Source organism: Rhagoletis zephyria, unplaced genomic scaffold (assembly GCF_001687245.7).
Source record: "Rhagoletis zephyria isolate East Lansing unplaced genomic scaffold, Rhagoletis_zephyria_1.1 Rzeph_scaffold_03283, whole genome shotgun sequence".
In the NCBI taxonomy this organism is placed as follows: Eukaryota; Metazoa; Arthropoda; class Insecta; order Diptera; family Tephritidae; genus Rhagoletis; species Rhagoletis zephyria.
In genome coordinates this window covers 4,299-65,857 of record NW_016160366.1, presented here as the reverse complement: position 1 = coordinate 65,857, position 61,559 = coordinate 4,299, and the positions used below count along the sequence as shown (strand labels likewise).

Genomic DNA, 61,559 nt, shown 5'->3' with positions numbered 1-61,559 from the left:
ATATATATATTTAGTTGTCTATGTGCCACTTGGAAACTTTCTGCTGTGGTTTACTTAAGTTTTTCAAGGGCTTTCGCAAATAACCGCAATATCGATGATTGCCACATAGCCAAAGTCTTAAACATTTTCTTTTTTTTAATTCTATAACTTTTCCTTGTACAAAGTGTAAAAATCTAAGCTTTAAAGTAAATATTGTATTTGGCAAGAATACTCATTCGCAAGCTATTACAAATCGAAAACAAAATTTGCAAGTGTACATTCACAAGCTGTGCATAGAGTAAGCTTCGAATAGCTATTTACTAAATATTCATACATATCGACCGCTTATATTCAAGACTCTCTATCTGCAAAAACACAATTTTTCAACCGAGGAAAAACTATTTTACCAGCTATTTATGTATCCATCAATAATTCGAAGTACCAACGTTTGCCATAAACATTATATATGTTATATAAATCATATGGGTGGGAGACAAGGTGTCGTTAGTGTCATATGTCGTAAAGTTTATAACGGCTAAATGAATGTTTAGAAGACTTGAAACCACAACCAACTATTTTTTTTAACGGTGTGAAATTTCATAATACAAATCCCTTAAATATAGTTTTAGCCGTTTAAAGTTTACGACAGACAATAATACGACAGTATAAAACACCTTATCAGCTCCCTAATTGTTTTCTTTATTTAAATTCGCTGTACTTTCTTATAAAACTTCTTTATAAAACAAAAAATTTTATTGAAATTTGTTTTCTCAAATTTTTTATAAAAATATGGGTCATTCTACAAGGAAAAAAAATGAAAACATGACTTCTAAACTTTTGGCAAAACTCGCGAAGGTTCAATAAATATTAATTTCGAATTTTAAATTTTTTATAACCGATTTTTTGGAATTTTTTTTGGGTATGCCATTTTGTAGCCTATTAAATTCTAGTATAAAAAATACAATTAAAAAGTCTTGAAAACCTCGAAACTCTAAACGGGTTTATTCGATATTCAAAAAATCAAGATTTCAATAAACCGCCTATAGATATCCGGAAAAACCGGTTTGGAAAAACCGAGTCAATCACCCTAATGTCATCCCTCGATATATATATTGCACATTTTCTGCAATAGTGTTATTATCGAAAAATTAAAAAACTCGAGAAAAACGGCTTTAAAGTTTTGAATTTACATATATTCTAATAGTAAAAATCAATATATATTTTGTTCCAGTGAACTCCTGGTAATCGACACAGCTATGTGAAATTTTTGACAAAATAAAGAAGAACATTTAGCGGTAATTTCTGCATACCTAACTCATTTTTTTTTTGGATTATGTCACTCTTGCTGGAAATGTGCGATATGTGTACATATCTACAAATATCTATATGTTTGCCATCCTATATTTAGTTGTTAACTTTCACTTGTGTAAATACTTGGCCCACTATATGGAATATATATACATATATATGTACTTATTCACTTACTGAACTTGTTCAATTAAAATTTGAATATTCCGAACTAAATAGTTAGTAGATACTCATTTCAACGAAAATATACCGAAATAATATTTTTTCCTAATACGTTTCACTTTTCTCTCTTGCAGCGCTATGCAGTGCAGCGACACACACACAAAATTGGTTTGGACTCTTAATTATTGCCTCATTGAATGGACATCGAAATTTGTGCCACAATGTCATTTGCTGTCGAATACAGTAATTGCAGCAGGTAATTTCCTGAGGAAGACCAGTAATGAGGATGTATACCTGTGTGTGCTGCACGTAAGTACCAACATATATGTACATATATTTATATCTATGTATGTATGTAGGTTGTTTTTGCATATGGTATATTTGCCAAATATCGATGCAGTGAAAGGTAATGACAACAAACTGGATCCTTTCTAATACAAATGGAATTACATATGTATCGTGCGGTATATAGAGTATTTGAAAGGATCTAACTCCTAGGATTCGAATATTAATATTTTTAATAGGGGATATTGAGTCCACTTTGTTCTTGCGCCTAGTTATTTAAAATATTTTGGAATCAAACAATTACACAGGTTTAGAAAAAGAAAAGAGTCTGCATATTGAATCAAACCTCTATATCCCGAAATTATTCGACGCGCTTAATGCGAATCTGAGGTCAGTTAGCCCCCATCACGCCAGGTTTGCGGTTATTTGAAGGTCAAGTAGGCAACAATTTATTGAATAAACCTGAACGCCATTAAGCTCATCCGCGGTGCATTTTCCTGGAGGATTGGAGAACTAATAAAAGCCTGTTTGTTGAGGGTAGGAATGGCCGGGCTATATCTGCGTCCATGCCTTTTAAAAGGGATTCCTTCATTTGATGTGTATTCTTTTCAACCACTGCTGAAGGAGTATATAAAAAGTTAGGCATCAGGCATACACTCAAGCCGTCGTTTCTCGTATGCGACCACCTCAAACCTGGTGCCTTCCGACCCCTTTCCCCCCACTTCACTTTTAGTAGTTTCCTAACTAGTTAATTCTGTCACTAGCGCTTACTAGTCACGAAATGCAAATATGCCTGATCCATACAAGTTTCCTCAGCGGAGCAATTAAATATACAAATCATTAGACATACTATACACACATATTTAATTTCATACACGTTATAATATTCCTATATGGTATCTATGCAAATTTAATCACACAAATTAAATGTTATGCTTGTGTATGCCCAATGCTTAGGGATTACAAATTGGCACAGAATTTGTTAGTTTAACTATCATGCATTTTCATGTTTATCGCAGATAGGTATTTTCAGCTGCACGTCCAAATTCATTCACATAAATGTATTTTTACATTAGTAAGGGTCGTAAACAATTTTTTTAACTTCCGCATAGCGGCACCAAAATCATGTTTTCTTTATAACTTTTTTGATTTATGATCCTTTTTAAAAAAAGCTACATTCTCTGGCATCTTTTGTACCATGGAAGGGGAACATTTTTTGGACGAACCTAAAACACCATTAAAATTATTAGTAGGTTAGGTGGTTGCACCGTGTGTCAGGGGCTCACTTGGACAATTAGGATATTGTTCTTTGTGTTTCTACATTCTGAACGGCACCCAATATTTAATCGGTAAAACGGATCGAGCAGATTATGTAAATATGAATTCGGAATTTGGCATTTGAAAGTACTTGAACCTTAGCCTCGCAAAGGCTGGGCACCTAAGAAGGTAGTGTTCAGGTGATTTCATCTCGTCATTTTCCAGGCAACTGCGACATACGGGATCCCGTAGTTTATTTTATCAGTACGTCTGAATCATTTTTTTTTTAATATGATGAGAGTATATGCATACATTTCTATGTATGTACAAAAGTGTAGGCATAAAAAAAAATCGTAAAGAACAAACGATTTAAAGGTAAAAATTTCTATGACGATAAATTCTTCTCAAAGTAAGCTTTCAAACTAGGAGTCGTTGTTACAATTGTTTTTTTTTTTTCAAATAAACCGAGCCGGCCTTATGTGCATAAACACTACTTATGAACATGCATGCATGTATAATATTAAGTACCCTTCACTTTGCTGCAAATTGGTCCATGCTTCCCAATAATTTATTTGATTGTGTTTGTGAACGGAAATCCAATTTCGACTACAAACTTTTAAATTCCTGCTATGCTTTGTAATTACCCCAAGTGAAACAGCATAGATCTGTTGCTAGGAATTAAATAAACGAAAGCAATGCAGGTATTAAATAGCAAAAGCAATTGCAATCAAAGAATGTCAATTTAAAATAAAATAAAACAAAGACAAAAAGTTTATTTCAAGGAAATTTAATTCATAAATTGATATGCACAATTTCCTTGAAATAATCCAATTGATTACAATGTATTAAATGTCTGCATAAATCCATTCAAAATGGCAAATTATTCAATCATATTAAAATGAAATGAATGTGATTGGCTTTGAATTTTATTGAATTGGAATGATAGCTGGGCTGATATTCTATTGGGCCGAAGTTAAAATATCCACACGATGTGAAAACAACTTGAGTAGTACAGTAAAAATGGTATATGTAAAAAGCTTAGAAAAGGCGCCATATTAATAAAAAATTAGTGATACATTTTTTTTTCTCTTTTCGACGGTGGATTGTCCTTATCGCAATTCTAGAAAATAAAGCAGAAACGACCCGACTAGAGTTACGCATAGTGATTAGAAGACACTTTAGATTCTCAGTATGCACAGTTTTCCTTTTGTTTGTTCAATATTTATTAATTTTTTATAATGTAGCATATTCTACGTACAAATCCGATTTTAAAATTTTATTAGAAATTTAAAAACATGTCAACCAAACTGTGTGCCATCCTAATGGCCTGCAGTTAAAAATATTTTAAGAAAAATTTCGGCATAATAAAGTGACCTTTCAAGTGGCTACAAAATGCCTTTTTTTTTGTGGACAGTGTCATACATTTTCTACCATCCAAAGTATGTATACTCGATAAAATTTTTTTATGGAAGAAAATGCTCAGCACCGTCAACAATAAAAAAAATTCAAAAATCAACGGTATTTTTTAGCCACTTGAAAGTTTCACTTTACTCGACTAAAATTTAATGGGCTACAAAACTGCATACCCTGCATATTTCGAAAAATATTAGCTTATGCGCTGCAGGTCATTAGGATATCACACCCCTTTGTTGAGATGTTTTTTAAGTTTTTATAAAATTTGATACTGAGATTTACATTTTTATAAAATATAAATGAATATTAAACAAGCGAAGGTAAAATTGTAATATAGAGGACCAATAAGGTCTGCTAATCTAATGACTGGGAGTGTACAAAACTCGAAACTCTGAATTTTCGGCACATGAAATTAAACTTCTGCTGTACTCTGTTCGGATTGAAATTAGAATCAACTCATGCAGAGGTCTACAATGCATCGAAGATAAACGAAAAGTAAATGTAATAAGTGGGTGCTAGTTATTTTCATTTATTTTGTAGGAAATTGTATTTATGAGATACATACATATGTATGTAAATAAAGCGATTAATGTATTTTTAATTGCTTGTGGTCATAAATGTTTGATCTAATATCTAACATTATACATATGTATAGCATTTTCAATTGCTGGCAATCAAAATAAAACTCAAATAAATTTGCATTTCCCATCGCTTTGCTGATCGGCGGCTTACAAGATTTCCGCAAAGAGTATAGCTTCCGGAACCAGCAAAGGGGATTTTTCGTTTTCTCAAAGTCGTTCGAAATCAAAATCTGTCTAAGCTAGGGTCTCCCCGCAGGTCACAGAAAAATTGTTAAGCATTTGTTTGTTTGCTGCCAGAGTATTTTCAGTCAGTATTCTTCAGATTTGCGGAGATAGATCTGCAGTATCTTCGTTTGAGTTGAGCTATATATCTGCCTCCTCCTCCTCCACCGTTTTGTTAGGTCTGACTCAATTTTATTTAATTTTGCAAACAAAAATCAAAATTTGTTAAAAAAAATCAAATTGAAAGATTTTAAATTTTGATGACAGCTTGCCAAACTTTCTTAAATTTTTACAAAATTTTAAGTTCGTACTTACATGATTTTTGTTAGATAGTGCGCAATGCTTTCATAAAAAAGATAAAAAAAACACTAAGTAAACGAAAGAAAAAAGCCTAAACTTTTCAAAATGTTGCGTCCCTATTTATATGCTCGAAACTGTACATATGATCTTATTTTAGTTATAAGAACAGATAAAGCATTTCATATATCAAACTCTACCTAGTGTTAAATGCTATCTCTATGACAAATACGAAAACAAAAATGTAAGAATAACCTAATTTTTTTTCAAATAAAACGGGCACAATTTGATGTAGAAGTTTTGGCTAGCCAGAATGAAAATTCCAACTTAATATTTTGACTCCAACTGGATACGTTTTATGACTTCATAACCATCACCCTATACAAATGTATGCACAGTGTGGCTTTGTAAACATTTGATTATAACCTGCAATTCGCATGACACACACACACACACACACACACACACACGCTTTTACATCCGCAATGTCAGATGGACACACTTTGCCGCTTAAGTGAGTCCTTTTTCGTGTAGCATCAGCAGTAGTTAAATCACTACGCTTCATTGACCGCCACCAGTTACGCCCAAAAAAGTTCAGACATTCATATACATATGTATACAGTGTTCAAAATAATTATTCGTATAGTGATTTATTTTACAATTTTCGCAATGTTTTATGATAATTTTTTTTTGTTACTTCTTTCACGAAAATGTAGTTCACATTTTAATAAAAACCATATTAATTAAAATTTCATACTTACCTTTTACTTAAAAGGGTTCGAAAAATTTTAAGAATTTTATTCAGAATGTTTAGAAAAAAAAATTTTTCTCAAGGGTTTCGGGTTAGAAGAAAATGCGCGACACCCTCGACAAAAAAATTATGCCAATTAACTAAAATATAATAGGCTACGAAATTGCATACCCAAAATTTTTCTAAGAATCGGAATTGAAAATTTCTTCATATTTTTTGCGTTTTTCCGAGCTTTGTATGAAATTAAAAATTTATTCTTGTGGTTTTTGCCGGTGAATAAATTATATTTTTAACCGACTTCCAAAAAAGGAGGAGGTTATCAGTTCGTCGGATTTTTTTTTTTATTTTTTTTTTATGTATGTTACCGCATAACTTTGCACCACGTCAACCGATTTCAATAATTCTTTTTTTGCAACGGAAAGGTAATGTCTCAGAGGTGGTCCCATTCTAATTTGGTTTAGATCCGATCATTGGATCAAGAAATATATAGATATATATATATTTTTTTAAGTCGGTTTTTTTTTGCTAAAAATTACTTGTTATATGCATATCTTTGACTTTGACTGTATGTACATACATATATAGCTACACAAACAGCAGCTTCAAAGCGCTCAGTTGAGTGAGCGTTTGCCATCGTAACTCTGTTGTCACAGGAATCGCTACTCCGCCCGCCGAGCTTCTAGAAATCGACTTTATACGTTCGTTAGTTCTGGGCATTGCTTACCCGTGCATACATATACATACATAGCTGTTATTGCAGTGACTTTGTCTTCTTCAACATTGTGTCCTATATGCATGGGTGTGTGGGTGTGCCGAGGGTCCTGAATGTTTCTGGAGTGAGCTACTTTCGCTGTTCCTTGTTTCTGACAACATTCGCCTTTTATTCGTATGCCACGCGCGTTCACGTTCTGGTTTCTTCTATTTATACGCTCATAAACCTACACATGTACATATGTGTGTACACTAGGGTGGTCAGATGCCGCTATGGACTCAAGAATTTGTTGTTTTTATTTAATGCCCAAAATCGATACTACTACAGTCGAGGATATCACAAATAAATTTTGGTTCCGATTGGAGTCGGTTAAGTCGTCTTCATAAGGTAATCTGAACTTTGAGCCTTTAGCGACACGCCTTAGCCGACTTAAATCGGGACCAAAATTTATATATGATATCTACGACTACGGTAGTATCGATTTTAGGTATCATATGAAAAAAAATCATATTAATTTTTTGAGTCTCCATAGAGAAATCTGAACCAAAATTTGTATGCGATTTCCTCGACTATAGTAGCATCACCCTAAGGTTGAGGCTTTGGAAATCTGATGTAAAATTTATATCCAACATTCAAGGACCACCCTAATGTACATACATGTGTATTTGCTTAACTGTGTGTATTGTTATAATTTGTTCAATCTTACTCCTTTCAGCTCAGCTTTGTGGCACTTACTTTTCTATTTTCTATTTATCCCCTTGTGTGACACTTCTTCTTTGGCAAATAATATTGCTACTGCCACCGCCATTGTCTCTTCTGCTCTCCCCAACGTCGAAAAGCATTATTCTTTCATTTGTTATCCCTTTGTTTTGTCTCCAACGTTGCCCAGAGCTGCTCTCTGACTCTCGATATCCGTTCGTTTAGTGCTTTGTTGATTTGCCGCAGGACATCGCTGCATGACGAGCAGCGAATGAATGACCGCTGTGGCCGTCGTTGGTGGTCAGTGGCCCAAAGCTGTCGCTGTCGCTGTTACTGTTGCTGTTGCTGCTCCTTGTTAATTGGTTTTTTGATTGGCAATTTTCAAAACTAACAACAACAAACAGGCGTTCAAATGCTTGTACGCACACACTCATTTGTATACATATGCATTGGTATGTTATAGCATTTATTTTTATAGCCAGAAAGCAAAAATAAAATAGCACCGCGCTTCCAGCTGGCCGCCGATCACTGGCTTGCCTGGCTGACGACCGTCGTTGACCGGAATCAATGCGTTGCGTTTACGCTTGAATTGTGCCATGACATTGCCGACCACCACGCACACGCACAAGCACAAGCACACGCACACACACACCCCGTTCAAATACTCTCTGACCCTTACACCTTTCCTAGGGGGCGTGTCGGTATGTGCGTTACATGGCTTAATAGGCTAATGCTATGATGCGGAGTGAACTAGCTACTAGCTGTGATGTTTATTTGCGTTTTCATGCCCCGTCGCTTATATACACACACATATACATATATGTATATGTATATGTGCTCGCTTTTGTTAGTTTAGCAAATAGTTAAATAACATTTTGGGACTATGAAAATGCCTAATGGACGTTGGTTTAATTGTGTGGATTATGGCTGACTTGTTGGGTGACAATTAAAATGAAAAAGGAAAAACACAAAACAACATCCATTCTGCGTCGATGAGCACATGAAGAGCATAAATTGCAGCAATTTAATTGTAAACACTCGAGTACTGAGTAAAAAGTCGTACAAGTAAGTGCTTGTAAAAGTTTATAGAAATTGTATTATTTAGATATGTATCTAGCTAGCTATCTACGTACGTACGTGCCAGGTCCTATGGCTTAATGTACAAAAATATTGTCTGGTTAGTTTCAGGCAAATCTACTTCTCCAATTTGAGGTTGAAAATTGCTTTTACTTATGATTTATTTAATACCCATAAATGTATGTTCGCATTCAGCGCATGGCCCTATGCTTGAAGCCTAGTTCATCGCCACATGCAAATGATTTACAGCCTTGTCCTTTTAGAGGACTATTTGAAGTTCGGCGGCGGAGGTGGACAAAAATAAGTTAAGCTACACATCTAAATGGAAAAGCAGGGTTCTTCAGTATATAACGCAGTACCTAAACTGGAGGTAGCGCCTTTTCTTTTAGTTCAAATAGGTTCCTTAAGCCAAGAGTTGACCGCGTGCGCTGTGTTTTGGTCGTACTTGAACAATAATGGACACCGACAAGGGTTTCGTATGTCTTTTTTCTTACTAAGAAAACAACTCGCAATGTTATTCTATTTACTTCGTATGGAAGTAGGGAAAGTATCAGTCAGAAAGGGTTATATTTATTTAGTAGGTTCATAAAAACTGAATCCGCCCTGACGCGGCCGACCGGCCGGCCACTTATAAACTAAACAGTGGAATTATGCGGAATTATATAACTTTGCTATTAATTTTAATATATTTTTAATTTTGTACATTTTTTAAGTTTAAACAATTAACTATAGAAATTGTAATTATTTTTTAAGTAATTTTATATAAATTTTAGGCTATCGTATATGCCTTCAAAAGAAGATTCCATTTTACAGAAATCAAATTGTTAATTTTCTCCAAAAATGGCGCCACTTCAAATAACACGTGTCGTTTGTTTCAGAGTGCCCTTGGCAAGAAACTACCCTTTTGCCCTTTGTCTTCAAGGCTGACAACATACGAATCATGTTTCCATATTCCTCAAGCCAAGGCGAATTTATATAAGGTGGTGTTACTAGCTCAGCTGATTTTGTGTATGTGTTTCGCCGCACGGCTTCTGATATCAAATTGAAAAATTTTGTTTGAATTTCTACACACACTCTTACAGATTTTGACAGTTTATGCCGCCAAAGCAAAAACAAAATACATGTAAATTTTTGTTTTTGTACCCCTGCTATCACCTTATATTAATTCGCCTTGCCTCAAGCAAATTTAGGCATTTATTAGAGATTTTCCCACACTATGTGCCATCTGCAGTTCTCAAGAAAAATCACAAGATATATCTTTCATTAGTTCTTTTGCTTGAAAAAGTACTTTGCTGTTGCTGTAAATTTTCTTGAAGAAATAANTTTTGATTAGTTCTTTGCTGTTGCTGTAAATTTTCTTGAAGAAATAAATATACGAGCATTTTNAGATTTTCCCACACTATGTGCCATCTGCAGTTCTCAAGAAAAATCACAAGATATATCTTTCATTAGTTCTTTTGCTTGAAAAAGTACTTTGCTGTTGCTGTAAATTTTCTTGAAGAAATAAATATACGAGCATTTTTTTCTTGAGAGCTGCTACAGATTTAATAAATTTTGATAGAAGAAAATTTCTTTTCTATTTCTTATGTGTAATTTTATGTGAGCCTTTCGTTCTTCGTGAGAACTGCAAACAGCGCTTTAACAGGGGAAAAAATTAAAATATAATATAATTTTTTTTTTGTTTAAATTTTTCTCCTGTGTTCTTTTACAAAAAAAAAAAAAAAAAAGCTACTGACGAAGAAATCGACGGTTAAATGTAAATGTGCAATGATTTTTTTTCTCTCTCTCTAAAAGCACTCAAAATAGTGCTAGTAAAACTACTACTGAAAAGCGTTTATTTTTCAACCAGAATCTTTTTAAATAAACGTCCAAGATGTTCAAGATTTGATTTTGAACATGAGATGTTTAAAAAATACACATACATATGTAAATCTACACACAAAATATTTAAAATTGCAAAAATTTTGAAAGTAAAAATATGTTTTTTACTAATAATAAACACTAACTGCTCATATTTACTCCAATCTCCAATTCGAAAGCAGCGAGCAATTCTTTACTGGAAACGTAATAGTGGTGCCAGAAAAAAAATAAAAATAAATATCCAAATCANTGATTTTTTTTCTCTCTCTCTAAAAGCACTCAAAATAGTGCTAGTAAAACTACTACTGAAAANGATTTTTTTTCTCTCTCTAAAAGCACTCAAAATAGTGCTAGTAAAACTACTACTGAAAAGCGTTTATTTTTCAACCAGAATCTTTTTAAATAAACGTCCAAGATGTTCAAGATTTGATTTTGAACATGAGATGTTTAAAAAATACACATACATATGTAAATCTACACACAAAATATTTAAAATCGCAAAAATTTTTAAAGCAAAAATATGTTTTTTACTAATAATAAACACTAACTGCTCATATTTACTCCAATCTCCAATTCGAAAGCAGCGAGCAATTCTTTACTGGAAACGTAATAGTGGTGCCAGAAAAAAAATAAAAATAAATATCCAAATCACCCATAGAGTAATTCTAGAAATAGTCGCGATTAATTTTAAACTTCGAAACTCTGTAAATAAATAAACCGAAAAATAAATCGAAAACTTTAACAATCTTGGTACTCTCTCTCTCTCTCTCTCTCTCTCTCTCTCNCCGAAAACTTTAACAATCTTGGTACTCTCTCTCTCTCTCTCTCTCTCTCTTTTAACCTCCGCAAACCTTTTTGAATTCATTATCTAACCCTTAAGGGCGTAGTTAACAGCAAATATAGATCATTTTGAATAAACTTTTGCTATTATGCAAGGGTGCTGAAAAATCGCATTTCATTTTAGGTAGCAATACAACTATTAACAGCAAGAATTAAAAATTGTTCGAATAGGAAAAACGAAGTTTTTAATAATATCTTTACTTTTTTTTATTTGCAGGGACTTGAACGCATTGTGGTTATCAGCAACGTCAGTCACTCCTCTGGCGGTCCCGCCGTGAACACTGCAACTGGTATATCGGGCATTGTAACGCCAGTGCTGCGCAATAAAATTGAAAAGTTAGCATTGGAATTGGTTAAATTGGAAAATGAAAGATTTTCAATACCGGCGCTGCAGCTGCTACTTTCCTGCATGTATGTGGGTAAGTAAAATTCGAATCACTAAATATAGAATTTGTAGAAATTCATACAGAGAATTTACTTCAAGTAGTTTGAATAATCACGTTCGAAATTTGGTAGGTCTAAATCATAAAATACTTAAAACTATGGAACAATTCCTAGGCCTAAACCACCAGGTTGGAAAAAACAATAAACTTGCCAACAGGGCTGCCACATATCCTTATCTATGAAGTGCCATATTGAAGAAAAAAAGTGCCAAAATGTGCCAAATACAAAAATAAAAGTGCCAAGAAGGTGCCATTTTTTAAATTCATTACTATTCATTACTAGAGTCGAATGCCGAAATAATAAGATAAACCAGTTGTATACGCAATCGAAATTATAAAATTTTAGTTGTGAAAAAGAAGCACAAGCAAAATATTTCACAAAAATGTATTGAAATATTACTATTTTTCAAAAGTGCCATTTTGGCACTTTGTGCCAAATTGAAAAATTAAGTGCCATTTGAAGTAAAATAGAGCCAAAAATTAAACGGTTTGAGCCAAGTTGGCAGCCCTGCTTGCCAACTTGCGAAAACTGAAAATCCTTTCAAAAAGACGGAAGCNCAAAAATTAAACGGTTTGAGCCAAGTTGGCAGTCCTGCTTGCCAACTTGCGAAAACTGAAAATCCTTTCAAAAAGACGGAAGCNCATATGTAAATCTACACACAAAATATTTAAAATCGCAAAAATTTTTAAAGCAAAAATATGTTTTTTACTAATAATAAACACTAACTGCTCATATTTACTCCAATCTCCAATTCGAAAGCAGCGAGCAATTCTTTACTGGAAACGTAATAGTGGTGCCAGAAAAAAAATAAAAATAAATATCCAAATCACCCATAGAGTAATTCTAGAAATAGTCGCGATTAATTTTAAACTTCGAAACTCTGTAAATAAATAAACCGAAAAATAAATCGAAAACTTTAACAATCTTGGTACTCTCTCTCTCTCTCTCTCTCTCTCTCTCTCTTTTAACCTCCGCAAACCTTTTTGAATTCATTATCTAACCCTTAAGGGCGTAGTTAACAGCAAATATAGATCATTTTGAATAAACTTTTGCTATTATGCAAGGGTGCTGAAAAATCGCATTTCATTTTAGGTAGCAATACAACTATTAACAGCAAGAATTAAAAATTGTTCGAATAGGAAAAACGAAGTTTTTAATAATATCTTTACTTTTTTTTATTTGCAGGGACTTGAACGCATTGTGGTTATCAGCAACGTCAGTCACTCCTCTGGCGGTCCCGCCGTGAACACTGCAACTGGTATATCGGGCATTGTAACGCCAGTGCTGCGCAATAAAATTGAAAAGTTAGCATTGGAATTGGTTAAATTGGAAAATGAAAGATTTTCAATACCGGCGCTGCAGCTGCTACTTTCCTGCATGTATGTGGGTAAGTAAAATTCGAATCACTAAATATAGAATTTGTAGAAATTCATACAGAGAATTTACTTCAAGTAGTTTGAATAATCACGTTCGAAATTTGGTAGGTCTAAATCATAAAATACTTAAAACTATGGAACAATTCCTAGGCCTAAACCACCAGGTTGGAAAAAACAATAAACTTGCCAACAGGGCTGCCACATATCCTTATCTATGAAGTGCCATATTGAAGAAAAAAAGTGCCAAAATGTGCCAAATACAAAAATAAAAGTGCCAAGAAGGTGCCATTTTTTAAATTCATTACTATTCATTACTAGAGTCGAATGCCGAAATAATAAGATAAACCAGTTGTATACGCAATCGAAATTATAAAATTTTAGTTGTGAAAAAGAAGCACAAGCAAAATATTTCACAAAAATGTATTGAAATATTACTATTTTTCAAAAGTGCCATTTTGGCACTTTGTGCCAAATTGAAAAATTAAGTGCCATTTGAAGTAAAATAGAGCCAAAAATTAAACGGTTTGAGCCAAGTTGGCAGCCCTGCTTGCCAACTTGCGAAAACTGAAAATCCTTTCAAAAAGACGGAAGCAGTTGTAAACAAGTAAGAACCAAGACTACTTCTTGAAAAATATTATAATTAAGTCACAGCAAAGAAAACCCTTGGATAAATAACTGGCATACCTAAACAAAAACGTCAGCGTTGTCTGAAATAACGCGAGTTCAACGCTTAGCGGTTAGAAAATCCGATTTTGACAGGACGTTAGGAAGTGAAGTTGGCTGCAGAAAACGGCGAAACTGTCATTTTCGTAGTTAACACAAACAAATCTATGCTTANTGGCTGCCACATATCCTTATCTATGAAGTGCCATATTGAAGAAAAAAAGTGCCAAAATGTGCCAAATACAAAAATAAAAGTGCCAAGAAAATGCCATTTTTTAAATTCATTACTATTCATTACTAGAGTCGAATGCTGAAATAATAAGATAAACCAGTTGTATACGCAATCGAAATTATAAAATTTTAGTTGTGAAAAAGAAGCACAAGCAAAATATTTCACAAAAATGTATTGAAATATTACTATTTTTCAAAAGTGCCATTTTGGCACTTTGTGCCAAATTGAAAAATTAAGTGCCATTTGAAGTAAAATAGAGCCAAAAATTAAACGGTTTGAGCCAAGTTGGCAGCCCTGCTTGCCAACTTGCGAAAACTGAAAATCCTTTCAAAAAGACGGAAGCAGTTGTAAACAAGTAAGAACCAAGACTACTTCTTGAAAAATATTATAATTAAGTCACAGCAATGAAAACCCTTGGATAAATAACTGGCATACCTAAACAAAAACGTCAGCGTTGTCTGAAATAACGCGAGTTCAACGCTTAGCGGTTAGAAAATCCGATTTTGACAGGACGTTAGGAAGTGAAGTTGGCTGCAGAAAACGGCGAAACTGTCATTTTCGTAGTTAACACAAACAAATCTATGCTTATTGTTGGTGTTACATATTTCTCCTTAACGCAAGGTGTCAGAAAATGCTCAGTCCAACGCTTTTGTTTAGGTACGGCAGTATGAAAGGAATGAGTGGTCAAATGAAAATGCCCACGGATTGTTTGTACGAAAAATGAGCAGAAGAGGGTGTTTTTCAGCTGTACATGGCGTATGAGTAACATTATTTCTTGCTCATTATCCATACAAAAAAATCTTTCCGCATTTTTATTTGACCACACATTCCTTTCTTATTTGTACATCGATTTTCTTCATTTATGGAGAATTTCGTTAGCTCTCAGTCCAATTGGTTCGCGAGATATATAAAAAAAAAAAAACTTATCCATACAAATAAAAAAAAACCTAACACGATTTTCGGAGTCGCCCAGCAATTCTACATCGCACTTGGAAAGTGGCTTCCATAAAATATTCAGTGATATCAACAAAAATTTCCCATAGAATAGACTTATGCAATTTTGATTAAAAATATACTAATACACAGTGCATGCAATAAAGTGTGCAAGTGTGGGATGTGACCTTTGCCTCATATTTACTAATAGTTGTAAAAAAACAAACGTATAAAAATTTTTTTGATAGGATTTAACACTGATTGCATCGCTTGATTACAACAAATTCCAAACTCGTTTACTACCAAACGCTACGCTCCACTGGCCTTTAGTTGGTTAATGACTGTTGCATCACTGCTTTACGCTTTACTACAGCTACGACATACGAGAGCCATAAACGAGATGCCAATTATCATTATAATTTTAGCAAATGTTATTCTATTAGCGCACTGATGGTCACAGCAGCAGATGCGACGGCAACAGCAGCAGAACAACGACCACTACACATAGCTATAACATCAACATATGTTTGAATTGCACTTTTTTTTGCGACGCCCGCCCACCCACACCTCATGTCGGCGCCAACTTTTGCACTATAAGCTGAGCAGCGGCGCCGTCGTCGAACAAATGCAATTAGGCGCTTACATTTGCTGTTGTTAATATTACGTGTTGTTGTGTTTTAATGCACTTTTTTTGTAAACAAATATTGTATGTGCAGAGAGTAGTATTAGCTGTTTGTTGTTGGGTGCGCATTGTTTTTTATTTGTTTTGCTCTTGTTTGTATGGTTTTCCCCCAAACGCTTGTTTTGTTATGTTTAACTTTTATTCATTTTGGCGCCAGTCAACAAAAATTTCGATTGGCTAAGTGGATTTTAGCCATAATATGACCAGTCAGCCAGCCAACCAGCCAGACAGTCAACTGGTTTGTACAAACAGCATAACAATACATACATACATACATATTTATGTACAACAAATAAAAGCGTCAAGTGGATTTTGGAAATTTTGGGTCATTTGCTGCCGCTCAGATCATCCGCTTGAATTCGTTTTATGCACATAGAGTAAGTATATTAAAGTGGTCGCGTGTTTTGCATGCACATGCACTTGGCGGAGAATGCGATTATGGCAAATGCAGGGTGGCGGTGCCTTTGGTTTGTAAAAATGCCATAATAATGCTAACAACAAACAGACAACCAGCAGTAATAGAGGCTCACCAACAACCGACAACTCTACTGGCTATAATAATAACGGCACACAGTGGGAGGAAGCATGAGAAAGCTGTCTCTAAAATTGTGCTTCGGAAATTTGATTTTAAAATAAAAAGTGTGTGCGATATAGTGAGCGTTTCTGACTGTATCTTAAATAGTCTAATTCATAAAATTTAAATTTATGTCTAAAAAAAAGTTTTCTTTTGATTGTTGAAAAAGTTGTCATCGCGGGAGATCTTGCTATTCTGCGCATTGAAGATAATAGCAAAAGCAACGTACTTCAAGAATTCGAAAATAAAGTAACCAGATTCGTCCAAGTTCTGTTGTAATTCACGATACAATAGCGCTATAAAATAATAACTGTGCTCATTGTATTGTAAGGAAAGCTTACACAGGGCAACACTAATTTTGGTGCGGCAAATATTTATTAAAGCTTTGATAGAGCTTTTTGTGCTGATTGCGAATCTGTAAGTATGTATAAATTTTCCACCAGGTCAAGATTTTGAGAAAAAGGAGGTCGAAGTGTAAAAAAATCGAGTTTTTGCAATATTTGAGAAGCTCTAACAAAGAAAGTAAACCTGACAAAACCTTTCACTTATGCTTAAATTAAAGCTAGAGCTCTCGACTACTGGCTCCAAAAATATCATCCCGGCACCTTATACGGTTGACAAACGGGCTCGATTATTTGCATAAACAGCCTTTATTTGCTTTGACTCATGTATTTTCCTCTTTAAAATGCGCATAAGCAGCCGAACAAATGCACGAAATTTTTGGGAATTAACACGGATCCGGGCAGTTTTCGTTGACAACACTGGTAAAAACGGCCAGCTGTTGTCTTTTGTACAAGTAAGCAAACAAAGCGCGCGGGTTCCGCGTCCGCGGTAGCCGAGTGGTAAGAGTTACGGGCTACAAGCCTGTAGCTGCCAGGTTCGATCCTCGGTTGGAGCGATTGCGAAATTTTTTTTTGTTTTTATTATTTATTTTATATTTTTTTATTTTATTTGATCTATATATTTAATTTTACTTTATTTTGTTTTCATTTGCTTTATTTTATATCACATTTTTTATTTTACTATTAGTTAATTTAAATTTTTAGAGTTGAATTTTAATAAAAAGTCAACAACAACTAACTGAAAGCAACGTAAAAAAAATATAGAACTTATAAAAAAAAGAATGAAAACGAAATAAATGAAAATTCAATTGGCCGTGGGACTCGAACCCGCGACCTTGCGGCTCGTTTATCCACATAACTGCCGTCTGTTAGGTTAAAATTATTATGTGCATATGTGTGCCAGATTATATGCATAAGCTTTGCCGTCTGTCACAGCTTTTAACCTGATGTCACTTATAGTCATTTATTGAACAACAAAAACATATTGGAAAGAAAAAAATTTTGTTAAAGTCAGTTTTTGCTGTCCAAGAAAAATCACTTAAAGATTTTTGGGTCAAAATGCAGGGATTGTATTTTTAGGGACAGTAGACGAGAGTTCTAGCTTTAACTAAAGCCCTAGTGGAAGTTTCTGTCACCTTTTGCTTCCTTGTTAGAGCTTCCCAAATATAAAATTTCGAGCTAAAAAAAAAAATATATGCGAAAAGGGTGCATTTGTGTGCGGATTTTGTTTATATTAACATCTTATGCTAATATTCCCTAAAGAAGCTCGTGTTTCAAATTCGATGCCTCTAGGTTAATTTTTACTTTATATGGCCAGCTTTTTCGTGATTTCTCCCACTGTGCGGCAGTCGAATGGCGTTGAGTAGGCAACTTCATTCATTCGCTTGCATTTCAATTGGATTGGATTAGCTCTTCTGGTTCAACATATCCTTGATACTTGAATGTTTGTGTGTGTGTGTGTGTGTGTGTGTGTGTGTGTGTGTGTGTGTGTGTGTATGTATGTATGCGCTTAAATGCATTATTTCGGTTATGTAGAATTTAGTTGTTTCTGCATTTCCAATCTGTGCCATTATTATCTGACACCATTCATATTTGCATGTGTATTTGCCCATTGTTTACCAGCCGACCATATTGAGTTGTTGTTTTGTTCGCTTTGCTGCCATGCGGTTAACTAGACCAATTTCGAATAAATGTCTTTAGCTTTGTGAAAATCACAGTTGCTATGTGCACCATGAGCGTGCGATGCACTTTTTCAAATTTGCTATTTATCTTCACCCAAGCAGCGCAGTAGACTGGTGGCTGGGTTCCTAAGGAAAAAAAAATTAAAGCTTACTTTGAGAGCAGCGGTAGAGTGCATGTATTTGACTTTAATGCTGTCACTTCCGCGCTTCTAGCATTCTGCCGTTAGCCTAACGGCGAATCTCCATAGCAGAAAAATTTAATATACAAATTTGTATTGCACCACCTACATACATAGCAACGCATGAAAACTTAGGAAAGTTGTACACGCACGCTTACGGATACGCATTCTTTGAAATAACGGGTGATTTTTTTGAGGTTAGGATTTTCATGCATTAGTATTTGACAGATCACGTGGGATTTCAGACATGGTGTCAAAGAGAAAGATGCTCAGTATGCTTTGANCAACATTTCCGAAGAAATTCGGGCTATTCCGGCCGAAATGCTCGAAAAAGTTGCCCAAAATTGGACTTTCCGAATGGACCACCTAAGACGCAGCCGCGGTCAACATTTAAATGAAATTATCTTCAAAAAGTAAATGTCATGGACCAATCTAACGTTTCAAATAAAGAACCGATGAGATTTTGCAAATTTTATGCGTTTTTTTTTAAAAAAAAAGTTATCAAGCTCTTAAAAAATCACCCGTTACTATAAAAAATATCCTTTCAACGAATAATGAAAAATTAATAACAAAAATTTGATGAAATTTCGATTTTCGCTGTCCTTGGGACTCGCCGACTGGGGGCTGTAACTGCAAACAATTTCTCGCGAGCCAGTCTACTTCACATGTGTTTATGCCTTTTCGTTAATTAGAAATTAGAAATAGCCAATGACAGTCATTGTTAAGTAAATAATGAAAATTAAATTGTAAATTGTGTGTTTTTTAATTGTATTTGCCGCCTTTGCTCAGTGCGAGCACTTATCTCATTGTCTCATGCAAGGGCAAAAAACACATGTGAGTGAAAAAAACAAAAACATTAAACAATAACATTATCAACTTATTTGTTCTGCTCTGTCGCGTTTGATAAGGAAATGGTTAACGAATTCATATTGTATTGTTTTGTGTCGTGAATGAAATTTGAGCACAATTTTTATTAATCACAATAAAAATTAGTTTGAAATCGTTTTTTGTTTTTTTTTTTTGTTTTTACTTCTTGTCAATAAGAAATGCATAGATAAGTAGAATTAACTTGGTTTTCATATAACATAAACACACATATTTATGTATGTATGTATAATGCCGTTATTTCACTCCGCATTGAATATCAAAAATTTTAACGGCAAAGTTGGGCATTGAAAAATATGTGGAAACCATATAAATAAGTTAATAAATTTGGCACGAAAAAATCTATGTACATACATACATACACTCATTCACATTCACACAAATTATATCCTAATCGAAAGTATTAAGCCTATAGAATGTGAAAACGTTGGGTTGTCTGTTTTTGTCCTGGCCTACCCTGCGGGTTGGCAGGTAGGTAATATTAATAATTTTCACTCATCTGTTTAACACATTCTAAAGGCTTTATTCTTTCTATTGGTATTTAAGTAATTTGTTTATTAAACAAATGAGTGTAAAATTAAAAAAAAAAATAACAATACTACTTTTTGAATATTTAATTAAAAAAAATATCCTGGCCAGGATTTTTTCAGCCAACCCACTCGGAATATATTTCCTAACACGTTAAATTTCACACATACAAAGTAAATTTCATCCATTAAACAAATGGGTGAAGGTCGTGCCTTTGTCGGATCTCCTACTATTAGAGCTAAACTACATTTTTCTTACCAGTAATTGTTTTGCTTCTTATTTCTTAGACACTTTTCAAATTAAAATTAAATTCTGCTCAAAAATATCAGGTAAATATTTCATGTTATTTTTTTGCCTTATTTCCTTTCTTTTCTTCTATTATAAAGGCATTTCCATACGATTGGGCATTTCGCCAAAATTGTATAGTAGCAATCGTGTGACTAAAAAAAAAATGTCGTACAAATTTTCATTAATTTTGTGCCAATAGCCCGCTATAAAAATTTTACAAATCTGTACAAATGCACCAATCGTGTGACAAAAAGCATCCTCGGCATAGTCTTCTCGTTCAGAGTCTTTGTTATTTTTGATGCCAGTGAGATCTTCTCCTTCCGTTCGCAGTCTGTTTAACAAACTACAACGCGGTCGTTGTTTTTTGCCAAAGCTTTAGGAGGCCAACTTGTGTGTTACGCTAGTCAGGGAAATGCGATCTGATGTCCTAACAAGATCTCAGTAACTCGCGGTCCGACCAAAACGGATTTGCTCCAGCTAAAGGGTTTATTCTTGGTATATGATTTCCCTCGCATAGCGTTTATAAAATGCTAATTTTATTTCTCAATTAAGTGTCTGAATAACTCTTTCGCCTGAAATGGTTCTCACAGCCGAAACCATTAAAGGATAAAATAAATCATTTGTCTCAAAAACCGGAATTGCAACCCACCAGGCATGCGCCGTCCTTTGTGTTTGGCTTCCTACAAAAGCACGCATTTCGCAGTTGCCGTTTATAGGTTCGGGAGTGATCTGGAACTATACAGAATATTTATGGATTCATCTTTGAGGTTTGCTCTTCTTCTTGCTAAGTATATGTATGTAGTATCGGTTGTAAGTTCTGGCTTTGGTCAACATTTCAGAACTAATGTTCCGATTCCCAATTGCCTTTTTTCGGAAATGCTTTTAAAAGTTAAATTTTTGTTACTATTTTATTTGCCTGACAAATATATTGGACATGTACATCTTTACACCCCACCCCCGCCTGCTCCCCCTGCTAGCAACGCATGCCAACAGCCTGGGATTTTTTTCCACATACATACACGTTGTACAACCCACAATTGCCCAGTCGTTCAGTCCATGCAGCAAAGTAACTGTCGCACTACTTCAACGCCCCAACAACTGCACGGCAATTTACTTTGTGATCTCAGGTTGGCAACTGGCAACGATTGTCGCATATCAACAACAAATAGCGAAAATACCAGCTCAATCCGCGAAAATACTAGTTTCGCTGCTGTCATCATACAGTTCGTTGTTGGCGCGTTGTTGTTGTTGTCGGGTGTTTATTTTGTATCCCTTAGTTAGTCGTTGCAATTTTTTCCGACTTATGCTCGCGCCGAATGGTAAATAAAAGTTTCAATACATGAAACGAATTCGTAGAATTGCTACAAAAGTGTCGCTGTTTCACTTTTGTTCAGTGACTTTTTTTCTTTTATCATTTTTACCGTTGCAACGATTGTTGAAACTGTGTGCTGAAAGTTTTTTTGCGAATAAAGTTGGCTTTAACTTGATTTTGATTCCGTTGGCGCATTGTTTTTGGCTTTTCCATTTATTCATTTGTAATATGTTGCTGACTTTATTTTTTCATAAGATTTTACTGGCACATATTTACATATGTACATATGTGTATATGTATGTACATATGTAATAGTAGTTACTTTTTTTGTTATTTTCCATTACATTGTTTAGGTGTAGTTTCCTGTGTGTCCATGGAATTTCTGTCCCTTGTGGCAGCGTGCAAAACTTATTTCCATCATCGCTTTATGGTCGTTATTTTTTAATATTCATAAAAAATGAATACATGGCTGTTATGACTACAACACAATTTTTTCGCACTCAAAATTCAATTCTCGAAAACTGTCACAAATAAATACCTTTATCTTAATTTAACTGGCAATCATGTGAATATTTTTTATGTTGGACGTTTCTTATTTATATTAGATATTGCAGAGGAAATTAAAAGCCGTCAGCTTAATGAACTACGGCTTTTCGTTTAAATGTCTAGATCAGAATACTTTTCCATAATATTTTCATTTTAAGTTTGCATTGCGAATGAAAAACAAAAATTCAAACTTTTACATGGAAAATGTTACGCATACGCCATGTACGACTATTAAAAAATACGGCCATGTACAACATGGCGTATAAGTAACAACATTTCCTGCCCCTATTTCAGGCTTTAACACAGCAGGATTTAACACAAGTGAAAAAAATAGCAAAAAAACCTATTATTTTTTAATTTTTTTCCTGTTAAAATTTGAATTTTTTTGACAAAACTTCTTGGGAAAATGACCTGATCTACAAAAAAAAAACATACAGATCCGTAAGCTACTATTCCAATCTTAAGTTCACATCTTTCAGCGTTTATTTTGCGCCAACATTCACAACTTTAGATTTTCCAGTTTTTCTTACGAAATTTTAACCCGAGTTTCCTTTGACGGAACCGATTGTGTGCTGTCATCAATCTAGAGCTCTGCATTTTCTAAGAGAGCAAGTTTTTTGATGCTCGTCCTGCAAACAATTTTTAAATGAATAGAAAAAAACTTCAAACATAAATACTTTGCAATAGGAGTTGTTCTCAACATCGAGGTAACGTTTAGTGACGTTGGAAGCCAATGTCAAATCACTAAATAAGCGTGGGGTTGAAAGAAATCTATTAAGCCTCATCTAGAACTTGCTATGTCACCGAACTGTTGCGGGTAAGTGGAGTGGCGCCTCTTTGCCGCGAATAATGAACACATGAACCCCGCGATGTGGGGTTCTCTAACCTTCGCTCTCGATTATGGTGGTCGTGAACGACTTGTTCGAGATGTATGGGAAGAGTGATTTTCAGGCGATTTTCAGGTTCCACGGATAATCTGACCTAAGGTTTCCTCGATCTGGTCGCTGAATAAGCGTCTAGCAGTCCGCCACTGCAAAGGAAGCTGCTAGAAAGACAAAAGAAAGTGCAAGATCCTCAACCCAAGTTGCCCTCGATTGGAGGTGCTCTCATCGAACTTTCTGGGAGGGTAAAATACTTGGGCCCTAGATTGGAGGCTGTTATCGAAACCTCAGATTGATGATAAAAGAGCGAGAGTCATTAGTTCTAAAAGTATAGAGTCTACTCCCACCATGTCGCTTAATGACATGGTGAAGTTAGTTCATGCTGTTACCTAAACTTCCGCAGTTTGTGCTAAAATTAAGGTAACCCTAGGTATATACCTAATAAATGCAACGTTTTTGTACTCTAAAATATTGGCTTTGGCCAGTTGGCTAAAGAAGTGCTTGGTGACAGTATTTGTTGGAAGTGAGAAGTGTTATTTCTGTAAAACAAATTTAAGAACTAATTGTATTTATAAAAAAAATTAAATTTAAAATCGGTCTAGCTCACATAAATCTTAATATTTTTCCGAAATATTTTGGGAGAGATCTTAAAATATAACAAATTTTTTAACTTCAAGTGAAAATAATACCGAAATACATAGTATTTAGTTGATGTAATTATACCCTTCTCTCAGTGTATTTGGTTCCATATAGCGATCGTTTTGTACTAATTGCCTAGGAAGACGTGATGCACCAATGCAATATTTGGTCTTTATGATGAATGCGAAAGTTAAAGATGAAACAAAATATTCAACCCTTCCGCAAGCTTCTAGGGCAATTCAACGTTCTTTTACTAGTCTTTATTTATGCTTCCGATGTATTTTTAAACAAATTTCCGTCATTCCTTGTCAATAATCATGCAACGCTCACGTAGGCTGCCATGAGAAAATGATTTCTTCACATTTTCCACGCACAGTGAGGATTTCTTGGTTTTCAATTCCTTTCTGGATTAATTCCTCTACCTTGTAACCTAATATACGGTAAACGTATTTACATATACATTTACTCTATGAATTTTCATACGAAAATCAAAATAGCCAAAGATAAGTTAATGTCGTTCGTTTGCCAAGAAAATATGCTAGACTGTACTGGTTTCGCTAGTCAAAGTTTACCATTTATACAAATTCTTAAAATTCCATTCGAAAATATTTCGATGATCGCAGTATTGATACGCATATTTGTCTAGCTAGATTTATCACAAACGAATTCTCATTTGTGTTTGTGCAACTCATAGAAAAATGCACTAATAAATAAATAATAATACATATAACTGGCAAAAATAAAAAAAGAAGAAAAAGAAGTTGGTACCAGACGCTGTATTAGAGCTTGATATTGTTCCTTCCTATGGATTCTGTCACATCTACTCTACGTCGTAAAAATATCCTTAACGCAAAAACCATCCATTTTATATTTAAACCATGCGGTTTTTGTAAATTCCTGGACGCTTTTACATATCTATGCATACTTAGATATATATACATTTGTACACTCCCTCCTACACACTTACATACTACATATTTAATGGCTTCAACTTCCATCTCGTCTACCGCAGTTCCCGTACCCATTCATCTTTGCCTGCAATCACACCTTGACAACAAAACAACAACAATGTAACCGAAACACACCTGCCACTCTCTAAGGTCACATGTTGACTGGTGTCGTGGACTGAAAATGGTTTTGCATAGTCCGTTGCCTCGTAAATCGAAAATCTCTCCGTAATCTATTGGCGTGGTTTTGCCAGCTTCCCTATGTTATGTCTATGTAATTCCATTGAGGACTTGTATTTTGTATTGCTGTAACATATGTATGTACGTTTGTTTGCTTTAGTGAATTGTGAGTACTTTTCCTCGGCTTTGCCACATACCGCTAAATTCAATTTTTCTTTCGCGCATTCTTGGCGATTGCTACATACATGTATATGCATATAAACACAGACTACGTAACTACTGACGTATTTGCTCTACTGCAAATGCATCTTTTTGGGGAAGGAGGGACGGGGGTATACTTTAGAATGCTGTACGATTCATCTTAGCTTATAGAACAGTGTCTAAATATAAAAATGAATATTGTAAAAGTTCTAACTAAGTATAGTTGCGGAAGGACTACCTAAATACCAACAGAAATAACAATTATAAATAACGTACCAATACCAATACTGATACCAATACGAACACTGATACCGAAACCAATACCATATTAAATACCGAAAGCATTACCAATACCAGTTTTAATATCGAAAGCAATACAAATACCACCGCAAGAAAGGACTGGTGTAATCCTTCTTACCAAAGTAGATACCAATACCAACCCCACTTCCAATACTAATACTAATACCAACGCCAATACAATTACCAATACCAATTTCTATACCATTTTCAATACCGAAAGTAATGCAAATACCAACACCAACACCAATACTCCTTACAAAAGCCGATACAAATACCAATGCCAATACTAATACTAAAGTCCGAACCCAATTCTAATTGCAATACCAAATCCAATACCAATACCAATAGCAATACCAATGCCAATACCAATACAAATACCAATACCCATGCAAATAATACCAATCCCAATTCTAATTCTAATACCAAAACTAACACCAATACCGATATCAATACCAATACCAGTACCAATACCGACACCAATACCAGTACCAATACCCACACCAATACCTATATTCACAAACCCAATTTCCATCAATTTCTTCCAATAGTCCTTTACACTTTGCTCCACTACCTACGCGCCGACTTTTTCAACAACAATAAGTCTCATCTAACACTACAGCGGAGTTGTGCCAGTCCAAAAGTTTTGACTCAATGATTTTTAGAAGTTGTTGTTGTTGTTGTTGTACCCGTATTTTAAACAGTAAGTGGTTGAGTGCCAACGTGGGCCAAGTTGAAAACAAACAGATAGACAGACGCGCCAGCAATAAAAAACATTGAATACACGCATTTGCCTATAAACTATGAAGTACTCGCAGATAGTGGAATAAATAAATAAAGTTGGTAAACAAGCGATCGGCAGTTTAAAAGTAGGACAACAAAGGCGGCAAAGAACACTGCCAACCAGTAAGTAAGCTAGACGTGGCACTCTCGTCCGGACCACCCACAAGCGTTCGGGCAGCAGTACTTGCACCTTTTTTCATCCACAATTTCAGCACGCCACCTCCTGCGAGATATAAAGAAAGCATGGATGGTTTGTTTCGCTTTTTGTTTGTGCAATTTTTGTAGCGGTTTGGCTTGCTCCAACTCTTCGGGGTGGTGTGACCGATGCTCTGCGCCTTCTCGTAGTTATTTTTCACAATTTCCATTGTGAGGGGAACGCCGCAACCAACATCACGTTGGTGGCTGCCAGGATGTGCGGTTGGGCGCGTAACCTACAAGTAAATCCATAAAATGTAAAATGCAAATTTATTTATGTGCGTTCGATGCCAAAGCGACAAGAGCATAAACATGAAAACAGAATGAGGCGGAGAAGGGCTGCAGTCTGGCGAATGGGAGCTTCAGCCATCCGTTAGCTGCCAACTCCCAACCTGCCTGCCAACTGCTAACGTATCACCGATTGACCGACCGATCGACCGCCCTCATCAACCTTTTTAACTAACAAACAAAGATGCGCCAGTTATAGAGGCAGGTTGCGGGTACTCTAGGCGGCATTGTCTGTGCTCTGAAGCGCTGTAAATAATGGCCAAGCGCAGTCGTTTTGAAAGCAATGAACAAGGAATCAATGAACGCATAAGTGAACGGTGAGCGTGCGGCCTCCGTACAACGGGCAATGTGAAATACATAAATGGTAAAGGATTTTGATATTGGAATTAATTGGGTGATAATTAGAAAGCATCTTACCAAAGAATTGTACTTTATTGTTGAGTTGTAGTGTGGCGCGTGCGTGTGACGGAGGAATGCACACAAATACTAGGTATTTGACTATCTACATACAAGGGCGAGGTTTGTGGTTGAATCTGTTTTAGGATTCATGAATTTCATGAACCGCTTTTTCTGACAGGAATTCCTTTGCGTAATTTCTCAACCAGAACGTGCTTTGAATTTAAATTATTTTGTTGATAACATATTGTTGTTGTTCTACAAAACTTAAGTGGTTAATTTATTATTATTCGGCTGAAAATTTGCGCTGTTTTTTTTAAAATAATTTTTTGTTTATCGATTTTTTGCCGACGACGAAGAAACAGCCAACAGCGTGGCGAAAACGTAAATGGGGAAGAGACATTTTTGCATTTTCTGCTACTTGTCCTTGCTTAAAAAAATGTTAATTTTTTTTTTATGGAAATATAGCTTACTACCAAAAAAAACATTTAGAACAAAATATCAAACTTTGTAGAACATTTATAAATATTCAATTTTAAACTTTCTGTGACAATTAAATTTAATTATATAAAGTACAAGTTTGAAGTAGCAATTTTTTGTTCGCATTAGGGCTGTGCGATTATTCGATTACTCGAGCAAGCAGATATTCGGTTAGTCAATTACTCGAGTAATCAAGATTTTGATTACTCAAAACGATGATTAACCGAGTTACTTGAAATATGATTACTCAAAAAAATTAATTTTGCTCGTTAAAAGAGTTTGCTTTGGAAAATGCTTATTTTCTTTTTTATATTCTGTATATGAAAAAAATATGTATGTAAGTATGTATTTCATTTTAATTTTTGAAAACAGAAACTTTTTTTCAAAGTATCAAGGAACTTCAACTGCTTTATATGTATGTATGTAAAGAGTACTTTGAAATGTTCATTACTCATTTTATTCATAATGTTGATTAATCATAAAGCAAATTACTCAAATATTTTTGTTTTTGGTTAATCAAAAATCTTGATTACTCGAATAACTGAACTTTTGAGTAATCATAATTTCCAATTAATCGAATAATTGAGTTATTTACTTTATGATTAATTAAAATTTTGAGTAATCAATTAATCGCACAGCCCTAGTTCGCATATTTTTTCCGTACAAAGCATGTTCGAAATTTTTTTTGTATGGATAAAATAAAGAACACCTTCCACAAAAAAAAAAAAATTGCCAAAAATCAACGGAAAGTCCTAGCTACTTAAAATTCACACTGTTTTACTAATAGAATAATTTATATGCAAAGTTTGAAATTTTGACTTAAATGGTTTTTGTTAGATAATGACCACTTCCTAAAAACATAATGAAAAATAAATAATCGAAATGAAAATAGCCAAAGAATGCTAAAATGCCTATTCTCTATTTATTTTTTCGCCACTGTATCTGCGTATTTACATAATTATGTATGAATTCTTGTTACTGTATTCACACATAACTAAGTAAGCAGGTTTATTAGAACACGTTCTGTTAATTAAATGCCACTTAAAAAAAAAAATTAGGTTTTCAGAAATATCAACTGACCATATAAGCCTTTTAATTTACTTATCGTATAATTACTTTTTACTGTTATGCATCGCCTCGCACAGACCACCAAAGTACAGGTTTAAAGAAAAACTACAACAATTTTTACAGCTAACCCCCGGTGTCTGGTCTGTTTAGGTGGTAGCTACTTTCCGATTCGGTGTAGGACACTCACTAAAAATGGGCTCCACTGTATCGCGTTATTCGTTCTGCATAGCTTGCAAATGGTATCATTGGTCGGGGCAAACTTAAAGGCCTGTGAAACAAACAGTGCAGTTAGTAACTTTGCAATGAATTAGAAGTGGACCAAATGAAGGGAATCTTCTGTAGTGTGGCCGAGGCGCACTAATACTAATTCTTTATTTTTTTGTTACTGTTTCTGTGTTTTCTTAATTTTTAGTATTGATGAAAAGAAAATGCAAAATAAAAGTAAAAAAGAAAAAAAAAATCAGTAATTTCAAGGCAGGAGGTTTTTCGGTTGGTAGCTTTTAGCATCATAATTTGCACGACAGTAACCGGCACTCTTTAAATATGAAAAAAGTTTTTAAGTATTTCTACAGAAATTAATTTCTCGTAAAAAATTTTATTCACTTTTAATTATTTTTTACAAACTGCTGTAATTTCGGTTTAGTAGTAACGTCTTTCCATAAAGCTACAACTTTTGTATGTCAATAGTTATGTTACCCACTATTTGTATCAATCACAAAGTGTTTGCTCTCGAAATCAAGTGGTTCCCCCTATAGCGAATGAGAAAATTATTGCAGCTAATTTACCATGGGGCAACGTAAAACCTTAACAAATACGTATTAATCCTTCATAGCAAAAAGTAAATAACTTTCAGTCGATAAGAGAAAACTAATCAGTCCAACGACGCCGAAGCACTTTACTTCATGAGTGCAATTATCTGCAAATACTTTTGTTCATGTACATACATACATACATACTTACATACATACATACTTATGCCATATGTGTTTGTTTGTGTTTCGTTTTCATGCACATTGCAGGTTCAGCTAAACAACTGGAAAATACAGAGCTCTCCAATGGCATTGTCCAAGACGAACCGGAGATAATCGCCCAACAGACCGATAAAGTTGATATACTTCTACATTGTATTAAATCATCAACGCGTGATGCCGCTTGGATTTATGGACAAGTGTTGTGCCAAATTATACGTGATTTAGTGCCACCGAATGAAATATTGACGAAGGTCATAAAAGAGTTTCTAGCCATAAATCAACCGCATTGCGATGTTATTGCAATGATTGTGTATCAGGTAAGTCATATATACATACATACATACATACATACATATGTACATAACATATACTGACGTTAGAATGCTTTTAGAAATAAGAATATATTTCATATGTATGTCTGTATGCCAGCAAGTAATTTACATATAACAAAAGAGCTGCACTGTATCATTGAAATGGTTGCTTTGGTACTGCGGGGTGTTGAATGTTGAATTGTGCGCGCAAATTTCGAGTTCAAAGGAGTCACCTCGGCGCAGCTACATATATGTACATACTCGTATACGCGCAGTGTCATGTGGCATGGAGCTCGCTGCTTCGAATTATACACTGAGTTGCTCTTTCATACATACATACTACGTACGTTAGCAGTAAATGATTTTCAAACAATGGCAGCCGTGTGTAGATCCTGAATTCAACGGTTTCATATGTGTGTTGCATGTAAGCTGTAAATGGTAGAGAGAGTTGGTTATGACTTTGTGTTGCTATTTCTGTTGTCGTGTTGCCGTTGGCGCTCGAACAAACGTATGAGCTTTAGTCACTTTTTAGGGTCGTGTGCTGCTTTATTAGAATTTGAGTTTCGGTTTTACGTTTTTTTTTTTTTGATTTTTTATCTGTGCCACTGATATTCCTTGTGTTCCGTAAGCGTTTGTTTCACATTTGTTTGTGCGTCGGCAAGTGCTTATGGCATTAGTTTGCACTACTTTTATCGCACAACATAATAAAAACTCAGTTTTCGAGGAGAGAAATGGGCAACAGGAATTTGTATAGCAAACTTTTAAATCTTTAGTACGCAGAATGATCTCAAAAAGTTCAAGTTCAAAGGATTTCATTGTAAGCGTAGCCAAGTGGGTTTGTCTGATCTTCAGAGCTATTTATAGGTTAGCGACGAAGCACCATAACCAACAACTCAGTTCACAGGGCTTATATTGATAAACAGAAAATCAGAACGTTTTGGGGTTCCCCACAATATTTTTTACAAGAGACAATCAGTTAGTTGGTTCCGGTTATACGGCAAAGGAAAACCCTTCTGGATACATTACTCGTAAGAGATCTAAGTGGACTTACCTAATGTTTAAGTTTGCAGACTCGACGATCTGATCTGAGATTCTGCAGCCATGCAGGTTTCTCTTCATTAATAATGGTAATTTTTTACTCGATTGCTGTATTCTATTTAATTGTTCGTCTGAATTAATCCGATCCGATCCCACCAAGTACATAACATTACCTTCATAGAAATTAATACTAAATACATACTTTGTTCACCGTTTGTGTAGCCTGATTCTTGAAGCCTGGCCGTGTGTGATGCATTAGATTGTTTTAGTTGCCTGAGTTGCCTTCTTGTCTTTGTAAATCACTACTACTTTTGGTCGAAAATAAAAAAAAAAAACATATTTTCTATGCGTTAATAAAGCAAATTTTAAAGGTCAAGCAAATTACTTTTGCGCTTGAGTTAAATGAACATTTTTTATTGTAGGATGAATTTTAACTGAGTTAGAAATGTTATCCTACCAAAAATTAAGGATTATCGAGATATCTTTCGAATGCTTCCATAGAAGATTTTCATTTTTAGCTCAAATAATTTGGTTATGATGACAGAATAAGATTTTGGAGAAAAATTGGATGGGCGAGAACTTTTGGGTCAAAGCTTATCCAAGCTCACCGTGAAAGGTGTCACACCTTTCAAATGATATATTCTGTTGCGATTTCTATTATCAAAAACATCTACATATATATCGATATGAGCGCATCGAAAACTTAAAAAATAAAAAAAGTTAATTCTTAAATTTCACTTACCTATTAATTTTACGCCAAAGTTGGTAATCGTATTCCCTTCTGCTTGCTTACTTTTCAAGCTTCAAGCCGTTTTAGAAGCCCTCTAAAAAATTTTCCCCAGTAGGATGTTTCAAAATACATAGTAGCTCTACCACATTTTTCTCTTATTGCCAACTTTTTTTTTTACTGATAACTCGTTTCAAATTAAATCGGTAAAATCGAAAAAGCTGGGTCGCAAAGCTTTTAGTATGTCTGCTGCTTTATTTTTTTTTTTTACTCTCCACTCCTGGCGATTACTGGCTGTGAACCGTTTGCATCAATGCCCGTGTAATGCTGATATGGTGTGACCGACATAACCAAGCTAAACTTAGCGGAAATAAATGGCAGTGCGCCACTTGAGTCAAGGAGCGCACCCAGCTATATAGACACACAAATACATTTGAAAACCCTGCAGTAAAAAGCCGAAATCAGCCAACTGGCGAAATCCGAATATTTAAGTAACTGGTTTGGCGTGTCAATAGAGACTCTGCATAGGACCTCCCATCTGCATAAAATTCTATTTAAGAATCATTCAATGGGACCGGACTTGTAAGGAGAAATAACAGAATTTTTACTTAAAAAACTGTAAGGTTCTGAAGTACTGGATTCAAGTGCAGGATCCAGTTTTTGCGATGAAATCCACCTTAATGAGTCATAGAAGATCTGGCTCCTTTTTGACACAGACGAAGTACGTTAGTCATTCGAGTACTTTGAATGATTCAAAGCTGCTTTTGATGTGTTTAGCTTTTCAACACTAAATTTATATTTGGGAAAACTTTTCGGTGTACTTGGTGGAATGTATTAGTCTTCTTTTTTTCATATTGGAATTTTTTAAGGATATTCAAGGATACAATTTTAAAATGACATTTTCCACACCTATGCGTTCTTGCACACCACAAAAGTTAATATTTTCCAATTCTCCCGAGTTTTCTGGTTTCATTTGTTGCCCATATGTTACATACATACATTTCACTGGATTTAGTAATTAGTGATATCCTTGAAATTTCAAAGTCCTTTGAAAAAATTTCTGACGGCAAAGAGAAAGACCTATAACGCAGTACTACTTTATGTGGCCCCTAGTTTCGCGAGCTTATTGATTTTTTTATGTGTAAATTTTACTGTCGCACGGTGGAATAATCGTTATTTTATTGTTCTTTTATTTTTTCGATCACATTATAACCGTTATTTACGGATTTAATATTTTAGATCATATTTAAGAGATTAAAAATTCAGTTTCTTAAAATTAAAAATCGCAAAGTAACAACTAAATTGTACCGAAAAAAATAAATAAAAATTCGATGAGGTCGCAAAGTTCTAAAAATATAAATCTTTATATTTAACGGTTATTTAGGTTCCTGCTCGTAAGCGATGATAGATGATAACAGAATTCATTGCTTTAAGTGGTCATCCATTTTTCTGACTACCCCGACGACTGGCATGGCGTTACTAGTGTTTCTAATGGCTAGAGCTGATGTATAGTATAGGCAGTTCGTACTACAAACCTTGCCATGTTATAAATATTTACCTGTTGCTAATTAAAAAAAAAAATCGATGGAGAACTTGGTAGTTGAGTTTCAAAGCATACTGGTAAATAGTACTCTAGTTCGCAACTAACGGGTGATTTTTTTGAGGTTAGGATTTTCATGCATTAGTATTTGACAGATCACGTGGGATTTCAGACATGGTGTCAAAGAGAAAGATGCTCAGTATGCTTTGANTCGTAAATAAGCAAAATTGCCGCATTTGGAGTGAAGAGCAACCAGAAGCCGTTCAAGAACTGCCCATGCATCCCGAAAAATGCACTGTTTGGTGTGGTTTGTACGCTGGTGGAATCATTGGACCGTATTTTTTCAAAGATGCTGTTGGACGCAACGTTACGGTGAATGGCGATCGCTATCGTTCGATGCTAACAAACTTTTTGTTGCCAAAAATGGAAGAACTGAACTTGGTTGACATGTGGTTTCAACAAGATGGCGCTACATGCCACACAGCTCGCGATTCTATGGCCATTTTGAGGGAAAACTTCGGAGAACAATTCATCTCAAGAAATGGACCGGTAAGTTGGCCACCAAGATCATGCGATTTGACGCCTTTAGACTATTTTTTGTGGGGCTACGTCAAGTCTAAAGTCTACAGAAATAAGCCAGCAACTATTCCAGCTTTGGAAGACAACATTTCCGAAGAAATTCGGGCTATTCCGGCCGAAATGCTCGAAAAAGTTGCCCAAAATTGGACTTTCCGAATGGACCACCTAAGACGCAGCCGCGGTCAACATTTAAATGAAATTATCTTCAAAAAGTAAATGTCATGGACCAATCTAACGTTTCAAATAAAGAACCGATGAGATTTTGCAAATTTTATGCGTTTTTTTTAAAAAAAAAGTTATCAAGCTCTTAAAAAATCACCCGTTAGTACCTTTCACTGCCTGATACTTCGCGTTGGCCATTAGTTCCGGCGCATGTGTATGTGTGTATTTGGCCACATGTAAGTATACTTGCAACATGTCCCTACAAGACATTGCTGAGCACTTTAGGCAAAAACTCTCACACATTTACACTTTTGTTTTTGTAGTACGGCATAAATGAGTAGTTTGACTATTAGTACTGAGGACTTTCTGATGACAACATTGAGGGGAAAGTACTCAAATTTTTCCCATGGCCTGAACGAAAATGAGGACTTTGATAAGCACTTTTGTGATTAGGAGTAATGATAATATGAGTACTCATATGATACTCAGCTGTCTTGTAGGGGTGTAACGTTAGCCGTTATCAATCTCACACACATACATACATATGTTTCATTGTTTGTATTTGTATGCGAGTAAGCGATTTTTTTCGGCAATCACAAAATTAATGACAACCTAAATGTGTAACTACAAGCCACACACATGCCAGTGAACATTAGACACGCACACACACACACACACACACACACACACGGACCTACGCACATGCAAGCACCTAGAGATTTTACTGCATTTGGGTCAGAAGTGTCGGTTCTCTGGCTTGCTGCATCCCTGCTTTCTATGTATATGCATTAGGGTGGTCCAAAATAAGTAAAGTAAGCATTTTTATGCTCTCACCCCCTACAACGGTTCTTTATCGAAAAAAATGTAATCCTTTTATTTTGAAACAAAAAAAATTTAAAAGGTCGCTCAAAGGGCCCAAAGTTTTCCATGTGTTTTATATGGGAAAAAACACAACTTTTGTAGAAATGGTATGGAATTCTTGAAAATCAATATTTTTCGATCGGAAAGCTCTGTTTCTCTTCAGGAGACTTCCAATAAAAATATCTAATTGTGTTTTTTTTTTTAATTTTTTAATACTATTTTTTTATGTATCCCTCCATTGTAACGGGTGATTTTTTAAGAGCTTGATAACTTTTTTTTTAAAAAAAACGCATAAAATTTGCAAAATCTCATCGGTTCTTTATTTGAAACGTTAGATTGGTCCATGACATTTACTTTTTGAAGATAATTTCATTTAAATGTTGACCGCGGCTGCGTCTTAGGTGGTCCATTCGGAANGCATTTTCTGCGGGTTTTGGCGGACGTATAAAATATAGTTACTATGAAAAAATGGCGAAATAAATAATTGCGTATTATTATTGGCAATTTCTTGAAGAGAAACAGAATTCTGTACCATTTCTACAAAAAGTGGGGTAAATTTTTTAATTATTATTATTTTCTTCTTAGAGGGTGAGAGCATAAAAATCCGACCTTCCTTTTCCACATGCATTTTGGGACTACCCTTATGTACATACATATGCCTATATGTTTATGGGGTGTGGAAGGCAATAAAAATCTTCATTAGTCTAATAAACGTGCACGTCGAGGTTCAAGGTTGTAAATCTGAAACGTGAGCGAACTGCTTTATGTTCTTTTTTTGGCTCTTATTTTTGCAGATTTTACTTTTTTGTTTGGTTTTTAAATTTTTCATTCCACTTCTTATAGTTTTATTGTGTGCTTTTAAGCTTCAGCTTTGAGCTTTGCTAAACTTATTTTAAATAGTTTTATTGCATTTTTCATCAATATATGTTCTCCACAAGTACTTTCAATTTCTCGCATTTTATTTTTGCGTGCCGAAGCGAAAGTGTAGCGCCCAAATTTCGCTAAACGCATTTAATTCGCATTTCGTACTTCTCACTTCTGCTTTAAATATTTGCCTTTGAAATTTCTATATTGTTAACCTACTCTCTTTGCACAAGCAATTTCGAAAGATTTTTCTTTTTTCTTTCTAAGCGTATTCGACACACTTTTAGCAGCAGTTGGCTTTAAGTGTTCCAACAGTAGTGGCACTAGTGCCCTGCTCCAACCTCGATTCTTTCATTATTGTTGTTTTTTTTTTTTTGGCGTCGCTTGGTCAGTAGTTGTTGCAGTTGCTTTATTGCTGTGCGTAGAGCTGCAGCTACTTTCGTGCAACACAAAAACCCAATTTTGCCGTCTTCTTGATTTTTCGTAATTTGCCGCCTTAACATTTTCCGGCGTGGCCGTATTTCTTTTACATTGCTACAAACTGTTGGTGCATATTCAACCTTCCACATTCAACATTTAACATTCCGTTCATCCAACATGCAACATTCTTTGCTCGCCCACCCAACCTGCACCAGTATTCAGCATTTAATTTCCTCGACTTTTTCAGTCAGCTTCCTTACTTGCACTACAATTCATTTGATTTACTTGCATATTTTTCTTTTTTTTTGCTCTCATTTTTCACCAAAAATTCACTGCTCACAAAATAATATTTTCCTTACTAATTTTTCTGGTAAATTCATCGTGTTTTTTTTCTCGTCTTTTCTTTCTCAACAGGTTTTCCGTTGCGCCATCGATTCGACGTTCTTGCAAATGTTGCAAGACTGGCTCATATGCTCGTTGCCAACTTTTCTGGCCTTACCTGAACAAAAAGGTGTCTGGTGTCTGAGCGTCATCTTTTTATCCGCTTCCATAAATCTGCATTTGATTAAACTATTTCCGGTGCTGCTAAGCACCGGTGCCGCAGCAGTTGCAGCAGCAGCGGCAGCGGCAGCGGATTCATCAACTGCCACTGGAGGCATCATAGGCGGCTGTGACGTTGGAGATGCTGGCGAAGTTGGTGGTGGTGCGGGTGTCATCGGTGGGGCGTCTCATAAATTGGGTCAACATGAAATTGCATTGTTCGTGACAGCTGCTGTAGATTTTCATGCGAAATTGAGTGCGGAGCAGCGGATGCGTTTCCGTGATGCCTTTGAGAAATTCCACAAGCAACCGGTTTATGCCAAGCTGTTACAGAGTATCTGATTTAGCAACGCGCAGTGTTAGTAGCAAAATGAGTGGTTTTCGTTGTTGTAGCAGTAATATACGTTTTAGGCGCTCGTAGTGTGGGTGTACTGGGGTGATTTACTTAGCCGGTGGGGCGGATAGGTGTGCTCTTGCTGCTGGGCTGTTGGCAGCGTAGATGGCATCACTTATTGGTCGATATACATAGAACACACACTTATACATAAGCAAGCGGTAGCATAGTTAAAGGATGCTAAGCCAAAGGTGTGCAAACGGGGTAATTTGCTGTTGGTTATGTTTTTATTTATGTTCGGTTGATGAGCTCCACCGTTGATTTATGAGGTCACTGCTAAGTGACTAAATTCTGCAGTTGTTGCGGGCCGTGCGGGAGCTGAGGCGGGTTGCAGAGTGGTCACAAAATGGTACAGTTTAAAATTGAATTGAGTTAATGCGATTGCCAAATAGTTTTGAGATTGCATTTTAAGGATTTATCTTTTGCCAAAGTAATTCTTGGTTTTTCGATCCTTTTTTTGTTGGCTAAGAATCATTCAAGTTTAGCCTGATCTTAGGTTAATATAGTATATGTACATTAGATTGGGTAAATTTTGATTTTAATAAATCGCATGGTATTTCTTGATTCTGCTGACAATTCTAAGAGAAAGTTTAGAAGAAACCATGGTTCGGAAATAAGTTGCGAGCCAGCGCATTTTCTAAATGAAGAATTTACCTTTGCACGATTTTAGTTTTTTCACCTTTTCTCAAAACTTTTGCATAGTAAATGTTTGTATTTAAGTTTAAAACATTTGCTTTATTTGTTTAAACCATTTTTAAAAAGTAAATACATACATGTGTTTTTTGAATTTTAAACTTAAAAGTTAAACAAACAGTAAAAAGTAACGGTTTTTGCATTTTAACAACAAAAACTGGATATGAAGACGTCTAGGACTTACCCGTTGATTTTTGTTTTTTTTTTCTATACAGAACTTTTTTTTTTTATTTATTTTTCAATAAAAAATGCCAAAAATCGACGGTAAGTCTTGGTTACTTGCACTTTATTTTAATCAAATTTAATGGACCACGAAACTATATACTCAAAATCTTTCTAAGAAATCCATGTAAAAAGCTTTTAATCTTTACGAAAGTTTGCTATTTTTTTTTAAATATTGCGCAATGTTTTAAACTTGGATTTATACGATTTTTGTTAAAAAGTAAAATATATATTTACAAAAAAGTAACTAAAATTTAATGACAAAATAATAATAATTTTGGCACAGATTTTGAGCGGTATTAGTTTTAGCAAAAGGTGAACACTTTGTAAAACCGGCATATAACGAAGAAATAAAATTTGAGAAAAAGTAAATTTTTATTTTAAAAATTCGCAGGCTAGAAACTCTTCCGATTTTTCACTTTCCTTCTACGTTTTCTTTTAGAATTCATGGAGGATCATTACTATACCAAATGCTAATATTAACATTATAATTTATAATTTATAATTTTAATTAATTCGATGGTACGCGAATATCAAGCAATACGGTATTTCTGCAAATTTTCGCTTGGTATGCTATTACTTCGAAGTTTCGAAGGTTTATTTTCCATTTTGTAATAAATTTTTTCGAATACCTAAAATTTCACTCTTAATTGTTGCAAAGGTATGAAATGAAATTCATCGTAAGCAACCCTCATGTCTGTCTTAAATTTAGTTTTCCGAGCAAAGTAAACTGACGATACCTACTTCATTACAGATTCAATTTCAAGCTGTTCTAAAATATTTAGATTATAATTAAAAGACGAACAGAAACCTTCCTACAAAATTTAATTGGAACGCGTCACTAGTTTGGTAATAGTTTTCTACCACATTGCTGCTGACTGCAATAATAACTATAACAACCTACTGTATATATGTATGTATATGCACATGTACATCCATTTACATATATTTCTCAAACTGACTACCATTCCTACTTTTAATTTCTGTTCTACGTACTTCTAAATGTTATTTAACTTTCGTTTAAATGCGAACGATGTCATTTGCCGCGGCAAACTGCCAAAAAAAAATAGCAGCAAAGCACAAGCCCCACAAGCCCCACAAGCCCCAAATTGACAGCTCCGACAACAGAGCCTCACTCCCTTCCACCATCAGCAGCTAGTGTGGGCCGCTAGTGTAGCAGCTTTTCCTACGCGATGCACTCAAATACATACATTTAAAATATTTTCCTCAATTCCAACTTACTTTTAACACCACTACACTTATTTTTGCCACGGTAAGAGCTAGCTAGCAGCAGTCAGCGGCAGTGGGGAGTGAAAAGCAAAAGTTGCAGAATTCATTTTGTCGTTCGCTCATCGCTCGTCCGCCGCTGGTTGAAAATTGTCTAAAAGAAAGACAAGCGTGAATAACTAATTGCCAAGATTGGCAACAGCAGTGACATCAACAGCGACCATATCTAAGCTTAGATCAGTGAGTGAGTGAGTGTAGGCTGTGGGTTGAGCTTTCACTTCCCTGCTTACTTACATAAGTACATATAGAAGCCAGTCGAGATTTCTTACTCGCCTTGGGACAGCTTGCCGCATCGAAAAATCCCCTCAACAGCTACATAAGTCAATCCGCACATACACAAGCGAACATACACACACACACACACCCCAGTGCTACCATCATCAGCAACAACAGCCAGCAGCAGAAGTCAGCAAACTCGTCAAACTCATTCAGGAGTTTAGCAGTCGTCAACGTCGTCATCGTCAAATGTCGCCAAGTCGAGACAACTATTTGTAGTTGACTAAATGAATAAATGAATGAATGAATAGTTGGTTGAATCAGCACAGACTAGCTCGGCGCTGACGGGCTGACAGGCCGACTGACTGACTTACTGACGACCGGCTAGCTAGCTAGCTATGCAGCAGTTTTCTTAGCCGGTTTGCTCGCTGCCAATTGGGAGCTGCACTGGCCCTGACTGAGGCGTAGCTTCGTTAATGCCGCTTCACACCGCCAAACATCCGTCTTGAGCTGCACGCAACGCCGGCCAATTTGAATGATAAAAGTTTTTAATATGTCCCCTTTTTTAGTTAAGAATTAAAATTAATTTATGTTATATGTTGTATTTATATTTGTACGTACTTAGGTATGTATGTCAATGCACTGTGTAACCAATATTAAAATTGTGAATTGTAAAGAAAGTGCAAAGCGGAATGGAAGTGAAGAGCAATGAAATGATTAGTGACTCTGTGTAGAATCAAGCTGAGGATGAAGGCGAGGTAAGGAGGTGGCGTGGTGAAAAAGCGCCAGTGGCAGCGCTTGAGTGAAATCAAAAAACTTTTGCAAAATTGTTGTTTGCCTAATAAGAAAGATCGCCGAGTGCTGTGTGACCTCAGTTGCGGTGGAAGTTGATTTACTTTTGTGGTGCCTCAAAGTAGTTAGTGTGAATGGGTTTTTGTTTTTGTTTAAAGATAACAAATTGAAATTGAATGGGCTTAAGGAAATTTTTGAAAAGGATTGTAGAGCATAAATAAAGCAAGGAGGCGGTGAAAAGCTAAAGCGCATATACATTCATAATGAGGAAATAACTAATTTGTTAAAACGTGATAAAAAGCGCCTGAAATTAATTAAAATATGGACACTAAAATGAATGTAGAAACTTTTCTGCTTAATGAATTTGTTTTACAAAAAAAAAAAAATGTTTCCTATAACTGCTAAAACTTTATGTAAAGACATAGCTAATTATATTTGTAACTATTGTAACCAAAGTTTCGAAAATATACATATGTACATACATAAATGTGTACATATGTACATGTAGTAATGAAATACTTCCGTTTGTCAAGATAACACAGGTTTACAAAAACAAGAAGCTTATGCATATTAAACCAAACCTATATATCCCTATGTTATTCGACACGCTGAATGCGAATCCGAAGTCCGTTAGTCTCCACCACGTCATGTTCGTGGTCAGTTGAAGGTCAAGTAGGGAAGTGACAGACACTTTTCATTGAAAAAGTTCCGTTAGGTTCGCAAATAGTGACAAAACAACAATCGTTTCTCACATGACTCTCACCCCAAGTTATACAATACACTTCTCATATTAACCTATTATACAAGAAACATACTTACCTATATATTTTTTTATTTTACTCCGACTCTTTACAAGCTTATAACTTTTAATTAACTTAAATCTATAATAAATATGGTATTCAATTTAACCTTTAGCTATAAGTTTTTGCATCACTTTCATAAGTAATTATACATACATTATTGTTTGTTCAATCAAAGGCTTCCTTAATTCCAGAATAATAAAGTTTACTTAATATGCGAATGTTTGTAGACAAAACTTTATTAACAGATAAATATTACAACTGTTTAGTAATGATTAAAAAAAAAATCTGTGCATAAGTTTAAAAATCTGTAGTTATTAAATATATTATGCAAATTCAATATATGCCAAACATTATGTATCTCAATACGTGATTAGCGTTTTATTTAAAAAGTAAAGAGTGATCGATTTAGGCCCGATTTCTCGAGAAGACAGCTTTTTAAATTCATCTGCCCTTTAAAAACAAAATTTGTGTTTAAATTTTAAAAGCTACGAACATGGGAGAACAAGATACATAAACTGCGGTCTCATACATTTGCCTTTTTTGAAAGTTCCATTTAAGATTTATCTAAAAGCATCGATGTAAGAATTGTGTTACGTATTACTGCATATCGTCACCCCTATGTCAGAAGCATGAATGTGCAAATTTATCAGTTTTGAGTCATTGTGTTGACTTGATTAACCCTTGGATGTTCTATGTTATACCTAAACCCAGAATACCATGCGTACACGGAAACCACTTATTTTACAATTTCAATTGCATAAATGTATAGTTAAGTCTCGTAAAAAATAAAAATTTAAATTTGATTTCTCAAAAATTTCAATTCTACATATTCATGTTTCTGGCATACGGGCGACGATATGGATTGTATGTAGTTTATATGACTAACACAGTCCGAGAAAACTCAAAAAATTGTTCGGCATTAGCGTCAATGACTTGCGGTCAAAAGTATCGGTACATGGCGTATCACCTACCGGTGATAAATAGAAATTTACGAGCTCCCGGTTCTTATGTATGAAAATGACCGGCAACTTTAACATATCATTGTAATTGTAGGTTGTCCACCCATGAGTGCGGAGTCGAAGGATCTTTTTACTCTGGACAGATTGGTTGACAACGAAGGCAAGGCTTCCATGTATGCTGTGGGAGGACTAAGTATGACCCACCAGCAGTGAGTGGGAAGAAATGGTGGAACTTCGCAAAGGAAAAAGAAATTGGGGAAAGGTTTTTTTGGTCCCGGTCTAAATCGGCAAACGGTGTTAGTGGCCAAGTATACATTCAACAGCTTGACATAGAAATACTGCGAGCTAATCTTTATCTTAAGACTTTTTAATGGAAAAATAAGCACGATTCACTACGATATTCAGTTCACGTACATATTTACACTTGTGGTCAGCTGATTAATTCATGTGGCATTTGGACTACCGTCAACCAAAAAAAAAAAAAAAATAAATATTAAAAATCAATGCGATTGTCTAGCGCGTTGAACTTTGGATTTAACGTACTAAAATTTAATGAGCTGCAAAACTGCATACCCAAAATTTTTCTAAAAATTCTTAATAAAAAGTTTAATATTTTTTGGTGCAAATGTTAAAGTTTGTTGAATTTTCATAATTTCCGTAGAAAGTTTTATAAAAAAATATAAACATTAAATAGACAAAAGAAAAAAGCCAAAACTAGTCAAAATGCCAGCTGACCACAAGGGCATATACGAAGCTATGTGAGCCGTTTGTTTTGAAAGTGGCATAAGTCACTCCGTAACTCTTGTGCTTAAATGACTACTTGCAACCGAATCCATGATGAATTTGAGCACGAAGAACTGTACAAGTAACTCGTCTTTTAAGCACAAGAGGTGTGAAGTGACTTATGCCACTTTCAAAATAAACGGCACATATGATGAGCTTGAAATTGAAATTATTTCAGTGAACAAGCGAGGTCTCACTTCATTACTTGAGTGCTGGCAACATGAATGTGCAACATACTGTTGCAAGAGCATAACATCAACAACAACTACAAATATTCTTCGTACTGTTCTCGATGTAATACTGCAGCAAGCATGTTAACATAGAGTGCATTAGATTACAACAACGGTGAATACTCGCTTGCTCGAGTTGAATGCAAGTATGTAGTTTTAGTTGTTGTTTCGTGAGTATGAAAATGTGCACAATACAAATATGCATGTATGTCTGCATGCACTATTTATCCCATCTATGAAGGCGAATACTGTGTACATATGTATGTACATATGTATTGATTAGTAACTAAGTAAGTACATGAATTACAATACCGCCTAAACAGGTTGCAAACCAGGAGCGTAGACAGAGGGGATATGGGGTCGATTAAGGGGATAGATGTAAGCTTATAAATCTTTGCCAACAGCATTTACGTATGACCTAAGTGCATTAATGTTCGATTGTTGTATTAATGTTTTGGTTTACATATATTGCTCTTTTGCATTTTAACGTTTTCAATTTAAGCGCCGGTTATATACTATGGAGTCGATCACTAACACTAACTAAATGTTACACATTGTTATCGACATGAACGACTTCATAACTTATAGCAGGATAGCAGGCGGTCGATAACTTCGATAATGTCCATAACGATGCTTAACCAGCAGTTAGTGTTAACCAGACTTTGAGTAACTGGACCTAATTAAACAAAGTACCAGTTATCAGCGTTTCAATTGGTACTATGTAACATTTTCAGTTTAAATGAAAGCAATTTCAAATTCGGTGAAACCTTTTTCAGATTCAATGAAACTTTATTCGAATTAAATGAAACTTTTTTCAAATTGAAAGAAACATTCTTAAAAGGGAGTTTTCTTTTAATTTCAATAAAGTTTCATTGAATCTGAAAAAGGTTTCATTTAATTTGGAAATGGTTTCGATTGACTTGAAAAAGGTTTCAGTTAATTTTAAAAAGGTTTCGCTTTGTTTCAAAATTGTTTCCTTTAATTTTAAAAAAGTTTCTTTTGAACTGAAAATGCTATAGAAGCCGTATTTTCAACACTCCCAAAAGAAAATTAATTTCAGAAACAAGATTTATGACTCAGATGGAACTACTAGGGCGAAAACTTTAAAGAGATTTAATCTTACTCAATGGGTTTCGATATATGGAGCTGCAGACAATATTGATATAGTACATACTCAGAACTCACGAAAAAGATGCAAACATTTTTCAAAATTGCTATGGATTTCGAATTTGTAATCAGCTTACATTCCATAATCAGGGTCTGCTAGCTTACTTTCCGAAGATCAATTTGGATTTGGTACAAACTTCAACTTCTGAGAATACGTTTCGAAAACACTGAATTTTCCAAAATTTACCAAGCTTCAAACATTCGAAATTGAGATAAAACATAAAATAGTAGTAATTAGACAGCAGCATCGCGGTAATCTACAGGTTGGCGGCACAGAAGACTGCTCCCGTGTGACCACATTGAAACCACTTCTGGACTTCTACATCACTCATCTCGAAGATATATTTACCAATCAAGAAAATATTATTAAGGGTTTCATGGCGCTCTTCAAGCACGAATTGTCTGGAGTTAACGAAGTAGCTGAAAGATTCATAAATACTGTTGATTTTTATTAACAATTCACCACCGCTGGACCTTCGTAAGTACTCGCTGGCCTTAGAATGTGGAGAAGATAAGTTTATAACTGATTTATCCGAGGTTTTTCTTGGCAGGAGGTTTAACTTTCCTTCGGTAATAATTTCCCACAAAGCCACGCTTATGGTGATAAAATTTGTCTGGCAAAAATAGAATAAAAGTTATAGTAGTCATTCACAAACAGTTACGCCTTTTTTTTATTATTTCTTTGCTCAAAATTTTTTTCATGTTGGTTATCGAATAACCTGAGCGGGAACAAATATTCTTATATGGGGTAGGTATACTGTATCAAAGAAATACACTTCGCAAAAACAAACAAAACGGCTTACGGTGAGGACATTTAAAAACAAAAATTCTTATTTTAGCTACTTTTAGTTTATAAAATTTTAATCCTGATCGAGCAGTTTACATCTTGCCATTACTCAGATGCATCCACGCCACTGTTCTAAACGTTGAAATAACACCTATACTTTCATTCATTGTACCGACAAATACACATGCACACAATTACACTCATAGTCTGAGGATGAGTGAGTGCCCAGCATACATACATATTAATATTTGGCTGAGTGAACCTTAAAGGTGATAATTAATTCATAGTTCTCGACTGGATCAAGTGGCAATAAGTTTGCAATTCGCACATATGATGTCTTTCGCACGCTCATACACATACACATATACTATGTATGTATGAATGTATATGTTACTGCAGAGATAAGCAATTGCATCTAACTTCATTCCAGTTGCAACTACTGATATATATGTACACATATTTGTCGGATTATGTTTGCATTCTATGTATGTATGTATGCAATGAAGTGAGCGTTGAATTTATGTATGCAAAAGGCTATTCGGATATATGACTTTCATGCATCATTTGGTCAATTTTGAATTCTGTATGCAATTTTATTGTGATGTGTTTTTGAAGGAGCATTGAGATAACTTTTCACTCAGTGAACGGTTTTGTTTAATTCGTACATTTAGATTTGCCTAATATAGGATTTTCAATTAGCTGCCTACTTGTAGAAATATCGGCTAGTCGTGCCGTGAAATTAGGCATTCATTCATTATTCATACAAATAATAACAAATTCGTAGTTATTTAACTGCATTTAGTTTGTATAAATTATCGCATTATGCTAACTTAAATGTGTTAATCTATTTGCGTGGTAATTTAGTCATTAGTTCTCCACAATCGTTTTAAATTGGTTCAGTTCATTCAGTTACAAAATGGGTGTTATAGAGCTAACAATAAATAATACTATCACAATGAATACGCGATTTAATGCAAACTAGTTATTTTCACAGAGCTTTGTACAATGCGCTATGGGTAATTTGATCAGTTTATGTGGCAAATGTCGCCTTTCGTACTTGAAAAAAAAAAACACACACACACAAAAAAAACCTTTTTGTCTTTGGTATTTAATAAAGAAAACTTCAAACCAAGCAACGGTATCTTTTGTTTTTGTAAAAAACGTACGACAACTGGGAGTGAAATATTTATTCGAATCGATTTTGTGTTCTCTTTGTTTTGCTATTTTCGGACAACCATATTAAAGTTAGTAACTGTATAAAAAATTAACAAAAATATAGGAAATAAAGACAAAAGTAAGTACTTTCAAGATCTATACAGTTTTTTTTTGTTTAATCTGGCAATTACATGTTTTTGTAGGTATTATTTATACTGTCATTAGTAGATAATTTCCAAATTGAATGAGAGAACTCAATTAATAGAGGAAACAAAGAAACTGTTAACCACTTTATTCCTGCAAGGGCTGCGCCCTTTAACTTTTCAGTTGGCAAATTACGAAATTCAGAGCTTTCAGGTTTTCAATTTAAATTGATGTAAATTGGCACAATTTTTTTCAACTTAACCACCGTATAACATATATTTGCGAATATTAAAAAAAAAAACTGCATTAAAATGTTTGCAATAAAACCGCAAATTAAAAAGTTACCGCTTTTGACCCATTTATCGTCAAGGGTTAAGACTTTTTTTTCAAAAAATGTGGGAAATCGAATACCTATAAAAAAGAAATCATATTCTTTTAAATCGTCTTGTTTGTTCGAAACTATTTTGGCCACGAAAATAGGTAAATTTACCCAAAGTGCAATTTGAGGGACTAGGTATACGAATCAAAATCGTTGTTTTTTTGACCAACCAAGAAAATTAATTTAAGTTTCTTTTCACGTGTAGTTCTCAAATTATTTCAAGTCCAAATATTTATTGGTCAGAAAATTTAACTACATATAAACATGCTCTAACTCTGCACTGAAATGAGGAAAATGTATGTATATAAGAACACTAAATTCGATGAATATAGAGACCATGGAAAAGGGAAGGAAATAATGGGTCGATTATCGATAGCAATCGAAATTCACTTGGGTTGCTAGTTGCCAAAACGGTATTACAGATGGCAACTGGCAACTTTCAACTGAGAACTGCAGTTGCAACAAAGTATGTATACAGGCGACTACATTTTTGTGGTTGATGGGAATGTTTTTGGAGCGTATTTAGGAGCGAAAATTGAAAAGTGTGTCATATATTTTAGTCTTTAATAATTTGAACTGTATAAAACTCGTAAGTTTACGAGGATTTTATGGGAACGCCCCCTATGTGAAAAGGTGTAAATAGCTGCGTAAATTTACTGTTTGACAGATGAACCAAGATTTTGTGAAACAATTTTTGTTTCATAGTATTTTTCATGACATCCCGCCGTCTTGTCTCTATCACTCTTGGCTAAAATACAATTAAAAATGCCGCAAATTATCAGAAAATAGTCAATACTAACTAGTGGATGAAATTCATAAATTTTATTCGCGTATTATTTTTTTCATTTATTTTCATTATTTAATCATATATTTTAGTATAAAAGTTTCGGCCCCTCGGCAGCACTGAAGTTTACGTGGCCGTTTTCGCATCAAATTTGCCTCGTTCTTTTTATTTCTTCAGTTCTTTTACGAGGCTCGTAAATTTACGAGCTTTACGAGGCTTAAGAGGCTTTTACGAGTTTAAGGGAAGACCCCTATTAACATTTGGCAATGCAGTTTGCTTTTACAGAAAATGCTGAAAAGAACAAAACAATAACTTAAAATTTTACTTCCCGTGGAGTACGCTACTACTATGGCAGCAAACTGTAAACTGAAGAAAAAACGCAAGAACTGTTCAGCCTTTCAAGAGAGGCCAGAAGTTGTAGAGATGAGGAAGAATAAGAACCAGTTGAGCACTTCTTATGTAGCTGCCCAACTTTAGCTAAGAGCTGAGCTGACTTCCTAGTTAGGCACTTTCTTAGCACTCTTACGGAACTATCCGGCGTATTAATACAACCAATCCTAAGCTTCATAAGAGCTTCAAAATGGCTCAGTGCAGAATAGTCACTGAGGTTCCTGTGTTCACAGTCGTATCACAGTGGCTCTGAAAGGTCTAAGTAAGTTGGCCATTGGACCGACTGTTACATTAACCTAACCTAACCAATCTACTACTATCACTAAAAATTTAAAGCTGTAAATATATTAAATATATGGTCGAATGTGAACAAGACATTTATGGTCATTAGGAATATGAAGGCCTTCGTAGCTATGAAGCGAAGGTTTACATAAGCAAAAAAAGTGAAAATGCACTTTCTCACAAATGTACATAAATACGTATGCACAGGCATATAAATATATGCTTGATGTGCTCGTAAGACCATGTACATATGCAGCTGTATGCAGTTTAGTAGCATGTAAATCAGTGAATCCCAAAGTGGTCCAGGTGGACCTCCAGGATTCCACGGGAGACTCGACAGGGGGCTACGTTGGCGTAAAAAAATATATTAGTCCACGAGTTTTAAGTGGGGGCCCACGAACAATTATCTGGTCTCGATAGTTAAGAACCAAACTATTTGCTTGATAGCGTATTTATTTAACGTTACCTTTTTTTAAGTACGCTCTATTGCACTTACCGTCACTTTGTGTCTTCATACGTTGGAAAGCCTTAGAGCCCACCTACAGACTAAAAAGAAACGGATGTTGATATAACAATGAGTGGGCGAGGCGGAAATCGCTGGCGGCATGTTAATGGAGATAAGCTTCACTTTTCTCTTGTGGAATATGCTTCGGTCTTCCAGGTTGAGGTATTTACAATCCCCAAAGCCATGGACTACGTGGTGGAAAATAGGCTGAGGGGTGGGAATTTATGTGTCTGCAGTGACAGCCAAGCTGCACTTAAGGCATTGGCCAGACCTCTAACTACTTCCAAACTAGTTCGGCAATGCAAGTCCGATTTCAATAGCAAGAACACTAATGGAAAGGTATTTTTATGTAGATGAGGTGAGTCTTTATGGTTTCGAAATTGGTTGAAAATTACATCCAAAATCGTCGTTTAAAAATTGTCTATTTGTTAATAGTTGTTGTTGCAACCCGTTTAAGTTGAGTTGTTTCCGCATTATGTATTACCTCAAATTGGAAATGCAACTTTGTAGTAAAGATAAATGTGCAGATGAAGAATGAAATTATGAAGGCAAAATTGAAGATGAACATGAAAATGAAAACAATGAGGACACATAATATACATATTTATATAAAAGATAAAATAACTAAAAGGATCAGAAAATGCATTGAAATTTTTCGACAAGAATCGAAATGTGTACCTACATATATCCAGTCACAAGAAATGTAGTTATTGAAAGTTGTCAATCTTCCTATCACCGAAGTTTATAGTTATCGAAATATATCGGATCATCAATTTTTTTAAGTTATCGGAAGGTAGAAACTTAGTGGTATAAATGTATCAATAATTATCGAGTGCTAAAAATTTTCATATTATGGAAATCTATCAAGTAAATAAAATTTAATTTTATTTAATAATCAATATTACCCAGTTATTAAAATTTGCAGGGTTATGGTGTTAACGAAATTTATCGAGTTGAGATTTATCGAGTTCTCTAAAATTACCGATATATATTGATTTATCGAAATTTTTTGATAGTTATCGAAATTTGTCGATTTATGAAATCAAAGTTTCTGGAAATTTCAGATTATATCGGGTTATCAAAATTTCTAGAATTACATGCATTTATCGAGTTATCACTATTTTGCGAATTTTATCGAGTTACCAGAGAAATTTTTCGATAGGTATGGACATTTATGGAGCTATCAATATATATGTACAGAGATATGTACATTATTTAGTTATCGAAATTTATCCAGTTCTGGAAACGGGCAGTTATCTAAATTTACAGATAGTTATCTAAATTTGTAGAGTTATCGAATTTTATCAAGTTAGCGGAATTTAGTGCATTCGAAATTAATTGAGCTATCAATACGTATCGAATTGTCGGAATTTTCCACTCACTGAAATGTATCGAGTTATCGAAATTCATAGAGTTTTTCAACTTTGTCTCGTTATCGAGAATTGAAGAGATACATAGTGCATAGTAGAAGTAATCTTCAAATTTTTTGACGAGCTTTGGGAATATGTTAGAAATGTAGCAGCAGAGGTTCACCGAAACCAGTAAAGTTTTGAAAGGGGTCTCGAGAAAAAAGTTTGGGGACCTCTGATGTAAATGGAAGATATGCAAAAAATTTTGTAATGCAACTATAGTTAAGGCAATGCATGTATGCCCAAATGTATATACATACATATGTACATATTTATGTGTGCGCGTGCGACATCGGCACGTCGGATGTGTTGCTGCTGCTGATCACGAGCGCGGATAACGCGATAAGTATGCGTCGCTCTGCGAGGCAGTGGGCGTAAACCCGAACGAAACGCGCTCCTGACAAACAGCGAACCGACGAAGCGTTGCAGCGTTCCAGCGAAAAAAGTTCAACTGTGATTTATGCGCTTTGACAATGATTAATTTCAACTTGCAGCAAAGTGAGCCACTTTTGTGTTAAACTTTGCATTTTTCGTCGACTTTTTTTATATTGGACATTTTGTTTTTGCAGTTCTCTTACCCTTTCGCCTTTTATATCCTCCCTTCATCTTACATATGTACATATGTACATACTCGCAGTACATACGTACTTATCTGCGCTTCGCTATTTTCAGAGCTGCTACAGCATTGATGGCTCGCTGTCCTTTGAAATAGAGAATTTTGTATTCTCGAAAGTTTGGTTCATTTGTAAGAAGCAGTGTTGCCGTTTTAGCCCTTTGGTGGCTAGATTTAGCAACCACGTTCTTTTTTTGGCCACATAAATTTAAAATTGCCCCTAGCCCTTTTTTTAGCCCTTTGGAGAATTTATTCATACTGGGCATGAAAAAATTGTATATGCTTAATTTGATCTATTTTTTCGCATATATGTAAGAGATGAATTTTTAAACTAAGAAAGACTGACATAGTATATGTATTGTATATTCCTTACGTTTTTATACATACATACTGTATAAGTGTTAGGGCTGTTTTTAAACTTATCTATTAACGATTTAACTATAGTTTAAAATAGATAAGTTTACCGCCCTTAGGACCAGTTTTTCAGTGCCAGTTTAAACTCAGATTAAGTAAACTGGGTTTAAATTGAACATCTGGCTGACACTTGAATGGCTGATCTTAGTTTAAACCAGCCAGATCGGGCGTTTACACTTAGTTTGAACCACGGCCGTGCACTGAAAAACTGTCCCCTAATATGCTTCATTAGTTAAATGGCCCATCAGGTCGATTGACCGTGTATGTTCTTGTGGTGTGATTGTACCAGCTGCTGGTGCGACTTCAAAAACTATTTGAAAATTTTATGATTGTAACAGCGTGCTGGTGTCGTGAGTGGTGAAATTAGCTAAATTTTCTAAGTAAAAAATATTTTGGCGGAAATTTCAAAGCCGTGTTTGTGGAATATTAAGTTCACGATATTGCAGTTGTGAATTAAAAAAAAAACAATGTTTAACAAAATGGTAGAAAAATTATGAAATTTCGGCTCAAATCATTTCGATCTTTCCTCGACCTCATTTGTAAGGAAATAAATATTGTACCAGCATGCTGGTAAGTTATATGAAGGGAACGGAATTTATGGAAATTGCCTTTTTTCTGCTAAAGAGATAGAGTATATTCGATTAAGAATGTCCACGATTTAGCTTTCCCGGATTCCATATATATACATTTGATGTTGCCTTTTCTTACCTTTTTTAAGATATTTGCCTTTTTTTTGCCTTATTTAAGATATTTGCCTTTTTTACGTTTTCTACCTTTAAAAAAGTGATTAAGCATTTACAATTTTTTTTTTAAGATTAAAAAATATGCACATGCCCATGCGGCTTATAGGAGCGCAGGGACCTCTAGCCAAATTGGTGTTGGAAAAATTCAAAGCCGTTTTCTCAGCTAACGTAGGCTTGGAGACAATAAGGGGTGTAGATAAATTTGTAAAAGGCGAGGAAAACGCCCTTATTCCTGATAACATGAACGTTTCAAACGTTCCATATTTAAATTGGGCTCCACTTGTATCAACTTACGTCGAGCGCACATTAAGTACATTCAATGCTCTTCTTCGCGAAAATCGAATGAAAATGCTGCCAGAAAACTTCAAAATGCATCTTGTGGTTCAATGTTACTACAACTATACAGATTAAAATTTTATGAGTTAGAAACTCGAAAGGATAAAATAGTCAAAGATTCAAAGTACAAATTTTTCATATAATGAAACTACTTCATAGTTTTTCTCTTTTTACTTGTAATATAAACATTTCTAAAATAAATGTATTTTTTGATTGTCCTTCGTATTTTCTGTCTTTTTAGTGCCTTATTTTGCTTTTTTTGCAATACCTAGTGCCTTTTCCTGCCTTTTTCGCTATTTTGTTTTGCCTTTTTTTGCCTTTTTTGCAATACCTAGTGCCTTTTCCGGCCTTTTTCGCTATTTTATTTTGCCTTTTCCAGCCTATTTCGTTATTTTATTTTGCCTTTTTTATAGGTTTTTAGGTCCTAAAAATCCGTTCCCTGGTTACATGCTTCGAGCTTGATGGTACAATCACTTGATCGATCCAGCAAGCTGGTGTCGTATATTTCCCCTTTTTTACGAAAAGGTTTTTGGTGTGTATATATGATTATGTAAGTAAACAATTTTACCTACCATTTTTAGCCACAACGACTTTTTTTTAGTTCTTTTTTAGCCCTTTTTTTAAAGGAATTTGGCTACCACTAAAAATGCATCGCGGCAACACTGGTAAGAAGTTGAAAGTTGAAGCATCAAAACGGTAAAATGTAAGGCGATGCCAGCAGCATTCGTTGATGTGCTGTTGCGAGCAAGTTAATGCTGTAGGTAGGTTGATGAGCGTAGAGATACGCTGATGGTAGAATATAGAATATCATTGGATGCAGCGCGAGTTCACGGAAGGAAAGGGATTGTGATGTAAGTGGAGCGGGATGTCCGCGCAGTGAAGGGGTAAAATACTTTCAAATTTTAATACAAAGACTGATAGGCAGTTAGACAGATGGCTAGTTACTGTCAGTACTCTACGGCTGTATTGGAAGATGAATATAGAGGTCAGCTGCAAGTTTCGATTATTTGTGAAGTATGTGTATATGTATGTTCGTACATAGTTATCTAGTAGTAAGAAACTTAAAGGAGGCTACCGTTGGAATCTACAATGAAATCAACATTTTACTTATAAAAGAAGAAGTGTGTTTTCGAAATAAAATACTAAATCCATGTAGAGACGGGGGTACGGCAGAAAAAGAATGAGCTTCAATGAGTCCTCGCCGAAACACTCGGTCCAAAAGTCTCATGAAATCATCTGAACATACTCTGTCTGCGTCTGTTTCAAAGCAAGCGGCCGGTACTCAAAACTCCTTCTGCGCGCATCATCCTCAGTTGAGTAATGCTTGCGGGATCTATTGCATGTGACAAGTAAAGGGGTGCAAGTTCGGCTTAAAAAAAAATGGCTTTGTCGCCAGGTTAACCACGGTGAACGAGCATCTCGCCACAATCTGAAATTCTGCGATATCTTCAACAGCTCGCTGACGGAAAAGAAGTGCGAGGCGTCCAAAAATCACTTATAAGAGCTTAGGAGTGCTGCATTGGACACACTATTAAATTCATGCTTGGTTATTTCCATGCATGAGGGAGGGTCCGTTGGTCCCACGTTGAGAAAATTATCCTCCAGGCCAAATATGATAGAAATAAAGATTACTCATTTAATGAAATTTTAATGCAGATCGGTGGAAAGTACTTTAGTCAAAAGGTATCACAGAACTTTTTCCAAAAAAATATTCGTGATTGCTTTCCAACTCTCTGAAGCCGAGCCGCTTTTCTTTTAAGGCGATATCAGCAAACATATTTTTGTTTCAAAGCTTAACTTTGAACTAATATTTTTCACTTATTTTGTATAAAAATGGACTAAAATTAAGTCTATACCAATTACGGAACCGTCTTTCAATCATAGAAATGATGTTTTGTTTTTAATATATGCTTAATTTTGGTCGAAAACTGTTACTTTCAAAAACGATATTTGAAAAAAAATCTAAAATCAAAGATCTTACTTTGAGAGAGGATTGCAAACAATTGCTACCTCTTTCCAGCACATAATTACTTAATCTAGTTAAGACTTAGTATGTGCATTAGAAAAATGGCCTTTTTTCGCGTTAGTAGGCGCTAGCCTTCAATACGTGATTTTTGATAATTATAAAATGTTTTACCCTTCCCCTTTTACGTAGCAAAAAAAAAGAAGCATGACAACGATATTAGCCTCTTTGTACATAAAAAGGAAAATTCAATAGATAAAAACTCAATTTTATCAGAAAATTGTTTTTCGAATTTTGTATGTTTTTGTTACTGGATTATCAAAATGTGTATATATTTGGCACTCGTTCTTTATTCAAATGGCGCATTTTGAACTAAAATAACCACTTTTAAAATTCTTAGGTTATGCTACGACAGGCGTTGAATTGGGCCGATTGGGCCCATTTTTATTTCAGTGGTAGGCATCCATTACATCCGCTTAGATTTTAGTTTTTATTATTATATCTCAAGTATTGTTAAAATTGGAGACATTATTATTTTCTGCATATACGGAAAGTGGGCGTGTCCGTTGACGGACTGGGTAAATTTTTTCATTATTTATTAAAATTTCCATAAGTAAAAACTATGCCAAATTGCTTTACGAAGAGCGCTTCAATTTTTGGCCGCAATATATAAGGGATCGTCACACTGTGCGTATTGGGGCCTTCTGAATATGGGGGGGGTGTATGCCGCAGCACCATTGACCAGTGCTATTATCTTTCCTTGGCTACCACATATGCAAGTTTCACTAAAAATGTCACTAAACATCACGAAAAGTTCTATGCCTTATGCCTTGCAACAAGCACTGGGAGCTTTTTCTTTTCTATCAAGTTGTTAGCAACATCGATAGATTCTGATCTGTATTTTTTTCAAAAAGTTACTCCAGGTTTATAAAAGTTTCCTGCTTCATTATATTGAAGGTGGTCACATTTCGATTAATATCTCTCCAGCGGCCATATGTTGATGCCATGGTAATATCAGCTGCCTGCCATGTTTCTTAAACTACTAGTGCTTACATAATATGTATATACATATCTGATATCCGATTAGTTGCCTCTGCTAAAGCAAGGATATACTTATGTAGGCTACAGGTCCCCACTTTAAACCAAATGAATAGCCACGTAAGTGTACATATATATTCTCCCTGCTATAGTTGTCATGATGAATTAAGGAGGAGAAATCGATTCCGCCTTGCTCGGTGTAGAGGACAATCGCTTCAAAGTAAACCATGTACAATTTTGGAAAGTAAAATGACTATAAATAATTTACATAGACTCTTATTTCATAATAAAAATTCCAAAAATATATGTATTTAATTTTAATCATTATCCATTTGTGCAAAAGGTTCAGAATATAATTTTCATACTTTCCAGAGGTGCATATTCAAGAAAGTAAGTTCTTCGCGTATTCTAACATCCAATTCATTACGCATACAGTTCGGTACTGACGAAAATCATTGCAGTTACGAGCACTCTTCCATTTTGCAATTTCGAAATATTTCATTTCCATTTGCGCTTTTCCTACCACTGGCAAACACTACTACTAAACATTTCCAATTATCAACACACATTTGCCTATATTTTCACCACACTTTTCGGAGTTATACTACATACGCTGAGTGCGCAGACTCGCAAAATTTATCATTACCGGCCTGTGCAAACTCTTATACTACCCTGCGTTTCATTACTATGTGCCACACATTCCACTTATTTCCATACCATTTCATTCCTTATCGTTGTTTCACTGGTCTCTTGCACTCATTTCGTGCTCACTTTTCGGGGCCGGCAGCAGCTGTGCACCTTCGTATTTGCACCTTTTGCACCCGAATCCAGGCTATCGACGTAGTCTAGGTCAGTAGTATCAGCATTCGATTCGTTTGGCGCTGCTCGGCTGGCCAAGTCGCCGTCACCACATCGGTCACCACCCCCACCCACCCGCCCCCTGTCTACAGAAGTGAAGTTTTGTAAGAGTGTGTTGTTGCTGCTGTAAAGTCAGAGGCAAAGGTGTTTTGTATTGCGTATTCCTGGACAAATGAATTGGTGTTGAGCCAGCAACGACGTGTTTATACGTCTCTTGGTACATAGGTACTGTCACGATTTGTTGGCCAGCTGCGCCTTGCAGGGTTTGCCAGATGGATGCTGTATGTACTCGTAGATACAAGTGTGTACGAGACTTTATGCATTTGGAGACAAGTAGTGTGATGTGGCCGATTTTTAAATAAATGCACATCAATTACCTTTTGCCCTAAACTCATTTACCTATTTCGAAATTTTATTGAAAAACACCCTATCTCAGTATTTGATTGGTGAACCAAACTACAACCACTTGTCGGTTTATTTTTAATTTTCGAAATAATGCCAGTGCGTAGACGGGCCCTTTTTAACTTGGTCCTTCGTGTGTGCATTTGCTCTCATTTTCCACCTATGAGTACCGAGACGAAGGATCTTTACAGTTTGAGATTTTATCTTCTCCGGTACTTGTTACCCACGCGAAGAGGGCCGGCCATACATCTCGCCATATGAAACTACGATCATAATAAAAGATTTCTAGGTCGAGATTTTTGTCCCTCGAGAAAGGACTTTTCTTCTCTTGATCTGTAGGCTGACATCATTGATGGTGTTAATGACATGATTGATGGTAATTAATTTTACTTCGTCTATTCGGAAAGCCGATAACTAGTATCTTAGGCCGGCATGGTTACGGACTTCATCAGGGGATGCGAAATATTTGTATCCTAGGTTACCGTATCCCTTGCTTCTGCATCCAAATTTTCAACTGCTAATTAATTCGAACTCAGCACCTCTTATTGACCCAAATCAGTATCCAGCTAAGATACCACATGTATCTACGAATTACCGTTAATTTTTTAGAATTTTTTTGTCGCATTGGCTTCCATATAATGAATAAACTCAATTTATTTGTATATGGAAGAAAACCGCAACACCTTTGGCGAAAAAAATTCTAAAAAATCAACGGTAACTTTCAGTCACTTGAAACTTGCACATTATCAGACTAAAATTGATTGGGATGTAAAACTGTGTATTCAGAAAAATTCAAACACTTCCGAGAAAAAAGTTTGAAATTTAGGCGAAAATTTGTTGCACTTTTTTGTAGTTTTCTAAAAATTTTTAAACTTGGGTTTATATGGGGTTTGTTAGAGAAAGAACTGTATTTTAATTGAAAATTCTTAAAAATAAATAAATAAACATAAGTGGTACACAATATGGCCGATACTGTATATATCTCATGATTCAACGATCGGACCTAAACCAGATTAGTATGGGACCACCTCTTCGATGCAAAAAAGAATTATCGAAATCGGTTGACGTGGTCCAAAGTTATGGGATAACATACGTACATAAAAAAAAAAAATATTGCGACGAACTGATTAACTCCTCCTTTTTTGGAAGTCATCAAACCCAGCTAAGCTCTTTAAAAGGAAAGTAATAACAAACTAACGCATAGTGTAACTCTATTCGTACTCCGTACTGACTGCACTTACACATATGTAAGTGTAATTAAGCAAATATGACACCGAAGAAAATTTTGATGCAGGAAACAGGCATCAATACACAAAAGCCAGCATCACTTTTAACTAGATTCAGTTAGTTACCTAACTTTTCTCTCTTCAACACCGTCAAAGGAACTAACAAAGTGCCACCGCAGATTTTAACTAATATATATTCATTTGTATCGTGAAAACTTGAGATGCTTTCGCGCCGGTAACAGCCACTTCAAGAAGTGGCAACTGAAGTTATAATTAATTCAAGAGTAAAAGGCGCGAAGTGTTTTTGTAGCATTCTGTTACATAACCCGAAAAATAAGGCAATAAAAAGGCATTAAAACAATAGACTGGTCCAAGAAGCGCTGTGTTGCTCATAGTGATGGCACGATTAATCGAAAAACCGATTATAATCGGTTAATTTCTTTCGGTTAACGATTTAGTTGCATCGAAATTTTCCGTTCGAAGAATCGAATGATTAACCGATTTATTTTCAAAATATTTGAAGAGATGCCATCTAAAATTTACTATCTGACTCACGCAAAAATTTAGGCATCAAAAATTGGCGCCCTAACCACAGCTCGACTTACCTTACTGTTCATTTTGGCAAGTTTTTAGTTGAAGATTTTGCTTATCTTCTTTCATAAAAAAAAAATCGTTTAAAATATTTTGAAAACAAAAAATATTCTTAAAACTTGTCAATCTATGATGCGCTTATAATTGTGACAAGGGGTGTATAAAGGATGCTATACTACTTTTCAACTTTTTATTTACTATTTCGTTAGTTTTATCGATTGTTTACATACGGAATTCATAGCGTTAGTTTCCATAATTTAACAAGAAACGTATCCTTTAATAAAACAGCCGGTTTTTATAACTTTAAATTTTTTTTTTAATTTTTTTTTCGCTTTTTATCGAAACGACCGATTAATCGGTTAACTTCCTACGATTAACTGCAATTAATAATCGAATGCTATCGATTAATCAATTAACCGAATAATCGATTATTAGATTTTTTTGCCATCACTAGTTGCTCACCTCGCACGGTAGCACTGCAAGCGAGTAGTAAAGTGGAATGTGTAGCGACAGCTGCCAGTCGCTGGGCACGCGAACGCTATCAATTACGATGGAGTTACGTTAATGGCGAAAGAGTGAGTGGACCCTTTATCGGAGGCGATGATGCGAACGGGAGGTGGAAGCTGTTGTTGTGTATTTAGTGGCGTTTCAAGTTTCGGTAGACAATTTTCAGTGGCATTTTTTCGCTGAAAGAAAAATACATTTACTTACTTTCGTGGTTTATAGAGGTTAAACAAATTGCTGTTGATTGGGTAAGTTGTATGGAGATGCAGTTGCAGACAGCAAAGGTGATCCAGCGCTGGTAAAGATAAGTGAATTTGTGACTTTTATTTGATAGTTTCACGTTTCTGTGCATTTCTGTAAGAGCATTTACATCCGCAGCATTTATTACAAATGAAAGTTGAAATATTAAAAGTATTGCGGTCCAGCTTAAAAAGAAAATAAATGCAGACAATATTTTTACATCAAATTACTTTATTACAATGCGATGGATAAACCGTTAGGGTAACCAAGGAAGAAACAATTTTTTGTTAAGAAGTGTTTGTTAAGAATTAACTGCAGTTGATCTGGGTTAAGCTCTAGTGTTAATTCTCAAAACATAATGCTGTTTAGGGGCATTTTCTATGGCAACACTGACCAAAACGCAGAGAACACAAAACTTGCGTAGACATCTAACTATTCGGCGGTAGTGAATTAGCCTCCTTTTTTTGAACGTCTCTGGTATGTTGTGGTGGATCCATGTTTTGTCTGCGGTTACGAAAAGGCGCAAACGTTCGTTCCAAACACTTCTTTGAATTTGTCATACGCCTACGGCTGTATTAATCTTACCTTTTTAAAGTCTAACCTTAAGATTTTTCCAAATCAGTTCATGCTACGTGAAGCTTCATTTTTCCACTATTTACTTCATTCTGATTTGAAAAGGGAAAGTGCTGACTTTCATTTGAAAGATGCTTGTCTGGTTTACTTGCCGTAGTTGCGGTACCCCATCAGGTTCTTGCAACTGCCCATGTGATTGGCGTGGGCTTTATTGTTAGCAATTTGATCTCTCGTAGGTGTTTTCCTGGGACTTGAAAGACTTAGGTTAAGGGTAACGTTAACATGGGTTACCTATAATAACAGGAGCAGCATTGAGGAGCTTTAGTATAATTACGTGCAAAATAGTGTATTATCTGGTGGACCGCCAGGTATTCAGGTAGGAAGGTATGTATTAATTTTTTATTACCGTCGATGAAAGTACTTTAGAGGTTTGTGCTAAGCCGTGGAGTCAGGGAATTCAAAACTATGTTGTTATTCATTTTTATTTTATTAATAAATTTGGAATATTTATTTTATCTCGAAATTCTCATATTTTAGTTATAAATAATTAGCACATTTTTTCTGGTTTACCGCCTTCTCGTTCTAGTGACTACTTATGCAATTTTAAAGTAAATATGTATTAAAGTTGTAATTATACTTAAAATTAGTTCATTGCACTAAGCTATTCACACACAATTCTTTAAAAGCTTAAGAAGCTATTTTTTTGTTGTTGATAATGAGGGAAGTGTCACTAAATACGAGTAGCTGTTTATTGATTAAAAAAAATAAATAAATATATATGTATAGTAATGTTAACATAATTTTATTATTCTTATTTAATTCAAGTAGACATAATTCTAATTTTCTTTAAGGATACCACATACATTCTCGCGAATAGAAATAACTCAAAAAGGGGATAAATGTACATACACATATATGTAAATATTCCGTTATATATATACATACGCATGTGTATGGCAAATGGTTTTATGTAAGCTATATTCGGTCCTATTATGTACGTCGACGTCGATGTAGTTTTTCGTCGAAAAATAGGCCTCATCAGCCCTACTCCGCTTACGCTGACCACAGTAGTTTTCCGAGGAACACCTATCTGCAAAAATACTGTGGTCAGCGTAGCTGGAGTTGGACTTGCGAGGACTATTTTTTGAAGAAAAAATTACATCGACGTCGACGTCGTCAATCATAATAGGGACAATTAATAATTTCAACATACAATCTAATCCAATAATGAAAAGGTTTTGAAATATCACATTCAATACTGTAATTAATAGTGATTGTTATAAAGGTAAAAAATATTAAAAATTAAAATAGATTACTTATTTTTTTCTGTCAAAACTAAAGCCAGTTTTCATTAAATTGCTTTCGTGAAATTGGCTGTTGGTCTAGCCAAATAAGCATTGAGGTGCTAAATGATTTCAACGTCGATGGAAAAGTACCTACATATTCAACAGATAAAAATGTCCTATATAATATATAAAAGGGATGAAAACAAGACCGGTTCTGAAGATATCGAAAAAATAACGATCTATGTATGTATGTCACAAAAACTCGACTTATTTTTATAGTTTGTTCGCTACAAACTTTCGATGATTTGAAACATAAAAAATTGGGGAGTTGCTACCTGTTTGAAAATTTCCAATAAATTTAATTTATAAAATATATTAAATATTTTAATATAGGCATCTAACGAATGAACTTTAAGAAAGCCCAGTATCGAAAATATTTTTGAGGAGGATTGTCACTTGTTTTAAAAATTTAATTCAGTTAAATTTCATTAAAATTTAGTTGATTTCCAAAATATTCTTGAAGAGGATTGGCATTGTTTGCTAACTTTAACTCAATTTAATTGATAAAATTAATGAAATATTAAAATTTTGGTATCAAACGAAAGGTATTTAAGAAATCTTGGACCTACGCCTCTATTCTAACCGATCCACAAAACTTAGCTCATCACTTTATTGCAATTGCTAGAGATATGCACAAAAAAATGTAAAAATTTGTGTTGTAGCGGCATAAATATTTGTTCCAGCAGCAAACTTTGAGGTGCAGTAGAAATTACAGCATTGATGAGCTAAGGTTTGTGACCTTGTTGTTAGACCAACCACCAATCAAAAGTGTTAAGACTAAAATGTGATACTTATCAAATTAAATTGAGCAAAATCCTACGATTTTCGATTGCTCTGAACATTCGAATTTAGTAT

The 61,559-nt window shown here is 35.0% G+C and overlaps 1 protein-coding gene across 1 annotated transcript; it reads left to right on the top strand.

Moving 5' to 3' along the window:
- Positions 1–1,583: 1,583 nt before the first annotated feature.
- Positions 1,584–37,357, top strand: LOC108368735 (huntingtin-like; the record flags this gene model as incomplete). The annotated part of the gene is made up of 4 exons (XM_017623647.1): positions 1,584–1,758; positions 11,661–11,862; positions 29,483–29,751; positions 36,351–37,357. Coding segments are annotated over 4 exons (1,114 nt in total), but the record flags the coding sequence as incomplete, so codon positions are not given.
- Between the last annotated feature and the right edge of the window lie 24,202 nt (positions 37,358–61,559).